Here is a 72,089-nt window from a genome sequence, read left to right on the forward strand (position 1 = left end):
TAGTGAGTTTGGTACACATCCGGTGGATAGAGAGCCGTTTATTATGTTCAACATAGGAGGGCCAAGCACAGAAAGCAGCTCTTTCAGTAGTTTAGTTGGAATAGGGTCCAGTATGCAGCTTGAAGGTTTAGAGGCCATGATTATTTTCATCATTGTGTCAAGAGATATAGTACTAAAACACTTTAGTGTCTCCCTTGATCCTAGGTCCTGGCAGGGTTGTGCAGACTCAGAACAACTGAGCTTTGGAGGAATACGCAGATTTAAAGAGGAGTCCGTAATTTGCTTTCTAATGATCATGATCTTTTCCTCAAAGAAGTTCATGAATTCATTACTGCTGAAGTGAGAGCCATCCTCTCTTGGGGAATGCTGCTTTTTAGTTAGCTTTGCGACAGTATCAAAAAGATATTTCGGATTGTTCTTATTTTCCTCAATTAAGTTGGAAAAATAGGATGATCGAGCAGCAGTGAGGGCTCTTCGATACTGCACGGTACTGTGTTTCCAAGCTAGTCGGAAGACTTCCAGTTTGGTGTGGGCCATTTCCGATCCAATTTTCTGGAAGCTTGCTTCAGAGCTCATGTATTTTCTGTATACCAGGGAGCTAGAATATACTGTACAGAATATATATTCCAAAGCATGCATCCTGTTTGCAACAAAGCACAAAAGTAATACCACAAAAAATGTGGCAAAGCAATTCACTTTTTGTCCTGAATACAATGTGTTTTGTTTGGGGAAAATCCAATACAACACATTACTGAGTACCACTGCCCATATTTTCAAGCATAGTCGTGGCTGCATCATGTTATGGGTATGATTGTAATCATTAAGGACAGGGTCGTTTTTCAGGATAAAAAATAAATGGAACGGAGCTAAGCAGGCAATACCTGGATCAGTCTGCTTTCCACAATAACCTGAAACACAAGGCCAAATCTACACTGGAGTTGCTTACCAAGAAGACAGTGACTGTTCCTGAGCGGCAAAGATAGTTTTGACTTAAATCTGCTCTAAAATAAATCTATGGCAATATTTGAAAATGGTTGTCTAGCAATAATCAACAACCAATTTGACTAAGCTTGAAGAATGGTGAAAAGAATAATGGGCAAATATTGTATAATCCAGGTGTGTAAAGCTCTTAGAGCCTTACCCAGAAAGACTTACAGCTGCCAAAGTTGATTCTAACATGTATTGACTCAGGGGTGTGAATATTTCTGTAAATGAGATATTTCTGTATTTCATTTTCAATAAATGTGCAAAAAAGTCTAAAAACATGTTTTCACTTTGTTATTATGGGGTATTGTGTGTAGATGGGTGAGAAAAAATATACATTTGATCCCTTTTGAATTCAGGCTGTAACACAACAAAACGTGGAGTAAGTCAAGCGGTATGAATACTTTCTGAAGGCACAAGTCGTACAAGTCAAAAGTTTGGACACATCTACTCATTCAAGGGTTTTTCTTTATTTTTACTATTTTCTACATTTTAGAATAATAGTGAAGTCATCAAAACTATGAAATAACACATATGTAATCATGTAGTAACCAAAAAAGTGTTAAACAAATGAAAATATATTTTATATTTGAGATTCTTCAAAATAGTCAGCCTTTGCCTTGATGACAGCTTTGCACACGCTTAGGATTCTCTCAACCAGCTTCACCTGGAATGCTTTTTCAACAGTCTTGAAGGAGTTCCAACATACAGTGGGGGGAAAAAGTATTTGATCCCCTGCTGATTTTGTACGTTTGCCCACTGTGGGTCAGTTGGTAGAACATGGTGTGTGCAAAGCCAGGGTTGTGGGTTCGATTCCCACGGGGGGCCAGTACAAAAAAAAATGCATGAAATGAAAATGAAATGTATGTATTCACTACTGTAAGTCGCTCTGGATAAGAGTGTCTGCTAAATGACTAAAATGTAAATGTAAAATAAAGAAAGGATCAGTCTATAATTTTAATGGTAGGTTTATTTGAACAGTGAGAGACAGAATAACAACAAAAATATCCAGAAAAACGCATGCCAAAAATGTTATAAATTGATTTGCATTTTAATGAGGGAAATAAGTATTTGACCCCCTCTCAATCAGAAAGATTTCTGGCTCCCAGGTGTATTTTATACAGGTAACGAGCTGAGATTAGGAGCACACTCTTAAAGGGAGTGCTCCTAACCGCAGCTTGTTACCTGTAAAAAAGACACCTGTCCACAGAAGCAATCAATCAATCAGATTCCAAACTCTCCACCATGGCCAAGACCAAATAGCTCTCCAAGGATGTCAGGGACAAGATTGTAGACCTACACAAGGCTGGAATGGGCTACAAGACCATCGCCAAGTAGCTTGGTGAGAAGGTGACAACATTTGGTGAGATTATTCGCAAATGGAAGAAACACAAAAGAACTGTCAATATCCCTCGGCCTGGGGCTCCATGCAAGATCTCACCTCTTGGGGTTGCAATGATCATGAGAACAGTGAGGAATCAGCCCAGAACTACACAGGAGAATCTTGTCAATGATCTCAAGGCAGCTGGGACCATAGTCACCAAGAAAACAATTGGTAACACACTACGCTGTGATGAACTGAAATCCTGCAGCGCCCGCAAGGTCCCTCTGCTCAAGAATACATATACATATACATGTCTGTCTGAAGTGTGCCAATGAACATCTGAATGATTCAGAGGACAACTGGTGAAAGTGTTGTGGTCAGATGAGACCAAAATGGAGCTCTTTGGCATCAACTCAACTCGCCGTGTTTGGAGGAGGAGGAATGCTGCCTATGACCCCAAGAACACCATCTCCACCATCAAACATGGAGGTGGAAACATTATGCTTTGGGGATGTTTTTCTGCTAAGGGGACAGGACAACTTCACCGCATCAAAGGGACAATGGACAGGGCCATGTACCGTCAAATCTTGGGTGAGAACATCCTTCCCTCACCCAGGGCATTGAAAATGGGTCGTGGATGGGTATTCCAGCATGACAATGACCCAAAACACACGGCCAAGGCAACAAAGGAGTGGCTCAAGAAGAAGCACATTAAGGTCCTGGAGTGGCCTAGCCAGTCTCCAGACCTTAATCCCATAGAAAATCTGTGGAGGGAGCTGAAGGTTTGAGTTGCCAAACGTCAGCCTCGAAACCTTAATGACTTGGAGAAGATCTGCAAAGAGGAGTGGGACAAAATCCCTCCTGAGATGTGTGCAAACCTGGTGGCCAACTACAAGAAATGTCTGACCTCTGTGATTGCCAACAAGAGTTTTTCATCCAAGTACTAAGTCATGTTTTGCAGAGGGGTCAAATACTTATTTCCCTCATTAAAATGCAAATCATTTTATAACATTTTTGACATGCGTTTTTCTGGATTTCTTTGTTGTTATTCTGTCTCTCACTGTTCAAATAAACCTACCATTAAAATTATAGACTGATCATTTCTTTGTAAGTGGGCAAACGTACAAAATCAGCAGGGGATCAAATACTTTTTTCCCCCACTGTATGCTGAGCACTTGTTGGCTGCTTTTCCTTCACTCTGCGGTCCAATTCATCCCAAACCATCTCAATTGGGTTAAGTTTGGGTGATTATGGAGGCCAGGTCATCTGATGCAGCACTCCATCAATCTATTTCTTGGTGAAATAGGTATGTTGGGCCATTGTCCTGTTGAAACACAAATGATAGTCCCACTAAGCATATCGCTGCAGAATGATGTGCCTTGAATTCTAAATAAATCACAGACAGTGTCACCAGCAAAGTACCCCCACACAGTCACACCTCCTCCATGCTTTACGGTGGGAACCACACATGCGGAGATCATCCGTCCAGTTACTCTGCGTCTCACAAAGACACAGCAGTTGGAACAGAAAATCTCAAATTACACTCATGAGACCAAAGGACAGATTTCCACCACTCTAATGTCCATTGCTCGTGTTTCTTGACCCAAACAAGTCTCTTCTTTTTATTGGTGTCCTTTAGTAGTCGTTTCTTTGCAGCAATTCAACCCTAAAGACCTGATTCATGCAGTCTCCTCTGAACAATTGTTGTTGAGATGTGTCTGTTACTTGAACTCTGTGAAGCATTTATTTGGGCTGAAATTTCTGAGGCTGGTAACTCTAATGAACTTGAAATGTTCAAGATTGACTGACCTTCATGTCTTAAAGTAATGATGGACTGTTGTTTCTCTTTGCTTATTTGAGCTGTTCTTGCCATAATATGGACTTGGTCTTTTACAAAATAGCCCCCCCCCCTCCCCCCACCACCACCACCCTGTCATAGCACAACTGATTGGCTCAAATGCACTAAGGAAAGAAATTCCACAAATTTACTTTTAACAAGGCAAACCTGTTAATTTAAATGCATTCCAGGTGATTACCTCATGAAGCTGGTTGAGAGAATGCCAAGAGTTTGCAAAGCTGTCATTAAGGCAAGTGGTGGCTGCTTTGAAGAATCTCAAATATAAAATATATACACTTCTATATATATATATACACTTTTTTGATTACTACATGATTTGTAGTATTTCATAGTTTTGATGTATTCACGGTTATATTCTACAATGTAGAAAATAGTAAAAAAAAAGAAAAATCCTTGAATGAGTAGGTGTGTCCAAATATATATACTATACCTTTCAGTAAATCCAAGTAATCTGAGAATATGATTACTATTAGTTAGATATCACTACAGTATACAGTACTCAGCTACCAATGTGTTGCCTCATTCAGAAACCTTGACAGAAGGCAGACATTAATCATGGTTCATTTATGGTTGTATTCTCATACCCTACCTGAATAATTAAATAGAGCATGGAGAGATATTTATCAGAGGAAGAGATACTGAATTTGTTATATTGGGCTGAGACAGATGAAAGAAGATAAACTATGGAAATGTTGGAATTCCAATATGGCTCCAAATACAATTTTATGTGTAGCAGTTGATTTTCCAGTTCTCTTAAATCATACTGTAAATTGTGTTTAGGATCTTCTATCTTGAGAAATGCCACATATAGACTATTTTGCTCTCTGTACCTAAGCTTTTTTCCACTTGGTCTCAACTCAAGAGTAGGTATCATATACTCAATGGCTCTGAAAAACAGTCAGAAAACAATGACTCATTTTACATCCAGAACAATTATTTAAATTGTCTCAAACTACAAAAGAATAGAAGATATGAGTCATTTCTATGGAATTTATTTCTGGTATCGTGTAGCATGACAGAGTACTCAAACACCCATACATAAAGCATTACATTCAGTGCAGCACGCTAGTGCTCTAATAGGAAAGTAGTTTGAGCAGGTGTAGATGATGCTCCTCCTGGATAAGTTGCTGTCATAAAATAAGTTGTACTCATCCTTGAAAATGTCGTACTGGAGAGAAGAGGACCAAGGCGCAGCGAAACTGTGAATACTCATACTTTAATAGACTCCAGTAAGGCATCCACAGGAAAACAATAACACGACAATAACAGTCTGACTAGGCACACGGCTAAGCACAGAACAATTCCCCACAACCCCAAAGACAAACACACACACCTATATAGGACTTCCAATCAAAGGCAACTATACACACCTGCCTTCAATTGGAAGTCCCAATCATCAACCCAACATTTAACAAACACAAACATCCCACGTCCTGACCAAAACTAAAACACTAGCTCCATCTGCTGGTCAGGACGTGACAGTTGCAGGTGTTTTATTGCCACTGGGACCACAGAGAGGGCACAAGACCAGCTGACCTTGGCTATATCCCTTTACAATGGGAGGAATAATACCAGGGATGCAGACTGTGTGGTGAAGGAAGAGCTGAAATGAACAAGCAATGGGAGAATGGCGAAGTGGACAGAGGTGGTAGAGGCCAGGGCGCTGGACAGAGGTGGTAGAGGCCAGGGTATTGGACAGAGGTGGTAGAGGCCAATACTACCACATCCCCACTTTATTGCCAGTTCTGCAACATTTTTGTTCCTTCTAACTTGGCAATATTGGAGAAAGCAATTGTTGTCAAAACATTATATTTGCTACGGTCCAAATTAGGAGTTCCACTGAAACAGGAATGCAGAAACACACTTTTAAGTCTTTCCCAACTAAGAGCGAAGAATGGGTGGTATCGGCAGTGTAGTGATGGGTTTGTTATCCCTCCCTGAAACTCTTGTAAGTTTCCCTGGTCCTTTACTATGAACAGAGCTTGTTTTAAGAGCATCCAACTGCTTTAATTAGAAGACTTGAGTGAATGGACTCAAGGCAATTGGATGAGAAAAAAAAACATAAATTCTAGTGATTCATGTGTGTTTAAATTTACATTTACATTTACGTCATTTAGCAGATGCTCTTATCCAGAGCGACTTACAAATTGGTGCATTCACCTTCTGATATTCAGTGGAACAACCACTTTACAATAGTACATCTATATCTTTTTTGGGGGGAGGGTAGGGGGGAGGGTTAGAAGGATTACTTAATCCTATCCCAGGTATTCTTTAAAGAGGTGGGGTTTCAGGTGTCTCCGGAAGGTGGTGATTGACTCCGCTGTCCTGGCATCGTGAGGGAGCTTGTTCCACCATTGGGGTGCCAGAGCAGCGAACAGTTTTGACTGGGCTGAGCGGGAACTGTGCTTCCGCAGAGGTAGGGAGGCGAGCAGGCCAGAGGTGGATGAACTCAGTGCCCTTCTTTGGGTGTAGGGACTGATCAGAGCCTGAAGGTACGGAGGTGACGTTCCCCTCACAGCTCCGTAGGCAAGCACCATGGTCTTGTAGCAGATGTGAGCTTCAACTGGAAGCCAGTGGAGTGTGCGGAGGAGCGGGGTGACGTGAGAGAACTTGGGAAGGTTGAACACCAGACGGGCTGCGGCATTCTGGATGAGTTGTAGGGGTTTAATGGCACAGGCAGGGAGCCCCGCCAACAGCGAGTTGCAGTAATCCAGACGGGAGATGACAAGTGCCTGGATTAGGACCTGCGCCACTTCCTGTGTGAGACAGGGTCGTACTCTGCGAATGTTGTAGAGCATGAACCTACAGGATCGGGTCACCGCCTTGATGTTAACGGAGAACGACAGGGTGTTGTCCAGGGTCACACCAAGGCTCTTGGCGGGGCTCCCTGCCTGGCTCTTGGCGGGGCTCCCTGCCTTAGCGGGGCTCCCTGCCTCTTGGCGAGGCTCCCTGCTTCCCAGAGTGCCTGTGACCCTTGACACTCTGGGAGGAGGACACAATGGAGTTGTCAACCGTGATGGCGAGATCATGGAACGGGCAGTCCTTCCCCGGGAGGAAGAGCAGCTCCATCTTGCCGAGGTTCAGCTTGAGGTTGTGATCCGTCATCCACACTGATATGTCTGCCAGACATGCAGAGATGCGATTCGCCAACTGGTTATCAGAAGGGGGAAAGGAGAGGATTAATTGTGTCGTTTGCATAGCAATGATAGGAGAGACCATGTGAGGATATGACAGAGCCAAGTGACTTGGTGTATAGCGAGAATAGGAGAGGGCCTAGAACTGAGCCCTGGGGGACACCAGTGGTGAGAGCACATGGTGCGGAGACGGATTCTCGCCACGCCACCTGGTAGGAGCGACCTGTCAGGTAGGACACAATCCAAGAGTGAGCCGCGCCGGAGATGCCCAACTCGGAGAGGGTGGAGAGGAGGATCTGATAGTTCACAGTATCAAAGGCAGCAGATAGGTCTAGAAGGATGAGAGCAGAGGAGACAGAGTTAGCTTTAGCAGTGCGGAGAGCCTCCGTGACACAGAGAAGAGCAGTCTCAGTTGAATGACCAGTCTTGAAACCTGACTGATTTGGATCAAGAAGGTCATTCTGAGAGAGATAGCAAGAGAGCTGGCCAAGGACGGCACGCTCAAGAGTTTTGGAGAGAAAAGAAAGAAGGTATACTGGTCTGTAGTTGTTGACATCGGAGGGATCGAGTGTAGGTTTTTTGAGAAGGGGTGCAACTCTCGCTCTCTTGAAGACGGAAGGGACGTAGCCAGCGGTCAAGGATGAGTTGATGAGCGAGGTGAGGTAAGGGAGAAGGTCTCCGGAAATGGCCTGGAGAAGAGAAGAGGGGATAGGGTCAAGTGGGCAGGTTGTTGGGCGGCCGGCCGTCACAAGTCGCAAGATTTCATCTGGAGAGAGAGGGGAGAAAGAGGTCAAAGCATAGGGTAGGGCAATGTGAGCAGGACCAGCGGTGTCGTTTGACTTAACAAACGAGGATCGGATGTCGTCAACCTTCTTTTCAAAATGGTTGACAAAGTCATCCGCAGAGAGGGAGGAGGGGGGGGAGGAGGATTCAGGCGAGAGGAGAAGGTAGCAAAGAGCTTCCTAGGGTTAGAGGCAGATGCTTGGAATTTAGAGTGGTAGAAAGTGGCTTTAGCAGCAGAAACAGAGGAAGAAAATGTGGAGAGGAGGGAGTGAAAAGATGCCAGGTCCGCAGGGAGGCTAGTTTTCCTCCATTTCCGCTCGGCTGCCCGGAGCCCTGTTCTGTGAGCTCGCAATGAGTCGTCAAGCCACGGAGCAGGAGGGGAGGACCGAGCCGGCCGGGAGGATAGGGGACATAGAGTGTCAAAGGATGCAGAAAGGGAGGAGAGGAGGGTTGAGGAGGCAGAATCAGGAGATTGGATGGAGAAGGCTTGAGCAGAGGGAAGAGATGATAGGATGGAAGAGGAGAGAGTAGCAGGAGAGAGAGAGCGAAGGTTGCGACGGCGCATACCATCTGAGTAGGGGCAGAGTGAGTAGTGTTGGAGGAGAGCGAGAGGGAAAAGGACACAAGGTAGTGGTCGGAGACTTGGAGGGGAGTTGCAGTGAGATTAGTAGAAGAACAGCATCTAGTAAAGATGAGGTCAAGCGTATTGCCTGCCTTGTGAGTGGGGGGGACGGTGAGAGGGTGAGGTCAAAAGAGGAGAGGAGTGGAAAGAGAGAAATTAGTCAAAGGTAGACGTAGGGAGGTTAAAGTCACCCAGAATTGTGAGGGGTGAGCCATCCTCAGGAAAGGAACTTATCAAGGCGTCAAGCTCATTGATGAACTCTCCAAGGGAACCTGGAGGGCGATAAATGATAAGGATGTTAAGCTTGAATGGGCTAGTGACTGTGACGGCATGGAATTCAAAGGAGGAGATAGATGGGTCAGGGGAGAAAGAGAGAATGTCCACTTAAATCAGTTTTGGGAAAGCTACTTTGAAAATGTAGTTTACCAAGCTACCAATTACTTCACACTGGAAGAAGTTGAGCTACAGTTAAGAAACCCTTAAGAGAAATATAGTTTGTTTAACTAAAGTTACTTAGAAAAGTAGTGTCTGATTGTCATAATACAAAGGTAAGAAACGTGACTGCAAGAACACATCACTCTCTGGAGTCAGATGATAACAGTGCAGTGAGATCTGTGTAACAGTCAGAGAGTGAGTGCATCAAGTTAGTCCAGTGGTCAGGGAGAGAGACAATATTTTTACCATGTCAAATTTGCCAAATATGTACTACACTACATGGCAAACAAGTTATGAACTACTGCAAAACACTACAAAGATTTAGATTTAGTTAAGCTACTGCAAAATATAGTTAAATTGCTAGTTGAATTACACTTAGGAAATTACTCCCCAACACTGGTTGGAATATAAAGCATCATTCAAGAGAAGACGTTCTCGCACAATGAGGTTAACAAAGCCTTTTTTGAATTAAATGAAATGATAACATTTGTCATTGATTTTATTATCTTTTGGGATGAGGAAATAAGACAGACTTGTCATTCAACAGGAGCCAACAGCCAAAATCAGATTTTGGAGTTTTTCAAGGATACCCTCCTCTCTGTCATCCTGTAATCTTATTTTGTGAGAAGCCTTCCATCATCTTCTGTCATGACCCTTAAAGTAAAATACCCTTACAAATATCTTCTTCAAAAAAGGAGAATGAGAGGGGGTGCATGCCTTTTCAAGAAGTTGATGCTGTCTGTCTCACCTGTCCGGTACTAAATAATTAACAGGTTGTGAGATTTCAAACATGTCATCAGTAGTTGTTGTGTGTTTTTTTTGTGACAAATTCTGAAGAAATCTGACAAATGTTTTCTTTGCTGAAGAGGTTATCGAGTCCAAAGCGTATACAGAATTTGACACAACACCATTCAATATAATCTTCACTGATGAACAATTTATCTTAAAATGTATAATTCACTCATTCTGGGTACTCTTTTATTTCACATTGCCATTTTAATACAGTAGCTTTGATCTCGACTGATCTAGTCTGTCACAGGGCAGGGAGTTCGCGGACAGTTCCTCCACAACCAAAACACCTGCTGCATGCACTCCTCAGAGAAACAACAGTATTCTAATCCCCATGCCAAAAATATTTAGCTAATTTCCAGCTAAATTACTACTATCAGCATGTTCTTCAATCCAATCTCGATCCAATTTAGAAATGTATCACTGTACTGCATCTAATATATTTGGTTAGAGCAGGGGTACACAACCTTTTTTGGGCCACGGACCGGTTTAATGTCAGACAATATTTTCACGGACCGGCCTTTAAGGTGTGGCAGATAAATACACAAAATAAAATGATACAACCAGCATAAAAACTGTGGTATTTTTTAAATATAATAATAAACGTGAATCCACTGTGTACTCGTATGCAACTTTATTAGCAGCGTCCTCGTAACATCGCACCAACAACATAACATGAGTAACATCCTCTCTGCCCCCTAACACAGCGGTCCCCAACCCCCGGGCCGCGGACCGGTACCGGTCCGTGGGTCATTTGGTACCGGGCCGCAGAGAAAGAATAAATAACTTACATTATTTCCGTTTTATTTATTATCTGAGTCTGAACTATGTTTTATTTTGAAAAATGACCGGATTCCCTCTGTTACATCCGTCTATGACTCACTCTTGACGCTTGTCTCGGTCACGTGATACGTTGCCGCTAAAATTAAACCCACAAGCTAGCAAAATGAGTAAAAAACAAACGTCTTTGGAAAGTTTCTTTGCGAAGTGGAAAAGGCCCAGTGAGGAGACAGAAGAAGAGCCTACGACTTCCAAGAAAAAGAAAGCTGCATTTAACAGACAATACCAGGAGTCCTACTTAAAATATGGATTTATCGCGACAGGTGATTCCCGCGCACCAAGCCCGCTCTGCATAATATGTGGCAATGAAGCCTTCAAAACTGCTTCGCCACTTGGAGACCAAGCACCCTGCATTAAAAGACAAGCCTTCGGAGTATTTTGAGCAGCTTTGTGAGGAGATGAACGCGGAGCACAGACACCTTTTCTTATACACAGAAATAAGATGGTTATCCCGAGGGCGATCGCTGGCCAGAGTGTTTGAATTACGAGAGCCGCTGACGAGATTTCTCAAAAAAAAAAGTCACCGCTGGCAGCACATTTCAGTGACGAGGAATGGGTCGCAAAACTCGCTTACTTGTGCGCCATATTCAACCTGCTCAATGAACTCAATCGGTCACTTCAGGGGAAAATGACAACTGTCTTCAAGTTGGCAGATAAAGTAGCTGCATTTAAAGCCAAACTGGATTTGTGGGGACGGCGCGTGAACAGAGGTATATTTGACATGTTTCAAACATTCGCGGGGATTTTGGAAGAGACTGAGCCCGAGCCTTCATTGTCCTAGCTGGTGCACGTTCACCTGTCTTTGCTTTTAAAAGAGTTTGAGCGCTACTTCCCAACCCTGTCTTTGCTTTTAAAAGAGTTTGAGCGCTACTTCCCAACCACAAAAGACCCACGAACTGCCAAGGAATGGATCCGCGACCCATTTGTCAACAAACAAGGTGAATCCAGCATGTCTATGCAAGAAGATCAACTGCTGGAGATCGCAAATGACGGCGGCCTTAAAAGTATGTTCGAGACAACAACTCTGCCGGTGTTCTGGATTAAAGTCACGGCAGAATACCCTGAGATCGCCACAACAGCACTGAAAACCCTGTTGGCATTTCCGACATCCTATTTGTGTGAAGCGGGATTTTCTGCAGTGACAGCAACCAAAACAAAATGACGGAGTAGACTGGACATAAGCAACACACTTCGGGTGTCATTGTCTCCCATTACCCCTAGATGGGACCGTCTCGTTGCAGAGAAACAAGCTCAGGGCTCCCACTGATTTAGCGTTATGGTGAGTTGTATTTTTCATGCACTTTCTATTGTTGTATCTTATTTTTAAGGCATGTTTAAACGTTACCATAGCGACCAGAGAGTGTTAGGGGCAGAGAGGATGTTACTCATGTTATGTTGTTGGTGCGATGTTACGAGGACGCTGCTAATAAAGTTGCATACGAGTACACAGTGGATTCACGTTTATTATTATATTTAAAAAATACCACCGTTTTTATGTCGGTCGTATCATTTTATTTTGTCTATTTATCCGCCACACCTTAAAGGCCGGTCCATGAAAATATTGTCTGACATTAAACCGGTCCGTGGCCCAAAAAAGGTTGGGGACCGCTGCCCTAACACTCTCTGGTCGGGTTGGGGACCGCTGGGTTGTGGACCGCTGGGTTAGATGATTATTTTTACCATGTCAAATATGTGGCAGTTTGGGGGCTTTAGGAAGTCTGCTCAGAATGTGGCCCTTTCATAACGCTAGTCAGGAAATTAAAGCGAATGAAAAGAAATGACACAACTGTCTGTCTGACTATCCATGTGACTGCTGCTTGTACTGCATGAAAGACCTGAATGTTATGCATCACTCTCTTTGTTTTTCAATGCTTCATCCCTAAAATTCCGTTCAGATGGCTGTGACATTTTTTACTTGATTTATTCCATTGTCCCACCATGCCCCCCCCCCCCCCCCCCCCCCCCCCCCTCCTTCAGTCAGCTTTCAACAATCCCAGCCTTTGTTTTAGGAATGAGAAGCAGCATTCTTCCAGAGGGATGACCTCTTCTGTCTCCACAGGGGCTGGCATTGAGGAAGAGTACCCTGCTGCCCGTGGATCGAATACTCCCGCACGAACGCACTACCCGGATCAGCCTGCTCAGACTCATAGCTCCTCAGTGGGGCAATTCACTTTGTCTAGTTCACTGGAGAGAGAGGAGGAAGCTGACTTAATGGGTCCCGTCTGACACACTATAGCACCATCACCAGACACTACAGGATTTGCCTCCCTGAGAAGAGCAGCAGATCCAATGTCCTTGTGAGTATGACAAGTCATTCATGTTTGAGTTGCTGTGGCATTTGATTTGCCTCTTATCTTGGAATCAGTCCTAATCTCAACCACAGGAAAATAATGACCACCATCACAGAGTGTTGACACAAATTGGGATGTCTGTTCTAGAGATTCTATTTCTATGATCTCAATAAGTCAAGAATGTTTAACCTGCTGTCCAGGTTCAGGGACTGATCCAATTGGATTGACCTGAGAACTACATGTCATGTGGTAACTGCTGTATAGGTCTGTGCCACAAATAGGTAGTATTTATAATGATGATTCTGTAACTGCTTGGATGCCCATGCAGACCACTCATGGGAACACAGAGATTGCTTCCTACTGACCAGTGCAGTCACAAATGTGATTTTCCTGTGTTTTATATATATTTCCATACTATGAGCTTGAAATGATACTGTGAAATTGTGATGCCCGTTTAGTGTAAGAGCTGTTTGAAAAGACTGCCTGAAATTGAACCTGTTTTGGTGGGAGGAAGTTTTGGCCTTCCATGGTGATATCACCATGCAGTAAATTAGTTAATGTACCAATAAGAAAGAGTTCCACATTTTTTCTCTAATAACAGAAGTTTTCCGTTTTCCCCTCCCCACTCAGACCATTCCCAAACAGTCCTATCAAAATTCTTGCTTGAGAAATTGCTCTTTGCTAAGCATCTATTTTTGTTTCTTTTTGACAATTTTAATTGAAAACAATCACAGTAATTATTGTATTTTATAATTGGCACTGATAACACTCCATGATATTGTGTCATGCTGTATGCATGCAAAAAAATGTCTGCATCTGTATGTGCGCTTCACATATTAAAACCAATACTGTAAATTCCGGACTATAAGCTGCAACTTTTTTCCCAGCTTTGAACGTCGCGGCTTAACCAATGACGTGGCTAATATATGGATTTTTCCCGCTTTCAATTTTTTTTTCTCCAAAAAAACACATTCTGTGACGTGCTCAGTTTTTTGGTGGCATGAAGCTTTCATTAGACCAATGAAATTGCCGAACGGGTTAAGGTCAAACAACTTTTTTGTTTACTGTTTAGATTAAATCGAGCTCTCTCAAACTTCCCATCATTCTGATTACGGTAGTCATTTTGTCACCCTCATCATGGCAAAGACACGGAGAAATGCATATGATGCAGCTTTCAAGTTGAAGGCGATTGATCTGGCTGGTTAATAGAGCTGCTGCACGGGAGCTTGGTCTTAATGAGTCGATGATAAGACGGAAACAGCAGCGTGAGGAATTGACTCAGTGCAAAAAGACAACTAAAGCTTACTGCTCATTTTTTATTTTTTGTTACAAGCCGTGTTTCGTTAAAGCCTATTTATTTTTGTTACAAGCCGTGTTTCGTTAAAGCCTATTTATTTTTGTTACAAGCCGTGTTTCGTTAAAGCCTGTGTAAAGTTCATTTGTTTCAATGTACCGGTGGGCACCTGCGGCTTATAGACATGTGCGGCTTATTTATGTTCAAAATAATATATATTTTTTTTTATTCAGTGGGTGCGGCTTACATTCAGGTGCGCTTAATAGTCCGGAAATTACGGTACATTAGTCTACTTTCTCTTTAACATTTAAAATGGACAACAATCCACTGTATTCCATGCTGACATATTTATAACCTTAACCTAAAGCATCTTTCCTGTCCTACTCCCACCATGTGACGGCCGTTAATGCCGACAACATTGTGGATTTCCCCACTGAGACTGGAATTTAACACAAAAAGACCCCTGTCTGAGTGTTTTGATATCAGAAGCTATCTATTACAGTTGAAGTCAAAAGTTTACATACACTAAGGTTGGAGTCATTAAAACTTGTTTTTCAACCTCTCCACAAATTTCTTGTTAACAAACTATAGTTTTGGCAAGTTGGTTAGGACATCTACTTTGTGCATGACACACGTAAATTTCCCAACAATTGTTTACAGACAGATTATTTCACGTATAATTCACTGTAACACAATTCCAGTGGGTCAGAAGTTTACATACACTAAGTTGACTGTGCCTTTACACAGCTTGGAAAATTCCAGAAAATGATGTCATGGCTTTAGAAGCTTCTGATAGGCTAATTGACATCATTTGATTCAATTGGAGGTGTACCTGTGGATGTATATCAAGGCCTACCTTCAAGGCCTACCTTTGCTTGACATCATGGAAAAATCTAAAGAAATCAGCCAAGACCTCAGAAAAAAATGTAGACCTCCACAAGTCTGGTTCATCCTTGGGAGCAATTGCCAAATGCCTGAAGGTACCACGTTCATCTGTACAAAGAATAGTACGCAGGTATAAACACCACCTACGCCGTCATACCGCTCAGGAAGGAGACGTGTTCTGTCTCCAAGAGCTGAACATACTTTGGTGAGAAAAGTGCAAATCAATCCTAGAACCACAGGAAAGGACCTTGTGAAGATGCTGGAGGAAACGGGTACAAAAGTATCTATATCCACAGTAAAACGAGTCCTATATCGACATAACCTGAGAAGCCGCTCAGCATGGAAGAAGGCACTGCTCCAAAACCACCATAAAAACGCCAGACTACAGTTTGCAACTGCACATGGGGACAAAGATCGTACTTTTTGGACAAATGTCCTCTGGTCTGATGAAACGAAAATAGAAATGTTTGGCCATAATGACCATCGTTATGTTTGGAGGAAAAAGGGGGAGGCTTGCAAGTTGAAGAACACCATCCCAACCGTGAAGTACGGGGGTGGCAGCATCATGTTGAGGGGGTGCTTTGCTGCAGGAGGGACTGGTGCACTTCACAAAATAGATTGCTTCATGAGGAAGGAAAATTATGTGGATATATTGAAGCAGCATCTCAAGACATCAGTCAGGAAGTTAAAGCTTGGTCGCAAATGGGTCTTCCAAATGGACAATGACCCGAAGCATACTTCCAAAGTTGTGGCAAAATGGCTAAAGGACAACAAAGTCAAGGTATTGGAGTGGCCATCACAAAGCCCTGACCTCAATCCTATAGAGAATGTGTGGGCAGAAGTGAAAAAGTGTGTGCGAGCAAGGAGGCATACAAACCTGACTCAGTTACACCAGCTCTGTCAGGAGGAATGGGACAAAATTCACCCAACTTGTTGTGGGAAGCTTGTGGAAGGCTACCCAAAATGTTTGACCCAAGTTAAACAATTTAAAGACAATGCTACCAAATACTAATTGAGTGTATGTATACTTCTGACCCACTGGGAATGTGATGAAAGAAATAAAAGCTGAAATAAATCATTCTCTCTAGTATTATTCTGACATTTACATTCTTAAAATAAAGTGGTGATCCTAACTGACCTAAGACGGAATTTTTACTAGGATTAAATGTCAGGAATTGTGAAAAACTGAGTTGAAATGTATTTGACTAAGGTGTATGTAAACTTCTGACTTCAACTGTATATATAGTTTAGGTGAACTGGTGCTGTTTATTAAATAGATGACAAGGAGCTTTCCATCTTTTTAAGTGCTAAATGAGCCCCCTTTCCTTTCCCTCCTGTTAAACGTTGAATAGACAAAAATATGCATTTCATGCTGCCCGTGATCAAATTAAGAGAGTAAATCTGTACTTTGTCTTGACTTGATGGATTGGCTCTATTTCAATTTGAAGCTTTAAAAAAAATGGGTGTAGTATTAAGGGCCTATCTTAGCTTCCAGATTTTTTTACATATAACAATATTGTTGTAGTCTAGACTTCAGTTTGATGAGATTGAGCTGCACAACATGATTGCAGTCATGATCAGGATACATTCATCAGCAAGATGTGCCTTTTGGTTCCTCAATCTACAATCCACCACAGGAGGTTGGTGGCATCTTAAATGGGGAGAATGGGCTCGTGGTATTGACTGGAGCGGAATAAGTGAATGGTATCAAATAAATAAAACACATTTTCCAGGTGTTTGATTCCATTTGCTCTGTTCCGCCCATTATTATGAGTTTCCCCTCAGCAGTCTCCTGTGCAATCCACCCATATTGTATACCGGTAATATACATGAACTCAAGGTTGTGGGGAATGTCTCCATTAACAATATGGTAATGGTTTATTCATATTTAATGTATTTTTTTTGCCCGGTGTCCTATTGTCTTACTGCCAGGTGTCCTACTGTACCACAACCATTGTCGATGGCAATTTGACTTTACAGCCATCCTATTGACTTTGTGGCTGAGAGCCTGTATACTATTGCCACAAGCCGCTCACAGCAGAGGGAATATGGCTGCCTTGATAAGTGTCCGCATTTGATTATTAAAAGCCGACTGAACCACCCGCATGGTCCAACCAGAGTTTATGGGTGGCCTGCTTCCAGTAACCGGGCCATTCCCACATGTAACAAGGCCAACCCCAATGGTTTCCTTTAGTAAGGATCCCTTCTTCCTCCAGTGTGGTTTATGGTTGGTCCTTGTCCAGCTCCTTCACGTGTGTGTGTGTGTGTGTGTGTGTGTGTGTGTGTGTGTGTGTGTGTGTGTGTGTGTGTGTGTGTGTGTGTGTGTGTGTGTGTGTGTGTGTGTGTGTGTGTGTGTGTGTGTGTGCGAGGCTCTTCGTGATGTCTCTGTCACCATGGAGCACGCAGTGAGACTTGCTGACAGTCCCCCAAATCTATGGCATTCAGAGGACAAACTCCAGAACTGCCAAGCATTTGAAAAAGTGGCCTGACTGTTATATCTACAGTACCTATCAGTTAGATTCAGTTTGTACATCTACTGTATCTAGGCATCACAAAGCTGAAAAGGGTGTAACTATTAATTGACATCACTAGTAAGCACATAAGAGGTAGTGAGCACTTACAAACATCAATACAGTACGTTTAACGAGGGAGTAACAATGAAAAAAGTAAGTTGGTTTGTTATCAGATAAATCAGATACTGTAAGTGTTGTGTGTTGGGGGGTTTTCTCATTCCATCACAATGTCCTCGGAGAGGGGTTTTGTATTGTGTGATGTGCTTTGATATTATTCTGTCACTCAGAAAAGCTTTGCATGTAAAACAAGCTGAGTTCACATCATGAATATAAACATTTAATATATCTACACTGGGTTGGCTCTGCTTGTCTGGCTTTTTAAGCTCAAGTTTGTTTGCAGATTTGAATAATAGCCCTGTTATGACCTGTGGCTATATTATTCCAGTATGATACACTTTATAGTCCATTCACGCCATAAAATACTGACACAAGAGAAAACACCGTTGTTGTTGTTCCTCTTTTCATCCCTGTTTAGTGAGGAAGAACAAGGTCATGGTTTTGTCTTGACTCAGTCCAATCACATAATGACATCCATGGTATGTGCTTTGCTTACCACGCAAAATGGAGTCTGTAAACAAAAATAAGTACTTGAGAATCCCCCTGCACCTCTTCTGAGGTCAGACAGGCAGGCAGGCAGCTTTTCTAGATGTAGCAGATGTGAAGTTACAGACCAGGGTCCTCATTAACAAGATGAGTGTACATGCTGTTACTAATTGTACAGTGGAAGCTGGACCAGGTAGGAAGTGAAAAATTGGCCTCCCTTGTAAATTTGTGGAAATTATAATGATTAAATCCTCCTTGTAAATAAAACTAGACTTAATATACTATCATCAAATAACTGCTTAAAACAGTAACATTTTATGTTCATAGTCTGTTTATAACTCTACGTATTTATATTTGCCAACCACAAAACATACACGGATCTTAGAAATGAGGCTAATGACAAATACCAACACATTTTACTAACCTTCACCTGCTCATAGTTGTTTATCACATGATGCACACCAGATGATGTCATCAGTGTCATCGGATTATGTCATCGGAAACAACTAACTTTCTATCTTTTTGACTACAAAACATAGCAACCTGCCATTTTCACAATTTGATATTGGTGTGGTGCTGAAGATATTGAATTTAATGTTGAAAAAGGGTGGAATTTCCCTTTAACAATGAATATAGATATTAGTCATGGTTGCTCTAATACCACATCAAACTGATTACATAATCATTATGCACAGTATGGCAGCTTTAGGCTTGCCATGTAGTGTCATGTTGGAGCAATGCTGGGCGTGTTTCCTTGCATCATAAATAACCACTCAATTTTATTTGTAGATCAGTCAGTCGGTCACAATATACCCACGATACATCACTGTTTTGATGCTCTCGAACACAGCCATTATCTTCGTGCTATAGATGGGTTGGCTGACAACGTTACGAAAATGATGTGCGTGCATTGATGGGGCCGGAAGTAGTGCTTTGTTATGATTCTGAATGGTCAGATGGCTAGCAACAATGACAAGAAGATACCCAGAAAACATGTCTACATTGGCACAATGTGGACCCAATGCGAGCTAAAATATTGGCCCCATGTAGGCTGCAAACATTGGGCCAATGCGCCACTGCTAGCTAGCCTACTTTACCAGCCAGCAGTACTGTATCACTTTAGTCATTTTAGTCAATAAGTTGTCTTTGTCATAGATTGTCATAGTTTGATAATTGTGTAGTTTAGAGTAATTATCGAGGTTAGCTGGCCAGCTATTTTCGTCCCCCGCGACGCCATTTCCAAACCTAGCCAACTATTACCGACGAGCAGCATTGTAGAAACAAAATACATTACAAAGGAACGTCTTGATTAGTGTTATGTTAGCTAGCTACATAGCTGCCTTTGTATCATAAGGTGTAGCACTGAAACTATCGAGGTTACCTAGCCAGCTACACTTTCAAACAAAGTCAACAACGCAGCCACTGCTAGCTAGTCTACTTCACCAGCCAGCAGTACTGTATCATTTTAATCATTTTAGTCAAAAGATTTTTGCAACGTAAGCTAACTTTCTGAACATTCGAGACGTGTAGTCCACTTGTCATTCCAATCTCCTTTGCATTAGCGTAGCCTCTTCTGTAGCCTGTCAACTATGTGTCTGTCTATCACTGTTCTCTCCCCTCTGCACAGGCCACACAAACGCTTCACACCGTGTGGCCGCTGCCACTCTAACCTGGTGGTCCCAGCGCGCACGACCCACGTGGAGTTCCAGGTCTCCGGCAGCCTCTGGAACTGCCGGTCTGCGGCCAACAAGGCAGAGTTCATCTCAGCTTATGCTACCCTCCAGTCCCTCGACTTCTTGGCGCTGACGGAAACATGGATCACCACAGATAACACTGCTACTCCTACTGCTCTCTCCTCGTCTGCCCACGTGTTCTCGCACACCCCGAGAGCTTCTGGTCAGCGGGGTGGTGGCACTGGAATCCTCATCTCTCCCAAGTGGACATTCTCTCTTTCTCCCCTGACCCATCTGTCTATCGCCTCCTTTGAATTCCATGCTGTCACAGTTACCAGCCCTTTCAAGCTTAACATCCTTATCATTTATCGCCCTCCAGGTTCCCTTGGAGAGTTCATCAATGAGCTTGATGCCTTGATAAGTTCCTTTCCTGAGGATGGCTCATCTCTCACAGTTCTGGGTGACTTTAACCTCCCCACGTCTACCTTTGACTCATTCCTCTCTGCCTCCTTCTTCCCACTCCTCTCCTCTTTTGACCTCACCCTCTCACCTTCCCCCCCTACTCACAAGGCAGGCAATACGCTTGACCTCATCTTCACTAGATGCTGTTCTTCCACTAATCTCATTGCAACTCCCCTCCAAGTCCCCGACCACTACCTTGTATCCTTTTCCCTCTCGCTCTCATCCAACACTTCTCACTCTGCCCCTACTCGGATGGTATTGCGCCGTCCCAACCTTCGCTCTCTCTCTCTCCCACTACTCTCTCCTCTTCCATCCTATCATCTCTTCCCTCTGCTCAAACCTTCTCCAACCTATCTCCTGATTCTGCCTCCTCAACCCTCCTCTCCTCCCTTTCTGCATCCTTTGACTCTCTATGTCCCCTATCCTCCAGGCCGGCTCGGTCCTCCCCTCCTGCTCCGTGGCTCGACGACTCATTGCGAGCTCACAGAACAGGGCTCCGGGCAGCCGAGCGGAAATGGAGGAAAACTCTCCTCCCTGCGGACCTGGCATCCTTTCACTCCCTCCTCTCTACATTTTCCTCTTCTGTCTCTGCTGCTAAAGCCACTTTCTACCACTCTGTCATATCCTCACATGGTCTCTCCTATCATTGCTATGCAGACGACACACAATTCATCTTCTCCTTTCCCCCTTCTGATAACCAGGTGGCGAATCGCATCTCTGCATGTCTGGCAGACATATCAGTGTGGATGACGGATCACCACCTCAAGCTGAACCTCAGCAAGACGGAGCTGCTCTTCCTCCCGGGGAAGGACTGCCCGTTCCATGATCTCGCCATCACAGTTGACAACTCCATTGTGTCCTCCTCCCAGAGTGCTAAGAACCTTGGCGTGACCCTGGACAACACCCTGTCGTTCTCCACTAACATCAAAGCGGTGACCCGATCCTGTAGGTTCATGCTCTACAACATTCGCAGAGTACGACCCTGCCTCACACAGGAAGCGGCGCAGGTCCTAATCCAGGCACTTGTCATCTCCCGTCTGGATTACTGCAACTCTCTGTTGGCTGGGCTCCCTGCCTGTGCCATTAATCCCCTACAACTCATCCAGAACGCCGCAGCCCGTCTGGTGTTCAACCTTCCCAAGTTCTCTCACGTCACCCCGCTCCTCCGCTCTCTCCACTGGCTTCCAGTTGAAGCTCGCATCCGCTACAAGACCATGGTGCTTGCCTACGGAGCTGTGAGGGGAACGGCACCTCCGTACCTTCAGGCTCTGATCAGGCCCTACACCCAAAGAAGGGCACTGCGTTCATCCACCTCTGGCCTGCTCGCCTCCCTACCTCTGAGGAAGCACAGTTCCCGCTCAGCCCAGTCAAAACTGTTCGCTGCTCTGGCACCCCAATGGTGGAACAAGCTCCCTCACGACGCCAGGACAGCGGAGTCAATCACCACCTTCCGGAGACACCTGAAACCCCACCTCTTCAAGGAATACTTAGGATAGCATAAAGTAATCCTTCTAACCCCCCCCTTAAAGGACTTAGATGCACTATTGTAAAGTGGTTGTTCCACTGGATATCATAAGGTGAATGTACCAATTTGTAAGTCGCTCTGGATAAGAGCGTCTGCTAAATGACTTAAATGTAAATGTAAATGCTATTCGGCTCCACGTTGGCCCCCAAGACATTTGTCCAGTGTGACGCAGTATGGGCAGCCCATATCAGGTAAAGGCATCTTTTACTTTGCTTGAAATAATCCCATATTTTCCCAGCAAACATGCCCACATTGTCATAATGTGGCCCAATGCGGGCAAAAATATTGGCCCCATAATTTATTTATTTATAATGTATTTATTACATTTCATTCAATGCATAAATTGCATAATATTTAGGGAACGTGATACATTGTTTCAGAAAGACAACCAAGTTGTTACTATCGTACATATATTTTTACAAGAGAAACTGTTAAGTTTCTCATAATTTATGTCATATGCACTTATTTAAGTCTTTAAGTCTCAGTAATGATTTCCCAAAAATACCTTTCTCCAAATATTCTAATGAGCCCAGCCTCTAGCTAGGCTTGGTGTGGGCTAGCCCATGCTGGGTTTGATGTGGGCTATCCTGTGCTGGGTTTGATGTGGGCTAGCCCGTGCTGGGTTTGATGTGGGCTAGCCCGTGCTGGGTTTGATGTGGGCTAGCCCGTGCTGGGTTTGATGTGGGCTAGCCCGTGCTGGGTTTGATGTGGGCTAGCCCGTGCTGGGTTTGATGTGGGCTAGCCCGTGCTGGGTTTGATGTGGGCTAGCCCGTGCTGGGCTTGGTGTGGGCTGGCCCGTGTTGGATTGGTGTGGGCTAGTCTGTGTTGGGCTGTTTTAGGCTAGCCCGTGTTGGGCTGGTGTGGGCTAGCACGTGTTGGTCTGGCGTGGACTAGGTGTAGGCTAGCACGTGTTGGTCTGGCGTGGACTAGGTGTAGGCTAGCACGTGTTGGTCTGGCGTGGACTTGGTGTAGGCTAGCACGTGTTGGTCTGACGTGGACTTGGTGTAGGCTAGCACGTGTTGGTCTGGCGTGGACTAGGTGTAGGCTAGCACGTGTTGGTCTGGCGTGGACTAGGTGTAGGCTAGCACGTGTTGGTCTGGCGTGGACTTGGTGTACGCTAGCACGTGTTGGTCTGGCGTGGACTAGGTGTACGCTAGCACGTGTTGGTCTGGTGTGGACTAGGTGTACGCTAGCACGTGTTGGTCTGGTGTGGACTTGGTGTAGGCTAGCACGTGTTGGTCAGGTGTGGGTTTGGTGTGGTCGTGTTAGGTTGGTGTGGTCGTGTTTGGCTGGTGTGGGCCTGGTGTGGTTGGGTTGGTGTGGGCCTGGTGTGGTTGGGTTGGTGTGGGCCTGGTGTGGTCGGGTTGGGCTGGTGTGTGCCTGGTGTGGTCATGTTTGGCTGGTGTGGGCTTGGTGTGGTCATGTTTGGCTGGTGTGTGCTTGGTGTGGTCATGTTGGGCTGGTGTGGGCTTGGTGTGGTCGTGTTGGGCTGGTGGGGGCTTGGTGTGGTCGGGTTGGGCTGGTGTGTGCCTGGTGTGGTCATGTTTGGCTGGTGTGGGCTTGGTGTGGTCATGTTTGGCTGGTGTGTGCTTGGTGTGGTCATGTTGGGCTGGTGTGGGCTTGGTGTGGTCGTGTTGGGCTGGTGGGGGCTTGGTGTGGTCGTGTTGGGCTGGTGGGGGCTTGGTGTGGTCGTGTTGGGCTGGTGGGGGCTTGGTGTGGTTGGGTTGGTGTGGGCTTGGTGTGGTTGGGTTGGTGTGGGCTTGGTGTGGTCGTGTTGGGTTGGTGTGTGCTTGATGTGGTCGTGTTGGGCTGGTGGGGGCTTGGTGTGGTTGGGTTGGTGTGGGCCTGGTGTGGTCATGTTGGGCTGGTGGGGGCTTGGTGTGGTCATGTTGGGCTTGGTTGGGTTGGTGTGGGCCTGGTGTGGTCATGTTGGAATGGTGGGGGCTTGGTGTGGTCATGTTGGGCTGGTGGGGGCTTGGTGTGGTTGGGTTGGTGTGGGCCTGGTGTGGTCATGTTGGGCTGGTGGGGGCTTGGTGTGGTCATGTTGGGCTGGTGGGGGCTTGGTGTGGTTGGGTTGGTGGGGGCTTGGTGTGGTCATGTTGTGCTGGTGTGGGCTTGGTGTGGTCATGTTGGGTTGGTGTGGGCCTGGTGTGGTCATGTTGGGTTGGTGTGGGCCTGGTGTGGTTGGGTTGGTGTGGGCCTGGTGTGGTCATGTTGGGTTGGTGTGGGCTTGGTGTGGTCATGTTGTGCTGGTGTGGTTGGGTTGGTGTGGGCCTGGTGTGGTCATGTTGGGTTGGTGTGGTCATGTTGGGTTGGTGTGGGCCTGGTGTGGTCATGTTGGGCTGGTGTGTGCTTGGTGTGGTCATGTTGGGTTGGTGTGGGCCTGGTGTGGTCATGTTGGGTTGGTGTGGGCCTGGTGTGGTCATGTTGGGTTGGTGTGGTCATGTTGGGCTGGTGTGTGCTTGGTGTGGTCATGTTGGGCTGGTGGGGGCTTGGTGTGGTCATGTTGGGCTTGGTGTGGTCATGTTGGGCTTGGTGTGGTCATGTTGGGCTGGTGGGGGCTTGGTGTGGTCATGTTGGGCTTGGTGTGGTCATGTTGGGCTTGGTGTGGTCATGTTGTGCTGGTGTGGGCTTGGTGTGGTCATGTTGGGTTGGTGTGGGCCTGGTGTGGTCATGTTGGGCTGGTGTGGGCCTGGTGTGGTCATGTTGGGTTGGTGCGGTCATGTTGGGTTGGTGTGGGGTTGGTGTGGTTGGGTTGGTGTGGTCATGTTGGGTTGGTGTGGGCCTGGTGTGGTCATGTTGGGCTGGTGTGGTCATGTTGGGTTGGTGTGGGCCTGGTGTGGTCATGTTGGGCTGGTGTGGGCCTGGTGTGGTTGGGTTGGTGTGGTCATGTTGGGCTGGTGTGTGCTTGGTGTGGTCGTGTTGGGCTGGTGGGGGCTTGGTGTGGTCATGTTGGGCTTGGTGTGGTCATGTTGTGCTGGTGGGGGCTTGGTGTGGTCATGTTGGGTTGGTGTGGGGTTGGTGTGGTCATGTTGGGTTGGTGTGGGCCTGGTGTGGTCATGTTGGGCTGGTGTGGTCATGTTGGGTTGGTGTGGGCCTGGTGTGGTCATGTTGGGCTGGTGTGGGCCTGGTGTGGTCATGTTGGGCTGGTGTGGGCCTGGTGTGGTTGGGTTGGTGTGGTCATGTTGGGCTTGGTGTGGTCATGTTGGGCTTGGTGTGGTCATGTTGTGCTGGTGGGGGCTTGGTGTGATCATGTTGGGCTTGGTGTGGTCATGTTGTGCTGGTGTGGGCTTGGTGTGGTCATGTTGGGTTGGTGTGGGCCTGGTGTGGTCATGTTGGGCTGGTGTGGGCCTGGTGTGGTCATGTTGGGCTGGTGTGGGCCTGGTGTGGTCATGTTGGGTTGGTGTGGGCTTGGTGTGGTCATGTTGGGTTGGTGTGGTCATGTTGGGTTGGTGTGGTCATGTTGGGTTGGTGTGGGGTTGGTGTGGTCATGTTGGGTTGGTGTTGGGTTGGTGTGGGGTTGGTGTGGTCGTGTTGGGTTGGTGTGGGCCTGGTGTGGTCATGTTGGGCTGGTGTGGTCATGTTGGGTTGGTGTGGGCCTGGTGTGGTCATGTTGGGCTGGTGTGGGCCTGGTGTGGTTGGGTTGGTGTGGTCATGTTGGGCTGGTGTGTGCTTGGTGTGGTCGTGTTGGGCTGGTGGGGGCTTGGTGTGGTCATGTTGGGCTTGGTGTGGTCATGTTGTGCTGGTGGGGGCTTGGTGTGGTCATGTTGGGTTGGTGTGGGGTTGGTGTGGTCATGTTGGGTTGGTGTGGGCCTGGTGTGGTCATGTTGGGCTGGTGTGGTCATGTTGGGTTGGTGTGGGCCTGGTGTGGTCATGTTGGGCTGGTGTGGGCCTGGTGTGGTCATGTTGGGCTGGTGTGGGCCTGGTGTGGTTGGGTTGGTGTGGTCGTGTTGGGCTGGTGGGGGCTTGGTGTGGTCATGTTGGGCTTGGTGTGGTCATGTTGTGCTGGTGGGGGCTTGGTGTGGTCATGTTGGGCTGGTGTGTGCTTGGTGTGGTCGTGTTGGGCTGGTGGGGGCTTGGTGTGGTCATGTTGGGCTTGGTGTGGTCATGTTGGGCTTGGTGTGGTCATGTTGGGCTTGGTGTGGTCATGTTGTGCTGGTGGGGGCTTGGTGTGGTCATGTTGGGCTTGGTGTGGTCATGTTGGGCTTGGTGTGGTCATGTTGTGCTGGTGGGGGCTTGGTGTGGTCATGTTGGGCTTGGTGTGGTCATGTTGGGCTTGGTGTGGTCATGTTGTGCTGGTGGGGGCTTGGTGTGGTCATGTTGGGCTTGGTGTGGTCATGTTGGGCTTGGTGTGGTCATGTTGTGCTGGTGGGGGCTTGGTGTGGTCATGTTGGGCTGGTGTGGGCTTGGTATGGTCTAGCCTGTGTTGGGTTTTTGTTCGCAAGCACATGATGGGCTGATGTGGGATTGGTGTGGGCTAACTTTGCCCACTGAATACCCACATGGGGTCAATGGGGTCATGTTGGCTGGGTTTACATTAACATAACTGTTATCATACCATTAACCAGTTGAACACAGTGGTTTGGTGTTAGGATTGCAGGCCAATTCTCTTTCCACAGGTTGGCTATAATATGACATTGTGCTGATACTGTCCTGATGGGTAATGTAGGCAATAATGATGTTGCATTAGGGCTCAGAGCTTTCATAAGGTTTGATTTAAAGTAATGTTTGTGTCTCAGAGGTTTCTATTTTTCCAAGTTATGTAGACAGTGTCTTAAACTGTTGATTTCCAGGATGCTCTGTAATGTCAATTGCCCTCACGATATTAATTATACCTAATTAACAAAGAGACCCCCAACACGACACGCCTAGCTCGAAAATTAGATACCATGTCCCTTTGATCTCCCAGACTAAGGTTTAACCTCTTTAATCAAGGATTAATTACATCTAAAGAGCTGTGATTAACAATCCTATCTGTCTTGATCACACAGCGAAGGTGAGGAGAATGAAAAGAGTGTGGGTGGCTATTTTTTGTGCCTTATTTATCCCTCCTGTTTTGGTCGGAGATAGGTGGTAACTAAAAGAGGAGTGTTTTATTTATGGAATACATATACAGTAGGGCAAAACAAGTATTTAGTCAGCCACCAATTGTGCAAGTTCTCCCACTTAAAAAGATGAGAGAGGCCTGTAATTTTCATCATAGGTACACGTCAACTATGACAGACAAAATGAGAAGAAAAAAAATCCAGAAAATCACATTGTAGGATTTTTTATGAATTTATTTGCAAATTATGGTGGAAAATAAGTATTTGGTCACCTACAAACAAGCAAGATTTCTGGCTCTCACAGACCTGTAACTTCTTCTTTAAGAGGCTCCTCTGTCCTCCACTCGTTACCTGTATTAATGGCACCTGTTTGAACTTGTTATCAGTATAAAAGACACCTGTCCACAACCTCAAACAGTCACACTCCAAACTCCACTATGGCCAAGACCAAAGAGCTGTCAAAGGACATCAGAAACAAAATTGTAGACCTGCACCAGGCTGGGAAGACTGAATCTGCAATAGGTAAGCAGCTTGGTTTGAAGAAATCAACTGTGGGAGCAATTTTTAGGAAATGGAAGACATACAAGACCACTGATAATCTCCCTCGATCTAGGGCTCCACGCAAGATCTCACCCCGTGGGGTCAAAATGATCACAAGAACGGTGAGCAAAAATCCCAGAAGCACACGGGGGGACCTAGTGAATGACCTGCAGAGAGCTGGGACCAAAGTAACAAAGCCTACCATCAGCAAGGGCATTGAAGATGAAACGTGGCTGGGTCTTTCAGCATGACAATGATCCCAAACACATCGCCCGGGCAACGAAGGAGTGGTTTCGTAAGAAGCATTTCAAGGTCCTGGAGTGGCCTAGCCAGTCTCCAGATCTCAACCCCATAGAAAATCTTTGGAGGGAGTTGAAAGTCTGTGTTGCCCAGCGACAGCCCCAAAACATCACTGCTCTAGAGGAGATCTGCATGGAGGAATGGGCCAAAATACCAGCGACAGTGTGTGAAAACCTTGTGAAGACTTACAGAAAACGTTTGACCTGTGTCATTGCCAACAAAGGGTATATAACAAAGTATTGAGAAACTTTTGTTATTGACCAAATACTTATTTTCCAAGATAATTTGCAAATAAATTCATTAAAAATCCTACAATGTGATTTTCAGGATTTTTTTTCTTCTCATTTGGTCTGTCATAGTTGAAGTGTACCTATGATGAAAATTACAGGCAACTCTCATCTTTTTAAGTGGGAGAACTTGAACAATTGGTAGCTGACTAAATACTTTTTTGCCCCACTGTATCCTACCTAGCCGAATAGACAGTCTCTGAGCCCAATACACTATCTCTCTGTTTCCTTTTATATTGATGTGTTTAATTTGAAATGTGTTAATCGTGCTTTTGGGGAGCCAAGAGATCAGCATTTGTGTTTCAGTCATCCTTTCAACCAAAACAGTCAGTTGGTTGGTTGGTTGGTTTGCACGTGAGTAGCGCTGGACAGAATGAGGCAGAATAATTTCCTTAAACCCACAGAAATTATTTTAAGTCAAACATACTTGTGGATTTAAAGGGATCGTTCACCCAAATTACAAATTACTATTGTTTCCTTACATAATATAACCCTTTAATTTGAAACAAACCAGATTATACTACTAGATTGAAGTCAAAGTGTAATACCTTAAGCCGACAGTACTGTAAAGTTTGCTAAAATGAGATCTCCCCGCAGATTTCACATCATGAATCATGATCTAAGAAACACCTGGCATTTCTATGCTTACAGCTCTGTATAATTCCTCATTTTCAGATTTAGGGTTTACTGTCATCCCCATTTATCCTTCCAGCAGCTGCCAATAGTATAAGTAGTCAACTGAAACTAGATCATCTGCACAGAGAGGGAAGTACTAATGCCTTGAACCTGCACAATAACGATTTAAACATCAGATGTCATTCAAAAACCTAGGAATACAACCAAGTTATGCTTTCTCAGATCATTAGCAGTAGGAGCTATTCTTTATATGTAGTGTTCCAGATTGCTTTTTTTATAAGGCAGAAAGAAATGAAAGCTTGCAGCCGTCAACCCATCAACCCGTCAAACCATCCATCTATGAACTGGATAAATCTAGCCCTTTTGAAAAGTGGAGAATCACTGTCACTGATTCTTTAGGTTCAACACTTTATAATTAAGCCATGGTTCAGAAAGACGTGTACTAGCCCACACCAAGCCTACACCAGCCCAACACAAACTAGCCCACAGCAATCCCACATCAGCCCAGCACAGGCTAGCCCAGCAAAGGCACATTGGCCCAATGTTGGCAGCCTACACGGGGACAACATTTGTGCCAATGTGGGCATGTTTTCTGGGAAGCAAAATGATGGGGCTGCCATTGGTCTAAAACAGAAATTCAGGATTGTGGCTTTAATTTTAAAAAATCCATATTCAGAGCTTAGATCATTTGTATTTTAATTCAGTCTGCAATGTAAATGGTTAAAATTACCAAAGGGAAATAAATATATACAGTGCCTTCAAAAAGCATTCAGACCCCTTTACTTTTACCTCATTGTTACGTTAGAGCCTTATTCTCAAATTAATTAAATAGTGTTCTTCTACACACAATATCCCATAATGACGAAGCAAAAACTGCTTTTTAGACATTTTGAAATATCACATTTACATAAGTATTCAGACCCTTTACTCTACTCAGTACTTTATCGAACACCTTTGGACGCGATTACAGCATAGAGTCTTCTTGGGTATGGCGCTACAAGCTTGGCACACCTGTATTTGGGGAGTTTCTCCCATTCTTCTATGCAGATCCTCTCAAGATCTGTCAGGTTGGATGGAAAGCGTTGCTGCACAGCTATTTTCAGGTCTCTCCAGAGATGTTCGATTGGGTTCAAGTCCGGGCTCTGGCTGGGCCATTCAAGGACATTCAGAGATTTGTCCCGAAGCCACTCCTGCATTGTCTTGGCTGTGTGCTTAGGGTAATTGTCCTGTTGAAAGGTGAACCTTCACCCCAGTCTGAGGTCCTGAGCACTCTGGAGTAGGTTGTCATCAAGGATCTCTCTGTACTTTGCTCCGTTCATCTTTGCCTCGATCCGGACTAGTCTCCCAGTCCCTGAAAAACATCCCCACAGCATGATGCTGCCACCACCATGCTTCACCATAGGGAAAGTGCCAGGTTTCCTCCAGACGTGACGCTTGGAATTCAGGCCAAATAGTTTAGTCTTGGTTTCATCAGACCAGAGAATCTTGTTTCTCATAGTCTTAGAATCTTTAGGTGCCTTTTGGCAAACTCCTAGCAGGCTGTCATGTGCCTTTTATTGAGGAGTGGCTTCCATCTGACCACCCTACCATAAAGGCTTGATTAGTGGTGCTGCAGAGACGGTTGTCCTTCTGGAAGGTTCTCCCATGTCCAAAGAGGAACTCTAGAGCTCTGTCAGAGTGACCATCGGGTTCTTGGTCACCTCCCTGACCAAGGCCCTTCTCCCCCAATTGCTCAGTTTAGAAAGAGTTTTGGTGGTTACAAACTTCTTCCATTTAAGAATGATTGAGGCCACTGTGTTCTTGGGGACCTTCAATGCTGTAGACATTTTTTGGTACCCTTCCCCAGATCTGTGCCTCGACACAATCCTGTCTCGGAGCTCTACGGACAGTTCCTTCGACCTCATGGCTTGGTTTTTGCTCTGACATGCACTGTCAACTGTGGGACCTTAAATAGATAAGTGTGTGTGCCTTTCCAAATCATGTCCAATCAATAGATTTTACCACAGGTGGACTTCATTAAAGTTGTAGAAATATCTCAAGGATGTTCAATGGAAACAAGATGCACCTGAGCTCAATTTCAGGTGTCATAGCAAAGGATCTGAATACTTACGTAAATAAAGTATATCTGTTTTTAATTTTTAATACATTTGCAAACATTTCTTAAAAGCTGTTTTTGCTTTGTCATTATGGGGTATTGTGTGTAGATTGCTGAGGATTTCTAAATAACTTAACAGATCTTCATTTTGAAGGGTTTAAACACTGTTTCCCATGCTTGTTTAATGAACCATAAACAATGAATGAACATGCACCTGTGGAACGGTCATTAAGACACTAACATCTTACAGACGGTAGGCAATTGAGGTCACAGTTATGAAAACTTAGGACACTAAAGAGGCCTTTCTACTGACTCTGAAAAACATGCGTGAATGTGCTTTAGGCATGCTGCAAGGAGGCATGAGGACTGCAGATGTGGCCAGGGCAATAAATTGCAATGTGCGTACTGTGAGACGCCTAAGACAGCGCTACAGGGAGACAGGACGGACAGCTGATCGCCCTCGCTGTGGCAGACCATGTGTAACAACACCTGCACAGGATCGGCACATCCGAACATCACACCTGCGGGACAGGTACAGGATGGCAACAACAACTGCCCGAGTTACACCAGGAACGCACAATCCCTCCATCAGTGCTCAGATTGTCTGCAATAGGTTGAGAGAGGCTGGACTGAGGGCTTGTAGGCCTGTTGTAAGGCACGTCCTCACCAGACGTCACTGGCAACAACGTCACCTATGGGCACAAACCCACCGTCGCTGGACCAGACAGTACTGGAAAAAAGTGCTCTTCATTGACAAGTCGCGATTTTATCTCACCAGGGGTGATGGTCAATTCGCATTTATCGTCAAAGGAATGAGCATTACACCGATGCCTGTACTCTGGAGCGGGATCAATTTGGAGGTGGAGGGTCCATCATGGTGTGGGGCGGTATGTCACAGCATCATCGGACTGAGGTTGTTGTCATTGCAGGCAATCTCAACGCTGTGCCTTACAGGGAAGACATCTTCCTCCCTCATGTGGTACCCTTCCTACAGGCTCATCCTGACATGACCCGCCAGCATATAGCCCTTGGTTCACTCCAAACCTGACTGCCCTCGACCAGCACAAAAACATCCTGTGGCGTACTGCACTAGCATCGAGTAGTCCCCACGATATGCAACTTTTCAGGGAAGTCAGGAACCAATACACACACAGTCAGTTAGGAAAGCAAAGGCTAGCTTTTTCATACAGAAATTTGCATCCTGTAGCTCTAACTCCAAAAAGTTTTGGGACACTGTAAAGTCCATGGAGAATAAGAGCACCTCCTCCCAGTTCCCCACTGCACTGAGGCTCGGAAACACTGTCACTACCGATAAATCCACGGTAATCGAGAATATCAATAAGCATTTCTCTACGGCTGGCCATGCTTTCCTCCTGGCTTCCCCAACCCCGGCCAACAGCTCTGCACCCCTGTAGCTACTTGCCTAAACCTCCCCAGCTTCTTCTTCACCCAAATCCTGATAGCAGATGTTCTGAAAGCTCTGCAAAACCTGGACCCGTACAAATCAGCTGGGCTAGACAATCTGGACCCTCTCTTTTTAAGATTATCTGCCGCCATTGTTGCAACCCCTATTACTAGTCTGTTCTACCTCTCTTTCGTATCGTCCGAGATTCCTAAAGATTGGAAAGCTGCCGCGGACATCCCCCTCTTCAAAGGGGGTGGCACTCTAGACCCAAACTGTTACAGACCTATATCCATCCTGCCCTGCCTTTCAAAAGTCTTCGAAAGCCAAGTTAACAAACAGATCACTGACCGTTTCGAATCCCACCGTACCTTCTCTGCTGTGCATTCCAGTTTCCCAGCTGGTCACGGGTGCACCTCAGCCACGTTCAAGGTACTAAACGATATCATAACCGCCATCGATAAAAGACAGTGTTGGCAAGCCGACTTCATCGACCTGGCCAAGGCTTTTGACTCTGTCAATCACCGTATTCTTATCGGCAGACTTAACAGCCTTGGTTTCTCAAATGACTGCCTCGCCTGGTTCACCAACTACTTCTCAGAGAGTTCAGTGTGTCAAATCGGAGGGCCTGTTGTCCGGACCTCTGGCAGTCTCTACGGGGGTGCCACAGGGTTAAATTCTCGTGCTGACTCTTTTCTCTGTAAATAGCAATGATGTTGCTCTTGCTGCTGGTGATTCCTTGATCCACTTCTACACAGATGACACCATTCTGTGTACATCTGGCCCTTCTTTGGACACTGTGTTAACAAACCTCCAAACAAACTTCAGTGCCATACAACACTCCTTCCATGGCCTCCAACTGCTCTTAAAACTAAATGCATGCTTTTCAACCAATTGCTGCCCGCACCCGCCCGCCCGACTAGCATCACTACTCTAGACGGTTCTGACTTAGAATATGTGGACAACTACAAATACCTAGGTGTCTGGCTAGACTGTAAACTCTCCTTCCAGACTCATATTAAGCATCTCTAATCCAAAATTCAATTTAGAATCGGCTTCCTATTTCGCAACAAAGCCTCCTTCACTCACGCTGCCAAACATACCCTCATAAAACTGACTATCCTACCGATCCTCGACTTCAGCGATGTCATTTACAAAATAGCCTCCAACACGCTTTTCATAAAACTGGATGCAGTCTATCACAGTGCCATCTGTTTTGTCACCAAAGCCCCATATACCACCCACCACTGCAACCTGTATGCTCTCATCGACTGGCCCTCGCTACATATTCGTCGCCAGACCCACTGGCTCCAGGTCATCTATAAGTCTTTGCTAGGTAATGCTCCACCTTATCTCAGCGCACCTGTCACCATAACAACACCCACCCATAGCACGCGCTCCAGCAGGTATATCTCACTGGTCATACCCAAAGCCAACACCTACTTTGGCCGCTTTTCCTTCCAGTTCTCTGCTGCCAATGACTGGAACGAATGGCAAAAATCGCTGAAGTTGGAGATTTATATCTCCCTCACTAACTTTAAGCATCAGCTATCTGAGCAGCTCATCGATCGCTGCAGCTGTACACAGCCCATCTGTAAATAGCCCATCCAACTACCTACCTCATCCCCATATTGTTTTTTTATTTACTTTTTTTTGCTCTTTTGCACACCAGTATTTCTACTTGCACATCATCATCTGCACATCTATCACGCCAGTCTTAATTTGCTAAATTGTAATTACTTCACTACTATAGCCCATTTACTGCCTTACCTCATTACGCCATTTGCACACACTGCATATAGATTTTTCTATTGTGTTATTGACTGTACTTTTGTTTATCCCACGTGTAACTCTGTGTTGTTTTTTTGTCACACTGCTTTGCTTTATCTTGGCCAGGTCGCAGTTGTAAATGAGAACTTCTTCTCAACTGGCCTACCTGAGTAAATAAAGGTGAAATAAAAATGTACAAAAATTATTATAAAAAATGACAATGCCACCAGCCATACTGCTCGTTTTGTGCGTGATTTCCTGCAAGACAGGAATGTCAGTGTTCTGCCATGGCCAGTTAAGAGCCCGGATCTCAATCCCATTGAGCACGTCTGGGACCTGTTGGATCGGAGGGTGAGGGCTCACAGAACTTGCAAATCTGGTGCAGTCCATGAGGAGGAGATGCACTGCAGTTCTTAGTATCTGGTGTGGCCACCAGCTGCATTGACTGTTACTTTTGATTTTGACCCCCCCTTTGTTCAGGGACACATTATTCCATTTCTGTTAGTCACATGTCTGTGGAACTTCTTCAGTTTATGTCTCAGTTGTTGAATCTTGTTATGTTCATACAAATATTTACACATTTTAAGTTTACTGAAAATAAACGCAGTTGACAGTGAGAGGACGTTTATTTTTTGCTGAGTTGATATATTCTGATGACAAGTTAAGAGGCTTGCATGGAGTATGAGCACATGAATCATGCAGTTACTGGCAGTTTAACCACGGCTTACAGCCCTACCTCTTAGCCTTAGCAGGTCAATTGGCTAACAATAATCATTGCATGTCAAAACAGAGGAGAACGACATGTTAACATGTCTGTAAGTAGACTGTTAATGTGTTGCCAATATCAAAACGATACTTCCAGAGGGAACTGTAAAAGTGTAAAGGAGACTAGGCACATAACACTCCCCATCTGTTGTGTGTTGCAGGTAATGACGTGGCTTAGGTTTGACCTCGGAGATGCCGAAGAGACGAGACATTCTGGCCATCGTGTTGATCGTGTTGCCTTGGACGCTACTCATCACTGTTTGGCATCAGAGTGCCATCAACCCCTTGCTAGATGCTCGAAAGGGTAAAAGTCGTTCCTGCATTTACCTAGGGGGGTTTCATGGTTAGTCTCTCTAGTAAAGGAAAAAATTGTGCTTATTTTGGGATGCTCCTCTTTGTATAGTACACTTTAGAGACATGATTAAAAATAACAAAGTCTACACATGTCCCTGATTTTACAGCTGAATTTTTGGGCATTTTCCCCCACTTAACATTTTATCAGAATATGCTTAATTCTCTATTGCAAGACTTTTAAGACAATGGGGATATGTTTTTGTTCATAATGATCTCACCATTGTGTGAAGGAAAATTGTAATTTTGTAAGACTGTGGCATGAGGTTGCTATCAATTTGAGCTCTATCAGTACAACATGTATGGTCTGCAGAATTGAATTGCATTATATATACAAAAGCATGTGGACACCCTTTCAAATGAGTGGATTCAGCTATTTCAGCTACACCCGTTGCTGGTAGGTGTATAAAATCGAGCACACAGCCATGCAATCTCCATAGACAAACATTGGCAATAGAATGGCCTTACTGAACAGCCCCACCATGGCACCATCATAGGATGCCACCTTTCCAACAAGTCAGTTCGTCAAATTTCTGCCCTGCTAGAGCTGTCCCGGTCAACTGTAAGTACTGTTATTGTGAAGTGGAAGCATCTAGGAGCGACAACAGCTCAGCCGCGAAGTGGTAGGCCACACAAGCTCACAGAATGGGAGTGCATAAAAATCTGTCCTATTTTACAATACTTGCTACTGAGTTCCAAACTGCCTCTGGAAGCAACGTCAGCACAAGAAATGGGTTTCCATGGCCCGAGCAGCCTCACATAAGACTAGGATCACCATGCGCTATTCCAAGCGTTGGCTAGAGTGGTGTAAACATCGCCGCCATTGGACTCTGGAGCAGTGGAAACACGTTCTCTGGAGTGATGAATCACGCTTCACCATCTGGCAGTCCGACGAACGAATCTGGGTTTGGTGTATGGCAGGAGAACGCTACCTGCCCCAAAGCATAGTGCCAGCTGTAAAGTTTGGTGGAGGGGGAATAATGGCCTGGGGCTGTGTTTGATTGTTCGGGCTAGGCCCCTTAGTTCCAGTGAAGCAAAATATTATCGCTACAGCATACAATGACATTCTAGACAATTTGGTCCTTTCAACTTTGTGGCAACAGTTTGGGGAAGACCCTTTCCTGTTTCAGCATGACAATGCTCCCATGCACAAAACGAGGTCAATACAGAAATGTTTTGTCGAGATCAGTGTGGAAGAACTTGTCTGGCCTGTACAGAGCCCTGACCTCAACTCCATCGACCACCTTTGGGATGAATTGGAATGCCGACTGCGAGGCAGGCCTAATCGCCCACCATCAGTGCCAAACTCACTAATGCGCTTGTGGCTGAATTTGAAGCAAATCCCGCAGCAAATGTTCCAACATCTATTGGAAAGCCTATTGGAAAGAGTGGAGGCTGTTATAGCAGCAAAGGGGGGCGGTAACTCCATATTAATGCCCAGGATTTTGGAATGAAATGTCCGACAAGCAGGTGTCTACATACTTTTGGTCATGTAGTGTATTTCTCTATTTGGATTCACACCTTAAACTGACTCATATTAGTCTGACAACTATTTTATTCCTTTATAAGTTAGTGATGAGTATATTATATTTATCACAAGGAGATTACATGTCTCGCAAAAGAGCATGGCATTAGATTTCAGAATGATACGTTTGTTCAAACCTTTTGAATAAAATTTACTCCATAACATATGGCTAAGTCCAACTGTACAACTATTTGCACAACTAGATGTTGCCTTACTCTCTACGAAGGCCATCTTTCTGGAAACATACAGTTCCTAAACAGTCTATAATTGTTTATTATACCAACAACACCAGCTTTCATTCCCTTCTCCTAGATGACAGACATGAGAGTCTGTCATCCTTCACCCTCAAGAAGCCCTGCTCCTCTGAGAACAACAAGGACATTGTGGAGGTGGTACACACCGAATATGTCTACAGCCGCCCGCCGCCCTGGTCTGATGTCCTCCCCACCCTCCACGTTGTCACCCCAACCTACAGCCGGCCGGTCCAGAAGGCAGAGCTGACACGTTTGGCCAACACCTTCCTCCACGTGCCTAACCTGCACTGGATCCTGGTGGAGGACTCCCAGCGACGAACCCCGCTGGTCACCAGGCTTCTCCGGGAAACAAGCCTGAACTACACTCACCTCAACGTGGAGACACCCAGGAACTATAAGCTGCGTGGGGACACGAGGGACCCCAGGATACCCCGGGGAACCATGCAGAGGAACCTGGCCCTGCGCTGGCTCCGAGAGACCTTCAGCTCCAACATTAGACACAGCCAGCCAGGTATCGTCTACTTTGCAGATGATGACAACACCTACAGTCTGGAGCTGTTTGAGGAGGTGAGTGGAACAGGGAGAGATGTTGTGCAGTACAGAGTTGTTTCCTCTTGAGTTACCAAAATAGGCTACATTTTTGGCTTCAGTGCACACTAACTGTGTAATGACATAAAGAACATGAATCCTTACAGTATTCCATTAGGTAAATGCACAGCCTAAAAACATAGGCATCACTTGACACCTGCCTATTTGTGCATGATAAAATAAATTAATATAATATACTGGAAATCAATACTTATTGATCACATAGTAATCCTTCTCCAACCAATGGCTCAACCATATAATTACATATAGAATACAAATCTCTATGGGAACAAACCTCTCTCCTTCTTCTTGTGTAGATGCGTTCAACGAGGAAGGTGTCGGTGTGGCCTGTAGCCTTTGTGGGCGGCCTGCGCTACGAGTCCCCTAAGGTCAACACCCTGGGCAAGGTGTATGGATGGAAGACTGTGTTTGACCCCCACCGACCCTTTGCCATAGACATGGCTGGGTTTGCGGTGAACCTCCGCCTCATTCTCTTTAAACCTCAGGCCTACTTCAAGCTGCGGGGAGTCAAGGGAGGATACCAGGAGAGCAGCTTACTGCGGGAGCTGGTCACCCTCAATGACCTGGAGCCCAAGGCTGCTAATTGCACTAAGGTGAGGATCTGATAGTTGTTCTGTGTGGCTCAGTTGATAGAGCAGGGTGCTTGCAACACTATGGTTGTGGGTTTGATTCCACCCATAAGAAAATATATCCACTCACTACTGTAAGTTTCTCTGGATAAAAGTGTCTGCTAAATGGCATATACTATTATTATATTAAAGAGGTGTGTTGTGACTGTTGACCATTACAAGACAAGTAGACAATTATATCGGTTACAGCTGATATTACACTGACATTATTATCTTGTTGTGGTGACTTCATTTCAACTAGTTTGGTGCGCTGAGAATGTTGTCATAACAAATAATGACATGTGTAGTGGTATGCACAGGAAGTCACTGAAGCAAACTTGTCTTTTAGTTGTTCTTTTCCACTAAATGGAGGAGAATACTGCTCTTACTGTATGGATTTCAATAGGCTTTCAGTTGCTAAGGCCTTTAATCCTCACATTTTTTTTACATTTTGCCTCATGAAATGTACTTCCGATCAAATGCTTTAGAAAATGCATGTTGTTTCATAAACCCATGTGTTTTAGACCCCTAGACCCCACCTGTGTTCACACACTCACATACGCACGCACACAGTTCCGCACTCCATATACCTTCAGCAAATGTTGACCATGTTTGAATATCAGGGCGAATCTAGCAAGTGAATCATACTTCCGCTCTCTACAACAATACAAACATCTTCAAAAACAAGATAAAAAAAGGTGCTCAAAGATTTGTGGAATCTTTGAACAGGTACAAACATGCTTTCAGCTGTACCTTTTACACCCTTTTAACTTTAACCCCCCCCCACCACCAGGTACTTGTATGGCACACTAGGACAGAGAAGCCTGTTCTGGTGAATGAGGGAAAGAAAGGATTTACCGACTCCAACGTGGAGATATGAAACTTCTTCCAACACAGGTAATAAGAAAGCTTTAAAGTGACTGGGATTATGTAGAATTAAACATTTCTGTACCTTTCCCAAAGTTCCCAGGTTTTTCAAACGGAATTTTGCAACCTTATGTCTGAGGGCCAACCTGTCTATCTGAGCCTCTGTGAGCTTATTATTATTATTATATTAAAGCATTTAATATTATTTTATTATTCATAGAGTAAAGCTTTGCCGAATCTGTCTGAATTTGTATAACAGGGATATTATGATTTCATAAAATAAAAACTTGACAGGTGATCCATACTAAAAAGCTATTTTTATGGTTTAATGTCTATGAACCCCCTTTCAAAACCATTTGCCTAAACAATTCTCTCCATGTTTGGTATTAATGAGAATGTAACAATGAAATAATTTCTTAATTATGTATTTTCTTTATCTCCTAAGCCCATACACTTTATACCATTGAGTTGTTACAGGGAATAAATATGACTGACTGTCATTCCAAACGGACTGACAAAAGACAAGATCCAGGCAGGCAGGATTGGAGTTTAATATGTATTTACAGTAATAGTACTGTAAAGGGAGTCAGACAGCCACCTTGTCTACTACAAGCAGCACATAGCCACGTATCAATACAGGCGTAGAATATCAAAGCATAGCTTCAAAGATGATGATACTGTATCTAGCTAAGCGTTTTACTGATGCATCGATGGAAGCTGTACACGAGGAGCTAGCCAGTCGCCAGAGTGCAGCTTAAGACAAAAGACTGTCGGTGGTTCAGACTACTGTCGGTGGTTCATTACAGTGGCCAATAAGAAGCATTCTCAACCCAGCCGACACAAACCAACTGTCCGATCAACATCCTCAAAACTAGGTACTGGACCAAACCGGACCAATCAGGGGACCTGAATGGCCCTTGTTTGCTGGTGATTGGGCTCCCTTTGTTGTGGAGCGGACTGTTCTTGTGGTGTGGAGCAGAGCTGGATAAAGGGGTCCTTGTCTGACTCGAGTCAGCATTGACTGACACAGACTGATCTGGAGAGGACATGAACCCTTCCCACGTTCCACTGTAAAACACTGAGCTATTCAGACAGCTCCACTCCCTCAAATCACTAATTAGGACACGTCTCACACACACAAACACGTCTCATACACATACACAGATAGGCGTGCACAGTGTACACACATACAAATGCATGTGCACAGACACACACATACACACACACACACAGACATGCACACACATATACGAGCGGGTGCGCATGCGTGACGCACATGCACACAGACTTTTGGTTGTTTGTTTTTTGTCCATTTGCACATGTTTTACTGATCACATAACACTACTGATTGCATCAGCACTTTAAGATCAGGCTCTGCTGCCTATGTTAATTTTGGTGTGAAATGCTGTTTCACCTCCAACAGAAAATAGGTGAGGACGTTGCCAATGAAATCGTTTTATAAAAAATAAAAAAATGTTACAACGCTAGTCAATGCGATATTATTATTTCACAACACATACTACAGTTAGAGGATACGTGCCAGTAATAGTCTTCCCTTGATACAGTATGTCATTTTCTGCCCAGTCTGGACCGGTCTGGACCCCAAACGCCACTTATGGACTTATTTATCACTTATTTGATTTGATATTCAAAGGTAAACAGAAGGAATACTTCTGCATTGTAAACTGCCACTGTAATATTCATATGTAAATACGATCATAAAAATGCACTTAGTATGTCAGCATCTCTTTGCTTTCCTTGTTTGACGTGGTTTATTATTCTTGTTGATATTGTAATTTCTGTTCAAAATCATAGCATTGGTTTAATTTTGTATTAATTAATCCTATACAGTCCTGGTCTCAGGGAAGAGACATTATTGAAGTGCAAAGCACATACAGCACACAAACTCATATTTGCCAATTTGATGCATGATGAATACTAAAATAAAACTGCTGAAGCTCTTGTAGCCTATCAATCAGTGGTCAAATGATACAGGTATAACATTTTGTTTGGAAGCAAGAGTCACCAGAATGCTATCATTAACATGACATGCCATTTGTTATAACCAAAATACTTGTCATCATGACACATTCAGACGTTGATGACTTGTTTAGCCAACACAATGATTCCAGTTGAAAATAGCTTTGTTTTTAGGCTGTGGTATTTTGCTCTCGTTACTAGATTCAATAAAAATCCAGTTTGGATAACATTTACGTCAATAAAATGATGAACAATATTCTGCTCAAGATCGATAAGTTGAGTTATCCCCATACAATGTACAGCATTTTGGGTCCCAGAGAAAAAAAAAAATGAAAAGAAATAAGATCCATCCATTATTATTGTTTATTAAAAGTACAGTAGCTTGGGAATGCAGTTACTGAATGTCCACAGCCATGCCCAGATCAGGAGTCTCTTCAAACGTGATTTTATAATCAGCTTCCTGCTCTTCAAACACAATGACCTGCATGATGATGATGAAAATTAAGATGATGAAGAAACACATGAGGGTAACTGAACGAGACTGTAAGTAAACACAACTTTGTGAACCTAAGACTAAGAACCTAAGAGCATGTATGATCTCTTTTAATGTCTTATTATCTTATCATAATGTTGCTGACTAAGCGCTTGTAGTGAGTCCTACCTGGTTTACTCCACTGTTGAGAAAAGGTCCTGGGAGGTAGAGTGTTTGCTGGGGGCCGATATACCAGTGGCGCCCCAGGTTCAAACCATTGATGAAGACTACCCCTTTGCCCCAGCCCTGCAAAGATTATCATAGGCATTACAAAATTATCAACATCATAACTTTACTGTCATCCCCTTTAGTTTACGCCTCATAAATAATTAATGTGCTTGCCGAAAGCCACCTCAAACATACTACTTCAATACCATAAATACTACCAAGACAAGCAAGCACACACATTTTTTTCAGGGGATTTTCTAGTTCATTCTTAGAAAATGTATCTATTTACAATTCACTTAGGAGGAATTCAGACTTGAGTTACAGGCACATCAATGGGACTTTATTCCCTTTTTATGCACTTTTATCTTTATGCGTATTTTGACCTTGAACTTGAGTGTGAGGAAACGCATGTAACAGCCAGCTATTGGTTTGTGGTGGAGATCATAGAAATGTATGGCGGAGGTGAGTCTACAGATACGCCGTATTCTGACCATGATTTAATACCCTCATAATTTCACCACCTTTACGCATGCGGAAACCATGAAGAAGGCCGAGCACCGGTTGGTTCCAAGTGGAAAAACATCTGCTATAGAAATAACACCATTCTCCATGCGCTATAATGCAGAAATTGATAAGAGCTAGGTAATTGAGTTTGGAGAAGGGGATTGTAATTACAAATAGCAATTTTTTTAGATGATATTTACTTATTATCGCTGGAGACAAATGTGAAACCATCCGCCAAAGTCGGTCCCTCTCCTTGTTTGGGCGGTGTTCGGCGGTCGACGTCACCGAACTTCTAGCCATCACTGATCCATTTTTCATTTTCCATGGGTATTGTCTTGTCTTGCATCACACCTGGTTTCAATCCCATCAATTACATGTTGTGTATTTAACCCTCTGTTTCCCCCTCATGTCCTTGTCGGTGATTGTATGTTATATGCAAGTTATGTTCTGGTGTGCGACGGGTTTTGTACCCATTTTTTTATTTTGTATATTTTGGTTTTCGGAGTTTTGTGAGCACTTATTAAACGACTCCGTTTATACCAAGTTCGTTCTCCTGCGCCTGACTTCCCTGCCACCAGCACACACTCATTACACATATCAACATATGTACAGTGCATTCAGAAAGTATTCAGACCCCTTGAATTTTTCAACATTTTGTTGCGTTACAGCCTTATTCTAAAATTGATTAAATTGTTTTTCCCCCCTCATTAGTCTACAAAGATAAAACTGTTTAAAAATATATATATATATATGGAAAATGACATTTATATACAATACCAATCAAAAGTTTGGACACACCTACTCATTCCAGGGGTTTTCTTTATTTTTTACTATTTTATAAGTTGTAGAATAATAGTGAAGACATCAAAACTATGAAATAACACATATGGAATCATGTAGAAACCAAAAAAGTGTTAAACAAATTAAAATATATTTTATATTCTTCAAAGTAGCCACCTTTTACCTTGACAGCTTTGCACACTCTTGGCATTCTCTCAACCAGCTTTACCTGGAATGCTTTCCAAAAAGTCTTTAAGGAGTTTCCACATATGCTGATCACTTGTTGGCTGCTTTTCCTTCACTCTGCAGTCCAACTCATCCCAAACCATGTTAATTGGGTTGAGGTCAGGTGATTGTGGAGACCAATTCTTTTGATGCAGCACTCCATCACTCTCCATGGTCAAATATCCCTTACACAGCCTGGAGGTGTGTTTTGGGCATTGTCCTGAAGAAAAACAAATAATAGTCCCACTAAGAGCAAACCAGATGGGATAGCATATCGCTGCAGAATGCTGTGGTAGCCATACTGGTGAAGTGTGCCTTGAATTCTAAATAAATCACTGACAGTGTCACCAGCAAAGCCCCCACACCATCACACCTCCTCCTCCATGGTTCACGATGGGAACCACACATGTGGAGATCATCCGTTCACCTACTCTGCGTCTCACAAAGACATGGCGGTTGGGACCAAAAATCTCAAATTTGGACGAATCATACCAAAGGACAGATTTCCACCAGTCTAATGTCCATTGCTCTTGTTTCTTGGCCCAAGCAAGTCTCTTATTATTATTGGCGTCCTTTAGTAGTTGTATCTTTGCAGCAATTCGACCATGAAGGCCTGATTCACGCAGTCTCTGAACAGTTGATGTTGAGATGTGTCTGTTACTTGAACTCTGTGAAGCATTTATTTGGGCTGGGGTTACTCTAATGAACTTATCCTCTGCAGCAGAGGTAACTCCGGGTCTTTCTTTCCTGTAGCGGTCCTCATGAGAGACAGTTTCATCATAGGGCTTGATGGTTTTTGCGACTGCACTTGAAGAAACTGTCAAAGTTCTTGAAATGTTCCTGATCTTCATGTCTTAAAGTAATGATGGACTGTTGTTTCTCTGTGCTTATTTGAGCTGTTCTTGCCATAATATGGACTTGGTCTTTTACCAAATAGGGCTATCTTCTGTATTCCACCACTACCTTGTCACAACACAACTGATTGGCTCAAATGCATTAAGAAAGAAAAAGATATTCCACAAATTCATTTTGAACAAGGCACACCTGTTAATTGAATTGCATTCCAGATGACTACCTCATGAAGCTGGTTGAGTGAATGCCAAGAATGTGCGAAGCTGTCATCAAGGCAAAGGGTGGCTACTTTGAAGAATCTCAAATATAAAATAGATTTTTTTTTGGTTACTACATGATTCCATATGTGTTATTTCATAGTTTTGATGTCTTCACTATTTTTCTACAATGTCTAAAATAGTAAAATAAAGAAAACCCCTGGAATGAGTAGGTGTGTCCAAACTTTTGACTGGTACTGTAAGTATTTAGACCCATTACTCAGTACTTTGTTGAAGCACCTATGGCAGCGATTACAGCCTCGAGTCTTCTTGGGTATGACGCTACAAGCTTGGCACACCCGTATTTGGGGAGTTTCTACCATTCTTCTCTGCAGATCCTTTCAAGCTCTGAATATGCATATGTTTAGATGGCTTTCTTTCATTGATCCCTAATATTCTGAAAACCGTTATCTCAATATATTATATTGAGTCTAGAAAAAAAAGTATAATTAATGGTACACCGTATTTAAAGGGATGCTTTAGATAAATGTACTGAAAACTCCATTGAATGAAAACTCCATGAGGAAATCTACTTGCCAGCAAGTGGGAGGTTTTCCAGCGGTTTAATTAAATCTATTCAGTCTGCATAAGGGAGACACTCCCAAAGAGCTCATTGCGCATTTCCTAAGTCTGAATCAGGCCCTTAATCACTAGACTTCCCTGCTCCACTTCCACGATAACAAACATACAATAGCATCAGAGAGAAGCACGCACACCATAGCAAGTGTCACAGCCAAAGTATCACAGTATAATATGACTGTATTTACTCACTGGTAGCTTGACGAAGGTGTCACTTGGATAGCCGTAGGTAAACATTCTTCCCAGGAAGAATCCAGGGAAACTGGGAACGTGTGGAAGGGACATCCAAGGTGCCTGGTTGAGGCTGAAATAGATATTACTCAAGGTATAGTCACAAATATATTAACGCCACACTGTTTAATATGTACATGCATACCATCAAAGAGTGGGCCACCAACAGAAATGTGTTCCATGAAATGTTCACATGCAAACATTGGTGTGCTTGATTGGTATCTGTAGTGCTCAAGCTCATAAAAAATACTTTTTATGAGCTTGATTGTTTACAAGTACTACAAGTTGAAAATTAAAATATACCAACCTATCAATAAAACTGGTTTTCATATCCAGACTGTATATCGTGAAGTCCCTCAAAGGGGTGTTGTTCAATAGAATGTCACCTACGAGACCTAAAATACAACACAGAAAATAAAAAGGCATCAAAGCTGAAAATAAGGACATTGTTACCAGTTTCTGCTACAGTAGAATAATATAGGCAAAATAGGTGTGCACCTTTGCGCTGTTTATCTAGAGCTTTCCCATAGTGAACTCGTCCACAGTTCTCAACCAGTAAGCTCAATGTCCGTTTCTCCTGTAGTTAGAATATTAAATTGTTATTTGGCTCCATACTTTTTGTTGTTGACAATTATGAAAGCTTGAAAAGCTTGTAGGTACTATTTGGAAGTAGCTTCCAGTAGGCCTCGTGTTCATCTTGCAGTACCTTTCCATCAGGCACCGCTAGCTCCAGATTCTGATGCTTGAAAATGCCAATGTAGTGTCTGTCCACAAACACCTAAAAACAAACTTCACATCTGTCAAACAAATGCCTTCAAATGTGACTGTATTGTCCCAGCTTCTTTATCATAAGAGAATCATAAGAGATTTCCACATTAACAGGGCCATTTTAATAACAAAAAATGTGATAGAACTGTGTCATAAACTCTATATTTTAACAAGACATCGTGTCTATAGGATAGACCCACCAGGGCTCTGTCCCGTACATTGTCTCCAGACTTGAGGGAGCCTCCGCTGGTTATAATGGTCTCATAGAGGGTATAGCCATAGGACTGGCCATTCCCACTGTTCACTGGGAGATTCTCCATGTTGACTGGGGTTGGTGATTTAAATGGCTAGAGAGACATAAAGAGCCACACACACTGTCGTGAAGCGTAAGTTTGGTGTAGATCTGACCCATGCATACACATACACACACATACAGTACATACACACATACGCACATATGCACACAGAGCCACAAACAGACGCACACACACACACACACACACAGACCGACCTACACATGGACCAGCGCCCACACCCACGCACACACACAAACACACACACACACACATATGCACACGCATACCTCCTCAGCGAAGCTCAAGGCATCCCACAGAGAGAGGTGCTGGTACATGATGGCTGGCTCATACGTCTCCTTCCAACGCAGGGCTGGCATATCAGGGAGCTTCTCACCTCCGACACACAAGGACAAGGGAGTCATCAGACAAGGTCAAACACACTCTCCCTTACACTCTTCCAGACTCAGATTACAGTAAAACTAACCCTGGATTTAAACACATTTTCAATGGGGATTCTCTACTGGTCCGGGAAACCAGCCCTTAAAGTTGACAAAAGTCGGGCTATTTAATTATTATTTTTACGTTTAGTGATCTACTTACTGTGGTACTGACTGAATAGATCCCTGAGAAGGTGATACTTTGGCGTGTATTCTCCCGATTCGGACAGAGGTGCATCATAATCTGGATCACAGAAATCATCAGTCGGGACAGGGAAGATCTCTTATGACATGTTGGTCCACACTGCCACTCACTGGTGGCAATGTGTAATACAAGATAATACAATACTAAATTGTGAGAGGAAACTTCAAAACACATTGCCACTAGTGTAAATTGGAATGCTGCTAAAACCTGGAATAAATATCTAGATAAGATACCATAGCTTGTGATTAGTGCCTTGTAGATTGGGTTGGTCAGTGCTCCACTCATGAAGCCAAAGTTAGTCCCTCCGTGGAACATGTACAGGTTGATGGACATGCCGCGTCTCAGAATCTCCCGTACAGCAGAAACCATATCTGACGAACAAAGAGATCATTCATGTTCATCGCAGATATCAAACAATTTAATAACTGACATTTTGGAGAAGCATGTTAATGTGGAAATGACAGGCACAAGAATATGTTCATGAACAGCAACTTCAGAAAAACTCCACAGTCTGAAAAACTACAGAATAAGCTAAAGGAATATTAGTCATTTCACTGATTGCTACTTTTAAATCATTGCGGAATCCTGCATATACTGGAAAGATGAAGGGAAACACATGGAAAGAGGTTCAGGACAGGGAGAAATGGAGGGACCACGACAAAGCCTAAGTAAGTAAGTAAGCTTAAAAATACAACCCTACCCTCTTGTGCGAGGACATGGTGGAGGTCTCCCCATGCATCAAACCAGCCGGTCCAGTACTCCATCACCATCATGGGGCTATTGGGCTGCCATGCATAAATACACAGTCTTGTGTCATTTTAAAGCATGGCCAATGTATAAATACTTTGCTGATCTTCCTAGTAACCTTTGTTAAGCATTTGTTGAAAATGTTCTAATATGAAGATGAGGAGCAAGTGGAGTGGATGGGACGTACCTGAATAGCATTCAAATACTTGATGTCCCCCTGATTTAGTTTCTGTAAATTCACTGTTCTGATTACTATAAGATAGGTTGGAATGAAAGGAATATACTGTAAAATGACAGCAGAAATTTGATCAGTGAATGTGGACACAAGGACAGTGTAAAACAAGGACTCTGTGAGTCTACTGTAATGATAAACTGTACCTCCCGTCACACCCCCTTCCTTTAATCCCTCATGGTTATCTGACGTCAGTAAGAGCTCATTGATTCCTCTGGACTGTAGAGCCTATGAAGAAACACAGTAGTGAGTACCAATACTGGACATGACCCCAAAATTATAAAACCTCATTGGATAATGCCATACATACCGTAATTACATTGTTTGTCCATTTGTGTGTGTGTGTGTGTGTGTGTGTGTGTGTGTGTGTGTGTGTGTGTGTGTGTGTGTGTGTGTGTGTGTATATTTGTGTGTGTGTGTGTGTTTACCTCCTTGATGAAAGGCATGTAAGTATTATCCATTGCAAATGATCCATATTCATTTTCCAACTGTACAGCAATGATTGGCCCTCCTTTCTTGAACTGAAAAAACAAAAAATACATTTTCAAATGATATAGGACAATTATACCGCTAATATATTCTATCAGCTATAGCTTTAGTTTGGCTACAGCCAGGTTCTATTCGAATAGGAACCAAGTAATGACCTGTAGAGGAACCACTTTTGGAATGAGCTTGTCAAAGAACGTATTGACTGCCTCAGCAAATCCTGGGTGAGTAGTCCTCAACCTCATACTCCCGTCACGAAGAAGCCAACTTAACCGAGGGAAGAAGAGAGTGTGGAAAAGTATTATTAGAACTGCCAGGGAGAAAGAGAATTGGGGGTGTTGTAGTCAGTGAAACTCACTGTTCATGAACTGTTGAGTCATATTCCCAGGAGGACAGAAAGCTAGAAGACAACCAATCCACTCCTCCCTGGGGTATAGCATAAGTTGTTTACCCTGGTCCCCATGGTCGCATATTACAATCAAAATGGTACCTTGTACCATTTTGTGCAAAACACATTTACACGCTCCGACTTCCTTATTACATTTACTGAGGAATGTTGCCTCAGAAATGTCGTGACTCTTAAGAGTAGACAATTCAACAGTAAAGTAGTGTATGGCAGAGTCTCCTATTCAAAATGGATGGCTCCGTTGGCCTCAATTCCACCAAACTCCAAATGCGGTGGTTTAAAAATGGAAGGTCAGACAGACAGATAGACAGGCAAACATACAAATAGATAGACAGACAGCTGACTGACCTCGGCAACCCTCCTAGGTCGAGCTCAGAGCAAATGTACGGCCCTGGACGCAGGATCACCCAGAGTCCTACCTCAGCAGCCAAGTTAATGTAGGCTCTGGGAAAACAAGACACGATGAAGAGTTATAATCAGTCAGGTACGCCAGTTACTTCACCTCAACACCAGTGGCAAAAACAGGGACATCACTCCGAACCAAAGATTGTCAGTTCTTTTCAGATATAAAAATAAGTCCACTTCTGAACTGAGGTCTGATTTTGGAGTGTAAGTTTCACTTGAGCGTCAGATTTGCAAATATTCTGTGAATCATAGACGTATCTAATTGGTGTGAACCCAAGTCCCCTAGAAACATGGGAATCATGTGACCTGACCGCAGTGCCATTAATTGCACAGCAAGCGCTGTTGTTGTGGAGATGCATTGGATGTTGTCAGGATAGTGCATCTGCTACTCACTCCCATGAGCATGGCAGCTCGAGTAATAACGACACCTGATGCCAAAAGATGTAGAATGAAATTGCCAATACATTTCAGTCGTTTGAGTATTAATGCCAGGAGGATAAATAAGATGAAAGGCAATTGTTTGTGTTTGTATAGAGCAATGGAAAGCTGCAAACGTTCAACTGTAAATGGTGAAGAGGAGGAATAGGGAGTCCTTACTCTAAATCCAACTCTGTTTGAAAGTGGAAAACCCCTCTCTCTGGCTGATGTAAGCTCCAAGGTACATATCTGCAAGATAAACAGAATGCTCCTCATTATCGCCCAACAAATGACCAGGGTCATGAACTATTACAACACACACGCACGCACGCGCACACACACACACACACACACACACACACACACACACACACACACATACACATACTCACACACACACGCATACTGATGCTACACACACACACACTCACACAAACACTTTCACACTCAGCACATATACTGCAGTTACTGTCTATTATCTATCCTGTTGCCTAGTCACTTTACCCCTACCTACTGTATATATTCATAGCTACATAAACAACCTTGTACCCCTGCACGTCGACTCGGTACTGGTACTCCCTGTATACAGCCAAATGTTTTTTTACTCATTATTGTTATTCGTTATTCAATTCCTTGGTTTACTATTTCAAATGTATTTATTTTTATCTTTAATTCTGCATTGTTTGAAAAGGACCCGTAAATAAGCATTCCACTCTTAGTCTACACATGTTGTTTACAAAGCGTGTGACAAATACAATTTTATTTTATTTTATTAGTAAGTATTGTACTGTAGGCTTAAGTTACGACCAAATTGGAACCCTATTTAGTATAGTGCACTACTAGGACCCATAGGACCCATAGGACTCTGGTCAAAAGTAGTGTCTATGAATAGCATGCCATTTCAGATGGTCAAAGGTAGTGATTGCCTTAGTGATTGTATGCTACCTACGTAGTGAGGGTGTTGATGCCACAAGCCTTCATTTTCATCAGGCGGTCCCTCCAGTAGGCTCTAGGGACCCGGAAGTAGTGGACGGATCCCCCCAGAATACGGAATGTTTCTCCCTCCAAGGTGAACTGGGACGAGTTGGCACTCAAACCTACTCTCCTGCTCATTCTCCTGCCACCGGGCGCAGTACTAGGCAAGAATTGTCCGTGACACATTGATTTGAGTCAATAAACATTGAACAATACAGGTCACACAAGTAGCACTCCTTTCTAGGCTACTCCAATTCATAGCCTTGTGCTTGGAGATTTTTTTATTTAAATAAGACCCCAAGTTTGCTGAAATTCCAGATGGGACATAGTCCTCCAATCTTACAAATAGATAATATGGATAAAATAAGGTATTTTTGTGTTATCCACTATCAAGAAATGATATGCATGAAACCACACACAGTTGTATTCATCCTTTTTACATACTGGATAGAAAAGGGGAACTGTGCGAGAGTCCAATACTTCAGAGTAGGGCTAATCATTGAAGTGAAGACAAAACATTTCTTTCAGTCTATCAATTCATGCTCATAAAACATGCCGTAGAATGAATAATAAGTAAAATATTATTATCTTACTTACCCCAGGTACCGGTACATGATGAACCCAACAATGCTCAAACAGAGAAGTGCATAACGTCTTTTGTGGGCTTTCCTTATTCTTAGAACAACCATCTGTTAATAGTAAATATATATGTTAATCTGTTATCTGTTGATAGACAGTACTTACTTTATAGAAATGAAACTCTTTCCAATGACAAACACATCTAATCTGCTCGGATCTGCTGGGGAAAATGTAGCTAGGAGGTTCACTGCAACTCCCTCAGGATAGATAGAGTATAGCCTATTAAGCATTGCACCGCCCAGAAAGGGTGTGTTTGTGCGATGGTGTGAGAGAGAGACTCTTTGAGACAAAAGAAATACATTGAGACATTTCCACGTCATAAATTGATAGCCTATCAAAGCAAAATGCTGAAGAATTTAAAATATTAAAGTATTTATGGGACATTATTATTTCCATATTAGAAGCGTGGTTGGGGTAATGTAGTCAGTCGTCGGTGTGGTAAATGTTTGCAAGGTGAAGGAAGCATGGAGAGGTCAGCGATAGCCAGACTTGTAAAGTGGGCTAATTAACAGAAGTTGGGTTTTGGAGGAACGCCATCAGTGCGTGCTCTGCAAGCAATGTAGCGGATGAAGGTGCAGCAAAAGCGTGGAGAACGGATAGATGTGTTTATAGACAGCGAGGAAGATGAAGAGCCGAGTGTAATGGGAAGATGAATGTTGAGGAAGAATGGCATCAGACATGATAAAAAAGAATCTGGACCAGTAGGAGTTACATTTTTGGAGAAAGTGGACCCTTACCTTTTGGCTGATCTATTTGTGGTTTCAGGATGGGTGAGAAAGGAGTTGGGGGCAGTTGAATCAGTGAAGGTAACCTTTAGTGGAATTGTGATATTTGTTTGTGTTTCTTCTGACCAGAGGGAACAGGCTTTGGTTACGTAACTTCAATATCTGTTTCTTGCTTTGCTCTTAGGAACAGGGCATCATGGAAAGGAGTAGCGTTAAGTTTGGAGGTGGAGAAATTTAAGTAGAAAATTCCTGTTTTTTGTGATGCCCGCCGTTTGGTGCGTCATAGAACCGGTGGGGAGCGTAGTAAAACAGAGGAGTCATTGTCAGCTTTTTTGAGTTTTGAGTCAGAGCCTCTACCAGACAAAGTAATGTTAGGATATATCAGTTATCCTATTAGAGTTTCATGGTCATGTTGCAGCAGTGTGTAGGAAGGAGATTCCTGTGGGAATTGTGCAGGAAGGCACGGGACAGAGGATTGTATAGTTTTGGTGGATAAAGTTGTGTTTGTCAACGGTAGGGGTGCTCATCTTGCCGGTGGATCGGCGGTGTAAGGTGCGAGAGAGGCAGGTTGAAATGGCCAGAGTCAGAATAGTGCAGAGGGTGTATGCTGAGGTAATGAAGAAAGTGGAGGAGAATGGGTCAAGGGTGAGGGATAGTAGTAGATTTGTGCCAGCACAGAGGGTTAGGGCAACAAGTGAGTTATGCTTCAGTGAGGTTGGCTTCTTAGCATTCATAGCAATGGTTATTAACTGTACCGCAGAAATGGAACGTAAATCACAGAGAATAGATGTTGTGGTGGCAGCTGCAGAGAAGTATTTGGGTATACGAGATTTGACTTCAGAATAGTTACAGGGTGTGTTGAGGGGTGGTGTCAGGTCCTCCCAGGCCGTTGGCATAGAGCAGGAGCAGATAGGGTCAAAGTAGTGGAATGGGTTAGTGGGGTTTTCATGAGTTTAGGTGGCAGCTGCAGAGATGTACCTGGGTGTATGACATTTTAGGGTTAGGGTTAGGGTAAATGGGGTGGTGATTTAAATGTTGATGAAATAGTGTTATATAGGTGTAGGGTTAGTTGGTGGTGCATGTTTTTCCTTTTAGAAACAGGAATAATGAAGAGAATTTAATGTAGGTCAGCCGTGACTTTAGTACAGTAGGTGGCGGTGTATGAACCTTTAAGTTAGATGCGATCCACCAACCCAATCCGAAAGAATAATATGAAGAAGAAGAAGAAGAAGAAGCAGGGTTCGATACTGGTTGGGGAAAGATGGATGAAGAGTTTGAATCAAGCAGAGCGTTGAGCAAAGTTGGTAAAGATGAATGTTCTGAATGGACAACAGTAGTTTCGAAAACTGGAACAAAAAGGAAATTGTCAAAAATTGGAGTGGATGATACGTGTATGAATTATAATGAATCACTTCTTGTTGGGATGTGTTTATTGAGTAAGGATGCATATGTGGGAGACCCGTTTAGGTGTCGAAAATGGTGAAGTATGCACTGGGAAAAGTGGAGTCTGTCAGAGTGATCAGGAGTGGTCATATTTTGATTCATTGTATTTCTGAAGAACAGAGGAAGATTGCAGTGAGCCTCAAAAGAATCCGGACAACAGAAGTTTTGTGTTTTTAACTTCGCAGTAGAGCACCGGTCAAAGGAGTCATCTCAGGGGTGAATACGGATGTTCAGGTTAAATCCCTGAAGACAATTCCTGGTGTGACCCACTGGGTAAATGGAGAAAAAGAAGAAATTCTGTCTGTCCTGTTTTTTTTTTATAAAGAGCAAGTACCCACGCATGTGAGCTTTCGTCCCCAAACCATTGCAGTGTAAGAATTGTAAAGGATTTGGCCATGTTTCAAGTGTGTGCAGACAGACAGAGTATATTGAAGAATGATGTGTAGAAGGACGACGGTGTTGCAATTGTGGTGGGGATCATGATCCCAATTTCCTGAAGTGCCCTGTAAGGGTGAAGGAGATTGAGGTGGCAAAAGTTAGAGCGGTCAATCGAATCTCCTATGTGGAGGCGATTAAAAGAATTGAGAAAACAATTGATGCTAGTGAAGACATGGTGGTGGACACACCACAGCCTGCAGTAAATGTTTGCTGCCAGTCAAAGGATACCCTGGGTGTTAAAAAGGTGGCCCACCCTCCCAGGTCCCAGGTTCCACTTGAGCCTGTGTAAGGATCAGATGTGTGTTTTATTTAATTTTTTTAAATGAAAAGTTGTTTGATTTAGTTTAGTATATTTATATATATTTTGGTAGTTTGGTATTTTTTTGTTTTATTTTCTTCCATATTTTTGAATCATGTTTCCATCCTGCACATATTAAATTGTGTGATCGCCAATATACCATAGAAGAAGAAGAAGAAGAAGAAGAAGAAGAAGAAGAAGAAGAAGAACCACCTGTTGGAAACTGGAGAGGCCACAATGTGGAAAGGTGGCGGAAGCGGACGCTGAAGTGGATTGTGAATCTAATGGTGTTAGAATGAAGGAGAATTGGAGTATTGTCCAAAAGAATGGAAAACAGAGCAAAGTAGTGTACAGTGCTGAGAATGTCTCTTCGTATCTTGTAGGAGTGCGGTTTGTTAATGAGGAGCAGCTGATCAAATTACCAATCTTGAAGAATCCATTTGAGCTATCCAAACTGGTGGAGAGTGTGATGGGTAAAGTGAAGGCTGTGAGGATCACAAGAGGCGGGCTTGTTTAGATTTTTTGTACTTCTGCGTATCAGAAGAAACGTATGTTGCGTCTCAACCGATTTGATAAGTTTGACGGGTGTGTGTCTCTGGAACAGGGCACCCCTCAAGTGGGTAATATCTGACATCACGTGGAAAGTTGATGTTGAAGAGATGAAAAATATTCCTGGAGTGATGGATGCACATCGGATGAATCGTGTGGTGAATGATGAAAAAGTGAAGAGTTTATCTGTTCTTTTGTTTTTTGACATGAAGTTTCTCCCTACTCATATGCAGTTGGGGTATAAACACTACAAAGTCAGAGCATTTATCCCAAGACCAATGCATTGGGATCACTGTAAAGCTTTTAGTCATTATTTCAAGTGTTTGCAGACGGAAGAAACCGAGATATCCAAGTTGTGGAAAAGATCACATCATGTGTTATAAAAGTGATGAAAATGTGACATGTTGCAATTGTGGTGGGAACCATGAAGCCACGTCATTTCAATGCCCGACAAGGGTGAAAGAAAATGAGGTGGCCAAAGTTAGGGTTGTCCAGAGAATTTCATATGCAGCAGTTGTTTAAAGGGTTGAGGGTTTGAATGGTGCTCCTGAAAAGTCCATGCTGGTGGTTAGGCTTCACTACATGCTGCAGGGGTTGCCTTTCACTAGCAGGACCTTGATATTTTAAAGGTTAAGAAGGTGGCCTTTATAGCTATGGTGATCAATGGCATTGCCAAGGTGGAGAGAAGGTGCAGGAAAATATATATTATTGTGGATGCGGCGGAGTGGTTCCTGGGACTGAAAGATTTCTCGGCAGAAGAACATGGAATATTGTCACAACCCGTACCACCCTCTCAGGCCCTAGAGCCTGAGAAGAGAGATATGGAGATTTTAAAGAAGGAAGAAGTAGGAGTTTTGTTTTGGTCAATTTACTATTTTTATTTGGGTGAATTAAGTTAGTTTCCCTATCACGTATGGATTAGATTTTGTAAAAAAAATTCAACCCGTCCAGTTGGTGGCGGCAATACACCTTTTGGGGTTGTACTCCGCTATAAAACCCACAGAAGAACAAGAACAAGAACAAGAACTTTGGCTACGGGGATGGTGGTTGGAAGAGAGCGCTTCTTTGAAATGGAAAAGCGTTGCGGTATCTTTTGATAAAGAATAACATCAAGACGAAGCAGCTGCTTTACAAGTGGGATGCACTGTTGAGCACTACATCCCGAGGGGTTCATGCTGATTGTACGGAGATTGTGACAATCGGTTAAATGGCGTCCCTTGAGAAAGCAAGAACAACATGTACACTACCGGTCAAAAGTTTTAGAAGACCTACTCATTCAAGGGTTTTTCTTTTATTTTTACTATGTTCTACATTATAGAATAAAAGTGAAGACATCAAACCTATGAAATAACACATATGGACTCATGTGGTAAATAAAAAGTGTTAAACAAATGAAAATATATTTTATATTTGAGATTCTTCAAATAGCCACCCTTTGACTTGATGACAGCTTTGCACACTCTTGGCATTCTCTCAACCAGCTTCATGAGGTAGTCACCTGGAATGCATTTCAATTAACTGGTGTGCCTTGTTCAAAGTTAATTTGTGGAATTTCTTTCCTTCTTAATGCGTTTGAGCCAATCAGTTGTGTTGTGACAAGCTACGGGTGGTATACAGAAGATAGCCCTATTTGGTAAAAGACCAAGTCCATATTATGTCAAGAACAGCTCAAATAAGCAAAGTGAAACGATAGTCCATCCTTACTTTAAGACATGAAGGTCAGTCAATACAGAAAATGTCAAGAACTTTGAAAGTTTCTTCAAGTGCAGTCACAAAAACCATCAAGCGCTATGATGAAACTGGCTCTCATGAGGACCGCCACAGGAATGGAAGACACATAGTTACTAGAGGTCGACCGATTATGATGTTTCAACGCCGATACCGATATCGATTATTGGAGGGCCAAAAAAGCCGATATCGATTAATCGGACGATTTGTATATATATATTTGTAATAATGACAATTACAACAATACTGAATGAACAATGAACACTTTTATTTTAACTGAATATAATACATCAATAAAATCAGTTTAGTCTCAAATAAATAATGAAACATGCTCAATTTGGTTTAAATAATGCAAAAACAAACTGTTGGAGAAGAAAGTAAAGGTGCAATATGTGCCATGTAAAAAGCTAACGTTTAAGTTCCTTGCTCAGAACATGAGAACATATGAAAGCTGGTGGTTCCTTTTAACATGAGTCTTCAATATTCCCAGGTAAGAAGTTTTAGGTTGTAGTTATTATAGGACTATTTCTCTCTCTACCATTTGTACTTCATATACCTTTGACTATTGGATGTTCTAATAGGTACTTTAGTATTGCCAGCCTAATCTCGGGAGTTGATAGGCTTGAAGTCATAAACAGCGCAATGCTTGAAACATTGCGAAGAGCTGCTGGCAAACGCAGTAAAGTGCTGTTTGAATGAATGCTTACGAGCCTGCTGCTGCCTACCACTGCTCAGTCAGACTGCTCTATCAAATCATAGACTTAATTATAATATAATAACACACAGAAATACGAGCATTAGGTCATTAATATGGTCAAATCCAGAAACTATCATTTCGAAAACAAAACGTTTATTCTTTCAGTGAAAATAGGAACCATTCCGTATTTTATCTAATGGGTGGCATCCATAAGTCTAAATATTCCTGTTACATTGCACAACCTTCAATGTTATGTCGTAATTACGTAAAATTCTGGCAAATTAGATCGCAACGAGCCAGGCGGCCCAAACTGTTGCATATACCTTGACTCTGCGTGCAATGAACGCAAGAGAAGTGACACAATTTCCCTAGTTTAATATTGCCTGCTAATATGAATTTCTTTTAACTAAATATATGCAGGTTTAAAAATATATACTTGTGTATTGATTTTAAGAAAGGCATTGATGTTTATGGTTAGGTACATTCATGCAACGATTGTGCTTTTTTTCGCAAATGTGCTTTTGTTAAATCATCCCCCGTTTGGCGAAGTTGGCTGTCTTTGTCAGGAAGAAATGGGCTTCACACAGTTCGCAACGAGCCAGGCGGCCCAAACTGCTGCATATATCCTGACTCTGTTGCACAGAACTGACACAAGTGACACAATTTCCCTAGATAAAATAAATGAATGTAGCAGGCAATATTAACTAAATATGCAGGTTTAAAAATATATACTTGTGTATTGATTTTAAGAAAGGCGTTGATGTTTATGGGTAGGTACACATTGGTGCAACGACAGTGCTTTTTTCGCGAATGCGCTTGTTAAATCACCCGTTTGGCGAAGTAGTCTGTGATTCAATGACAAATGAACAGGCACCGCATCGATTATATGCAACGCAGGACAAGCTATATAAACTAGTAATATCATCAACCATGTGTAGTTAACTAGTGATTATGTTAAAATTGATAGTTTTTTATAAGATACGTTTAATGCTAGCTAGCACCTTACCTTGGCTCCTTGCTGCACTCGCATAACACGCAGTCTCCTCATGGAGTGCAATGCAATCGGCCATGATCGGTGTCCAAAAATGCCGATTTCCGATTGTTATGAAAACATGAAATCGGCCCTAATTAATCGGCCATTCCGATTAATCGGTCTACCTCTAATAGTTACCTCTGCTGCAGAGGATAAGTTCATTAGAGTTACCAGCCTCAGAAATTGCAGCCCAAATAAATGCTTCACAGAGTTCAAGTTACAGACATATCTCAACATCAACTGTTTGAATCAGGACTTCATGGTCAAATTACTGCAAAGAAACCACTACTAAAGGACACCAAAATAAGAAGAAACTTGCTTGGGCCAAGAAACACAAGCAATGGACATTAGACTGGTGGAAATTTGTCCTTTGGACTGGAGTCCAAATTGGAGATTTTTGGTTCCAACTGCCGTGTCTTTGTGAGACGCGGTGTGGGTGAATGGATGATCTCCGCATGTGTATTTCCCACCGTAAAGCATGGAGGAGCAGGTGTTATGGTGTGGGGGGGCTTTGCTGGTGACACTGTCTGAGATTTATTTAGAATTCAAGGCACACTTAACCAGCATGGTTACCACAGCATTCTGCAGCTATACGCCATCCTATCTGGCTTGGGCTTAGTGGGACTATCATTTGCTTTTCAGCAGGACAATGACCCAACACACCTCCAGGCTGTGTAAGGGTTATTTGACCAAGAAGGAGAGTGATGGAGTGCTGCATCAGATGATCTGGCTTCCACAATCGCCCGACCTCAACCAAATTGAGATGGTTTGGGATGAGTCGGACCGCGGAGTGAAGGAAAAGCAGTCACCAAGTGCTCAGCAGACTGTTGGAAAAGAATTCCAGGTAAAGCTGGTTGAGAGAATGCCAAGAGTGTGCAAAGCTGTCATCAAGGCAAAGGGTGGCTATTTATCTAACACTTTTTTGGTTACTACATGATTCCATATGTGTTATTTCATAGGTTTGATGTCTTCACTATTATTCTACAATGTAGATAATAGTAAAAATAAAGAAAAACCCTTGAATGAGTAGGTTTGTCCAAACTTTTGACTGGTAGTGTATGCCAAGAGAAGTGCAGTATTATCATAAGGAGACGTATACTTGGAATACGGAGGAGGAATGGAGGGAAAAAGAGAGGCAGAGGAGGTCTAAGAGAGAGAGGGAGGAAGACGGTGAGCTTTAGTCCGTTAAAAATTGAGGGGAAAAAGGAGATGGTTTGTTAAAAAAGAATGGTAGAAAGTATAAGTAGAGTGAGCTGAAGACAGGAAGAGAAATTAAAGTGAATGAGGGCGAAGTATCGGAGGTGGTAGGTGTGGTGAAGTACTCGGAGCCTGAGGCTTGCACCGAGGGTCAGGCCAAAAATTAGTCTGTGACTGTATGAGTGACGTTTTTGGAAAAAGTGGACCCTTGCCTTTTGGCTGATCCATTTTTGGTTTCAGGGTGGGTGAAAACAGAGTTGGGTACTGTGGAATCGGGGAGGGTAACCAGACGTGGTCTTGTGATAATTGTTTGTGTTTCTGCTGGTCAGAGTGAGACAGTGCTCTGCTTTAAACGAATGGAGGCAAGAAATGTGAATTGTTTCGCTCTCAAGAAAAGGGCACAATTGAAAGGAGTGATTACTGGGGTAGCGGTAAATGTAAAAGTTGACCAACTGAAGGGGAAGATTCCCGGTGTTTGTGATGCTCGTCGTTTGGTGTAACGCAGACAGGGTGACGAGAGTGGTGAAACAGAAGAGTCATTGTCTGTTCTTTTTAGTTTTGATGTTGAGTCTTTGCCCGACAAAGTGATGTTAGGATATATAAGTTATTCTGTACGAGCTTTTGTGCAGAATACATTACGTTGTTATAGGTGTCAAGCTTATGGGCATGTGGCAGCAGTGTGTAGGAGGGAGGTTCCTATGTGTGAGAAGTGTGCAGAAGGCCATGAGACAAAGGAATGTGTAGCATTGGGGAAAGTAGTGTTATGTGTTAATTGTAGGGGTGCCGATGGGGCTGAGGATCAGAAATGTGCGAGAGAGGCAGGTTGAGGTTTCCAGGGTTAGAGTAGTGCAGAAGTTGTCATATGTTGATGCAGTGAAGAAAGTAAAGGAAGATGGGTCAAGCGGGAGGGATCCTGAGAGGAGTGGTGTGAGTAGTAGATCTCTACCAGTACATATATGTTTCAGTAAGATTGGATTTTTAGCATTTATAGCAAAGGTTATCAACTGTACTGCAGGGATGGAACGTAAGTTGCAGAAAATTGAGGTTGTGGTGGTAGCTGCAGAGAGGTATTTGGGTGTGAGAGACTTGACATCAGAAGAGTTACAGGGTGTGTTAAGTGGTGATGTCCCATCCTTTCGGGTTGTTGGCCTGAGGTAATTCTAAATAGATTTAAATAGTCGAGTAGGGTGGTATGATTTTTATTGTATAAAAAGTGTGGCGTTAGAATGGTTGGGTCTTTTTTGATTTTTTTCAAGCGAGGTATAAGGGAGTTGTACTTCAGTCTAGTAGGTGGCGGTAATGCAACATATTGGATGTCAGACGCCGTTAAACCTCATCGAAGAAGAAGAAAATTATTAAGAATGTTGGAACCTGACCAGTGGGTGTGACAGTTTATGGAAAATGGCTAGCTGGGGAAGGGCTGCTGGAGTTTTGAGAAACTTTTTGAGGAGACCTTGGTCGTACAGGGCGCTCCATCGTGCCTTGGGACCTGGCATTTTGGGGTCTCTCGTTGGAAGCGGACTGATATTTTATCACTATGAACAGAGCAAGAGGTTTTTTCCCTTCACCGTTCATGCCGAGGAGGAAAAGGTAACGTATATTTGGCGCAGCAGTAACTAACGTTAACTGGATGGATATCTATGTTAGCTAGCTAAAGTTAGCTAGTCAGCCACTATGTTTGACATTTTCTTGATGGTTCGCTACCTGTCAGTGCCTGGTGAATCACTATTTGTTCGCCACACTCGTCTACCATTATCACAACTGAATATTACAGTACACAAGTAAACAGCTCTACATAGGACGATTCGCGGAGTCCTATATAGGGCTAAAGTAAACAAGTAACGTTAGTCAGGGTTGAGGAGTAACGGATTACATGTAATCTGAATATTAGAGTTCACAAGTAACGGATTACATGTAATGGATTACAAAACCGTTCAAACTATGTCTTCCAATGGTTCGACTAATGTCGGCATCCAAAGATGATCCAACTCGAATAAATGGAGAGAAGGATGGCAGCAGTGGTGTAGCCTACGGCGATACGGATATCACTTATTATTGATCTACATAGCGCATTGACGTGAATCATACTGCTGCGCTGTCATTAGCTAGTTGCGCCTTACGGATTGAGGTTGTTGTGCATGGCTGTTGAACCCAATAATGGTTTAATTCAAGAAGCTTAAACTGTCTATCAGTTGAAGCCAGTTAAAAATGTCCTCTTACAACAGCTGCATAGTGCGGAACCTAGCCTATGGAAAACAAGTGGGTGTTTTATTGCTCAGTCTAATTAATTCTGATAAATAAATACAACAAATCCATAGGCCTAATGGACACGTGCTCAAACTGGCACACTTTTGATAGACTTAAAAGGACAATTTGTAGTTGCTACATCCATCTCCATTGAAACAGAGGCGGGCAACCGTTTTGTTATTGTTTCATCTGAGGATTTGCCCTTTAAACAGCTGCATATTATCAAGATATCAGAACTTTTGTGAAATAGCACAGTTGCAAATAGAAATCAAACTGGATGGACATCAGAAATAGTGGAAGGCCAGGACTAAAAACAAGCAAAATATAACTATTGTAAAATACAATGTGTACGTAAAATGTATATAGTATGTATAATCTGGAAGTAGAAGCCTAAGTGTTATTGTTTATTCGTTTACTCCAATTAAGGGAGGGATGGTAGGGTTTGCGGGGAATAATAAAGGAAAATATATTTTTAAAAGGTTTGTGTGTGTGTGCAAAAAAATGTGTATATATTTACCCCACAAAATATATGGGGGATTGGAAATGATGTAGACAATTACATTGATGGAAGCTGCAATCTATCTGCAATATTAAAGCTGATCCACCCCCTTAAAAAAAAGTGTCACCAACAAAAAGGTAAACAATAGGCCTATAGCAAATGCAGCATATGGCATTCATTTTCACATGTAAATAGCACTTGTCAGTAGAGCTATTTAGTGTAAACATTAATATTGATTTATCCTGCAATAGATGTAATTCAATTGGTAACATACATTTTTGTCGTCTTCTAATGCCTCTTAAGGGGAAAGTAATGTAAAAGTAATGGAATGTAATCAAATTATGTTACTGAGTTTGGGTAATCCAAAAGTTACATTACTGATTACAATTTTGGACAGGTAACTGTAACACATTACATTTAGAGAGTAACCTACCCAACCCTGCAAGTAGCCTATTTAAGGCTGCGTACAAATATGGTAGGTAGCTAGAAACTACGACTACTTATTCGGTGGAGTTTACCGGCGGTTGGCATCCAATATGTTGCATTACCACCACCAACTGAAATATAGTATAAATCCATTACACTTTGTGATACAAAAGGGGAAATGGGAAAAATAAAAATGTATTTTTAATTACCCTACCAACTAACCTTATACTCATTAAAACCCACCACCTTATTCCACTACTTTAACCCTATCTGATCCTACCCCAAGCCAATGACCTGAGAGGAGAGGACAGGACACTACCATTCAACACACCCTGTAACTCTTCTGAAGTCAAATCTACTACCTCCAAGTACTTCTCTGCAACTGCCAATGCATCTATTTTCTGTGACTTATGTTCCATCTCTGCTGTACAGTTGATAAACATTGCTATGAACACTTAGAGGACAACCTTACTAAAATTTCACTCATTTACTATTCACAGGGATCCTCTCAGAATCCCTCACCATTGAGCCACCCTCCTCCTTTCATCACTGCCTCACCATACGACATCTTCTGCACTTCTCTGACCCTGGCCACCTCAACCTGTCTCTCTCGCACTGGACACCTCCAATCCCCAGCAATGTGGGCACCCCTACAGTTGACACACACAGCTTTTCTTCACCGGAAATACACATTCCTCTGTCCCATGTCCTCCTACACACTTCCCACATCTTGGAATCTCCCTCCTACACACTGCTGTGACATGCACATGACGCCTATAACACTAGTGTATTCGTCACAGAATCTCTAACAGCATCACTCCTACAGTTGAAGTAGGAAGTTTACATACACCTTAGCCAAATACATTTAAACTGTTTTTCACAATTCCTGACATTTAATCCTAGTAAAAATTCCCTGTCTTATGTCAGTTAGGATCACCACTTTATTTTAAGAATGTGAAATGTCAGAATAATAGTAGAGATGATGATTTATTTTAGCTTTTATTTCTTTAATCACATTCCCAGTGGGTCAGAAGTATACATACACTCAATTAGTATTTGGTAGCATTGCCTTGAAATTGTTTAACTTGGGTCAAATGTTTCGGGTAGCCTTCCACAAGCTTCCCACAATAAGTTGGGTGAATTTTGTCCCATTCCTCCTGACAGAGCTGGTGTAACTGAGTCAGGTTTGTTGGCCTCCAAGCTCGCACACGCTTTTTCAGTTATGCCCCCACATTTTCTATAGGATTTCAGGGCTTTGTGATGGCCACTCCAATACCTTGACTTTGTTGTCCTTAAGCCATTTTGCTACAACTGTGGAAGTATGCTCGGGGTCATTGTCCGTTTAGAAGACCCATTTGCGACCAAGCTTTAACTTAACTTCCTGACTGATGTCTTGAGATGTTGCTTCAATATATCCACATCATTTTCCATCCTCATGATGCCATCTATTTTGTGAAGTGCACCAGTCCCTCCTGCAGCAAAGCATCCCCACAACATGATGCTGCCACCCCCGTGCTTCACGGTTGGGATGGTGTTCTTCGGCTTGCAAGCCTCCCCCATTTTCCTCCTAACATAACGATGGTCATTATGGCAAAGCAGTTCTATTTTTGTTTCATCAGACCAGAGGACATTTCTCCAAAAAGTACAATCTTTGTCCCCATGTGCAGTTGCAAACTGTAGTCTGGCTTTTTTTTATGGCGGTTTTGGAGCAATGGCTTCTTCCTTGCTGAGCGACTTTTCAGGTTATGTCGATATAGGATTTTCCCATGATGTCAAGCAGAGAGGCACTGAGTTTGAAGGTAGGCCTCAAAATACATCCACAGGCACTCCTCCAATTGACTCAAATGTCAATTAGCCTATCAGAAGCTTCTAAAACCATGACATTTTCTGGAATTTTCCAAGCTGTTTAAAGGCACAGTTAATTTAGTGTATGTAAACTTCTGACCCACTGGAATTGTGATACAGTGAAATAATCTGTCTGTAAACAATTGTTCGAAAAATTACTTGTCATACACAAAGTAGATGTCCTAACCGACTTGCCAAAACTATAGTTTTGTGGAGTGGTTGAAAACGAGTTTTATTGACTTCAACTGAAGTGTATGTAAACTTCCGACTTCAACTGTATATCCTAACATTACTTTGTCAGGTAAAGACTCTGAATCAAAGCTCAAAAGAACAGACTGTCACCTCTGTTTCACCACACTCCCCACCGGATCTACTTTACACCATATGGCAGGCGTGACAAACACCAGGAAACTTAAATTGCTCCACCTCCATACTTAACGCTACCCCAGAAATCACTCCCTTCAATGGTGCCCTGTACCTAAGTGCAAAGCAAGATACAGGTCATTCCTCAAGTTGCGTCGCATGGAGTGCCTGCTCCCTCTGATCGGAAGAAACACAAACATCACAAGTCTGCTTCGGGTTACCTTCACCGACTCAACAGCACCCACCATCTTTTCCACCCAACCTGAAACCATCCATGGATCAGCCAAAAGGCCCTCTTCAAAAATCACACTCCCTCTGGACCAAACGTATCTTTATCACAACCATGTCCATCAATGCAATGCAAGGCTCCGAGCTCCTCACAACACCTTCTACCCCTTCCATTTCGCCTCCAGAACTCAAAATGGCATCTGGCTTACTCTGTTTGAACTTGACACCAATCGTCCTCTACATACCCTCTCCCTTGTTATTGCTAGCTTCAACAGATTCTAACCCATACTCTGCCCCCCTCAGTCTTTTCAACCTCCTCTCTCTTTCCCTCAATCCTCCCTTAACCAATTACCTGACTCCTTTTGAAAATATTCAACTTTTCCAAGACAATCTCGTTTTAGCCTCCTCGAGAGATATGCTAAGCCCTGTACTCCCTTCACTTCAAACTCAAGCAATCTGCCCAAAATGCTACTGAACGACAAGCTAGCTAGTGAACTAGCCCCAATCGGCTGACAGCCGTGGTATATCAGACCGTATACCACAAGTATTTTTACTGCTCTAGTTACGTTGGTAACCAGTTTATAATAGCAATAAGGCTACTATGATATATGGCCAATATACCACAGCTAAGGGCTGTAGTAGATTGGTCCTATACCACACCCCCTCAGGACTTATTGCTTATATATACCACTATCCCCAACACACCCCACCATTCCTTCCCACTACTTTTGGGGTAAAAAAAAGAAATTGCACCACCTCTTAAGACATTGGGGGCTTAGCCGAAAGTTACATAGCCTATAAAGGGATAACAAACACGAGCCAAGTAGAGAATAGGTTATAAGACCTCTATGATTCATTTAATTTATTCAGTTCTACCACTAAATTTCTCATTTTTAACAAGGTTAAATATGTTGTAGTAAAGTTCAGCTTCAGTCCACAGGAGGGCACTGTGTCACTGTCAGAAGATGTGTGCTTCAGTCAGAAAAAGGTTCTCTTATCTCTTTGGTTTCAGCTAGCTAGCCAGCCAGCCAAGCTAGCTACAGAAACGAAACCAATCAAATGCACTCACTGGAAATAAACACTTTTCCTGTTATCGTGACTTATATCAACATCAGTTGAGGCTGCTGAGGGGAGGATGGGTTATAATAATGGCTGGAATGGAGCGAATAGAATGGCATCAAACACGCTCTAGCCATTACCACGAGCCCATCCTCCCCAATTAAGGTGCCACCAACTTCCTGTGATCAACATCCTTACATGGTGACCACACCGCTTGCGTTACAAAATGAATGTACACATACATGTTATTCAATCATTGCATCCAAACAACTTGCGCGTGTCAACGAGCGTCTGCATAGCCAGGCGCTAAGATATAACTTGGTTCTATTTGTGACGCTTGACTAGCTGAAAGTCCTGCCTCTCCCATCTCCTCATTGGTTTTTAGGAACATATTCCCATGTGGGTGATTGAGGTCCACACTCCAGCCCAGTTGGTGGTGGTAATGCACCTTAAAGTTGGTTGCCAACCGCCATATAAAGTCCATAGAAGAAGAAGCCTGAAGGAGGAGATATAACTAGAAACAAACTCGATTTACCCTTTTATCTGTGGATGAATTGTCGCAGTAGAGGACCTTGTGCATTTCAGGTAAAATAACAACCCAATGTTTATCGCAGGACAAATAGTGCTAACAGCAAGCAAGCTAGCTAAATTCCCATGAATGTTTAATGCTTTTCGACTTGTCCCCAAATGATTAACATAATTGTAATATAGTTTCTTCAGAGTTTGTTTTGATATTTCAACCTACGTGTCCTGATCGTGTCTGGGGTGGATGGACAAAATCAACATGCGCGAATGCACGATCTAGTCAGCATGTTAGCTTTCCCATTCACTAAATAACTCCGACTGACACACAATAGCTTAAATTAGCCAGATATGCTGAGGGAGACTAGCTAGTTAGTATGAAAGTCCAGAGAGGACATATAAATAAAACATTTATCTCATGTTGATCACAATTTATTTATTTCATGATCAAGACATAACAAAAGTTGTTTTGTTGACATCACGATAAACTCTATATATAGGAGTGGACATATTGATGATAGATTAAAAGTATGGCTGAGGCGGCAGAGCCCATGTTGGATCAGCGTATAGCGTAGCGATCAATAAAAAGAAACTAAGGGATGGTACCTTAGATGCTAACATCATGCTTCCATTTGCGTTTTGGAGCTCAGTATCAGTTTATAAGTTAGAATGTTAGGAAGCCAAATTGCCTGTTACCTTGAGCTAAGAGCTTGTGGGGAATTTAAGCACTTTACGACACCTGTAAGCCAGCTCTTTTTCTCCTAGGCTCTGTGGCACCCCCAAGACCACAGCCAATCGCATGCGAGCAACAATGCCACTAACTTGACGAATCTTGTGAGCGAGCGCATTGCAATCAAAGCAGTCACAGGGTTCCTTGATGAGGTGGTTCTCGTGCATCTGGACAAATGAATGGATAATACGTGGTACTTTGGATTCATCTCATCTCGACAAAATGTTCTCGTGATCACGATTAAACAACTTTTGTTATGTAGTGATCATGAGATAAATAAGTTGTGATCTCGACATAACGAGGGATTTATTTTATTCATATGTCCTCTCTTGACTTCTGTAAGTTAGCTATCACCAACTCTGCACAAACCAAGGGGCCAGGGTTCCGGTCTAGAAGCACTGGTTTGACTTCTCCTACATATTTGCTTCGGTATTGCAGTTTAACTGACCCCCGGCCCAGAAACAATTTCCATAGACGGTCACATACAGAAATCAGATTTGAACATTCCTAATAAGACACTTTAGTCATCAACTTTGTGCACAAAACATCCATTGAATTATTCAAATAATTGTTGCTGAGGTGGATTATTATTATTAATTATTTTTTTCATCACATTTTTTATAGTCATCCAATGTCTTCCTTGTTTTTGGATGACCAGATGACGTCGCTGCTCGTTGACGCTGACCCCTACCTTTTTGATGGGGGAAAAAAATTACCTTTTCTCTGAGCAATTTTATTAGTATAAAATAATATAATTTCCCTATTTTTTTGGAGCATACAATATAGCTCAGGACGTGGATTATTTATTTTATAGTCATTTTTGCTCATCTTTGTCAAGGGTGTCAATCATTTGGGACCCCACTGTATATCCATAGTAGGTAGACAGTTCTTACTAAATCGGCATCCCTTACATCACCACACCGAGCAGTGCACAAGAACGTATTCAATCCAGTTGTTAGACCTATGTTTTCTATTTTAGGGGAAATTGTGCAATCAGTAGCCTTGATAAATTGATAGCTGAAGCAAGTAAAATGTATTAACTAATTGCTGTTAGACAAATGACAGACAGTCATGCAATGTGCCACAATAGTTGGTCAGGAGTACTGACAATTCTTCTATAGCCATTACCTTATCCAATTTTCAGCTTTGCACTGCCCTTGTATTTTAGACCTTGTCCTTCTTTTAGTGCTAATGCTTCCTTCCATATTATAGTTGCTTCCAGTGTTCCAGCTGTCTGCCAGACGGATGTGCTTTAACCAGTTTGCTTCCATGACGTACAATAAGGAACTCTACATGACACCAAGGGATTTCCTCTTTTCAATCATGTTGGAGAATGTCGACCGTAAGTACAGTAGTATCAGATGATAGTGTCCATGTTGTAAAATGGCCTAGCTGTTAGAAAAGGGAATACTTCATGATGTAATGAATTGAATTGATTGGCATATGGCTACACAAGCTCCCTCTGTAAGTGTATTAAATTTTGTTCCAGGCAAGAACAGCACTTTACATTATTTTCCTTTCATCTGCTATTAGGTAAATTACCAAAGAAAGCTCTAACCAAAAAGGTGAGTGTTGGGATCGGGTTAACTCATTGTCATAATGTGTTTTGGATTTTAGTCCATTCGTGCAATGCCATCAACAGGAGCATTACAGCAAGAGAAGACTATTGGTTGTTTCTCCTTGTATAATTTATGATACTTGCAGGAGGTGGATAAGATGCTGGATGCTGCCTCACGGGTTCAGGCAGGTAACAGTCTGTTCAGAAACTTCGGAGACGATGGTACGTTTTCATGCTATGGTCAAACAGCCTCACTGGTGCTGTGTGCTTCATCAATGTAAAAAGATGCTGGATAGTTATACTTCAGGCAGAAAATATGTATTTGATCACTGTGGGAGTGTCAATCTAAACAGGATAAATGAACACTCACTGAAATGTTTGTGTGATGGAGAAGCATGTTTTGTCTTGCAGGTCTGATATCCTACACAGAGTACCTGTTCCTGTTGACTATTCTGACCAGTAAGTTATAGACCCAGAATGACATACAGCGGAAACAGCCCTCCCTTTCAATGACATGCATTTGGAACCGGCATCCTCTAATTCTTACACAACACATTTTACTTCATCTGGGTCGTGTGGATTAGGAGTGTTGTTTTTGAATGAAAAGCCAATTTTTTTTTTGTCAAGTTAAAATAACATCAAATTGATCAGAAATACAGTGTAGACATTGTTAATGTTGTAAATTACTATTGTAGCTGGAAACGGCAGATGTATATATTTTTTTATGGAATATCTACATAGGCCCATTATCAGCAACCATCACTCCTGTGTTCCAATGGCACGTTGTGTTAGCTAATCCAAGTCTATCATTTTAAAAGGCTAATTGATCATTAGAAAACCCTTTTGCAATTGTTAGCACAGCTGAAAACTGTTGTTCTGATTTAAAGAAGCAATAAAACTGGCCTTTAGACTAGTTGACAATGTCTGCACTGTATTTCTGATCAATTTGATGTTATTTTAATGGAATTTTTTGGCTTTTCTTTCAAAAACAAGGATATTTCTAAGGAGGGAGAGAGGGAGGGAGGGAGGGAGGGAGGGAGAGAGAGAGGGGGAGAGAGGGAGATCTACTCATTCAAGGGTTTTTATTTATTTTTACTATTTTCTTGTAGAATAATAGTGAAGACATCAAAACTATGAAACAACACATGGAATCATGTAGTAACCAAAAAAGTGTTATAAAATATTTTTTATTTGAGATTCTTCAAAGTAGCCACCCTTTGATGACAGCTTTGCACACTCTTGGCATTCTCTCAACCAGCTTCACCTGGAATGCATTTCAATTAACAGCTGTGCCATGTTAAAAGTTAATTTGTGGAATTTATTTCCTTAATGCGTTTGAGCCAATCAGTTGTGTTGTGACAAGGTAGGGGTGGAATACAGAAGTTATCCCTATTTGGTAAAAGACCAAGTCCATATTATGGCAATAAACTCAAATAAGCAAAGAGAAACGACAGCCCATTACTTTAAGACATGAAGGTCAGTCAATCTGTAAAATTTCAAGAACTTTAAAAGTTTCTTCAAGTGCAGTCGCAAAAACTATCAAGCGCTATGATGAAACTGGCTCTCATGAGGACCGCCACAGGAAAGGAAGACCCAGAGTTACCTCTGCTGCAAAGGATAAGTTAACAAATTAACTGCACCTCGGATTGCAGCCCAAATAAATGCTTCATAGCGTTTAAGTAACATACACATCTCAACATCAACTGTTCAGAGGTGTAAGGAAAACACTACTGAAGGACACCAATAAGAAGAAGAGACTTGCTTGGGTAAAGAAACAGGAGCAATGGACATTCGACCAGTAGAAGTCTGTCCTTTTTGTCTCACAAAGACACGGAGGTTGGAACCAATAATCTCACATTTGGACTCAGACAAGAGTAGGTGAATGGATGATTTCCGCATTTGTGCTTCACACCATGAAGCATGAAGGTGGAGGTGTGGCGGGGCTTTGCTGGTGACACTGTGATTTATTTAAAATTCAAGGCACACTTAACCAGCATGGCTACCACAGCATTCTGCAGCGATACGCCATCCCATCTGGTTTGCGCTTAGTGCGATGATAATTTGTTTTTCAATAGGGCAATGACCCAACACACCTCCAGGCTGTGTAAGGGCTATTTGTGCTGCATCAGATGACCTGGCTTCCACAATAACCCGACCTCAACCCAATTTGAGATGGTTTGGGATGAGTTGGGACCACAGAGTGAAGGAAAAGCAGTGCTCAGCATATGTGGGAACTCCTTCAAAATATAGAAAAACCCTTGACTGAGTAGGTGTGTCCAAAGTTTTGACTGGTACTTGTATCTTTCTTCTTTATTACTTTCAAACTCTACCTCCCCTAATTGGAGAGAGCTAGTGAGCAACAACGCTTAGGCCTCTACTTCCAGCTTATACATATTATGGACACAGTATTTTACAATAGTTGTCTTTTGTTTCTTTTTACTCCATTCCTTCTTTATAATTTACATGCATTAACGTGTGTGTGTGTGTGTGTGTGTACGTGTGCGCGCTCTTGCGCACGCATCTATCAGGTACATGTCAGTACATATAGTGGAGACACAACAAATGGGTGACAGTTGTCGATGTGTTTAGAGGGTCCCTGGTTCGAGCCCAGGTTGGGGCAAGGAGAGGGACTGAAGCAACACTGTTACACAAGTACATATAGTACCACCTTGTTTCACTCAGTTTTGGAACACTTTCTTCTGTTGAGTTTTGCCTAATGAACAGGACCCTGGTTTAGTGCAGCTGTAGCCTAAAGACGTGACCAGGCAGTGCCACATTAGTGAGCTCTCATATACTTTTCTGCACGCACGGCACAACCATGCCTTGTCGGACCAGCGCAACCATAATTGTCGCAATATTTTTGTACAGGAGCTGGCTCCTTATGGATTGCCGACTGTCCGTTGCCTGTGATATTCTCAGGACCTGCAGTTGTCTGCACATTAACTTCAGTTATTGACATTGTACATTAGATTATGGTATCTGTCCTGTTTAGGATAGTACATTGTGTAGCCTGTTACTTTAACACATTGACTGAACCTGGGTGGTATCAGTTGGCACAAAACGAAAAAGGACATCTTCAAACGGTCCAATAGAACACTCATTTTCCATTGATGATAGTTTTTTGTTGCTGTTTTCGTACTTACTGAACACACTGCCCATGTGATAGTGTTTTGGCGACTTAACTTCCTCATTCAAAATGTTGCCCAGTCACCAACAATGTTGTGCTTGAATCATTATTTCAGGAGACCCTGCTGTTAACCTTGTGGCGTGGACAGCAATTGAAAACTAACCGCTCATCTTGTCGCTGCTTTGTT

At 43.1% G+C, this 72,089-nt stretch overlaps 3 protein-coding genes across 4 annotated transcripts in view; 2 read left to right on the forward strand and 1 right to left on the reverse strand.

Annotated features, from left to right (window-relative positions):
• Window positions 1–10,868: 10,868 nt before the first annotated feature.
• LOC106603654 (galactosylgalactosylxylosylprotein 3-beta-glucuronosyltransferase 1) lies at window positions 10,869–41,059 on the forward strand. Its single transcript, XM_014197574.3, has 6 exons — window positions 10,869–12,048; window positions 12,829–13,066; window positions 35,017–35,159; window positions 37,044–37,552; window positions 37,891–38,187; window positions 38,996–41,059. Exons 3-6 carry the CDS (start codon window positions 35,048–35,050, stop codon window positions 39,080–39,082), a joined length of 1,005 nt encoding a protein of 334 aa, XP_014053049.1. The 5' UTR covers window positions 10,869–12,048; window positions 12,829–13,066; window positions 35,017–35,047; the 3' UTR covers window positions 39,083–41,059.
• A 330-nt stretch (window positions 41,060–41,389) lies between these two features.
• Window positions 41,390–51,345, reverse strand: LOC106603653 (beta-galactosidase-1-like protein 2). Its single transcript, XM_014197572.3, has 19 exons — window positions 51,149–51,345; window positions 50,526–50,711; window positions 49,757–49,825; window positions 49,103–49,198; window positions 48,507–48,615; window positions 48,291–48,383; window positions 48,009–48,090; window positions 47,818–47,882; window positions 47,584–47,668; window positions 47,117–47,254; window positions 46,842–46,922; window positions 46,529–46,635; window positions 46,146–46,292; window positions 45,884–45,955; window positions 45,676–45,754; window positions 45,485–45,572; window positions 45,139–45,250; window positions 41,711–41,827; window positions 41,390–41,530 (listed from the first exon to the last, which is right to left on the reverse strand). Exons 1-19 carry the CDS (start codon window positions 51,238–51,240, stop codon window positions 41,444–41,446), a joined length of 1,905 nt encoding a protein of 634 aa, XP_014053047.1. The 5' UTR covers window positions 51,241–51,345; the 3' UTR covers window positions 41,390–41,443.
• A 9,304-nt stretch (window positions 51,346–60,649) lies between these two features.
• The window catches only part of LOC106603652 (calcium uptake protein 2, mitochondrial), a 16,515-nt gene continuing 5,075 nt past the window's right edge, over window positions 60,650–72,089 (forward strand). The window contains exons 1-6 of one of the 2 annotated variants that reach the window (XM_082974697.1): window positions 60,710–60,888; window positions 62,971–66,550; window positions 68,430–68,559; window positions 68,751–68,782; window positions 68,922–68,997; window positions 69,187–69,234. In XM_082974697.1, the coding sequence (XP_082830823.1) occupies window positions 66,515–66,550; window positions 68,430–68,559; window positions 68,751–68,782; window positions 68,922–68,997; window positions 69,187–69,234 (322 nt within the window). In that variant the 5' untranslated portion in view covers window positions 60,710–60,888; window positions 62,971–66,514. Of the gene's footprint in view, window positions 60,889–62,970; window positions 66,551–68,429; window positions 68,560–68,750; window positions 68,783–68,921; window positions 68,998–69,186; window positions 69,235–72,089 lie in introns of both variants that reach the window. The other variant, XM_045717253.2, reaches the window with a different exon arrangement.

Source organism: Salmo salar, chromosome 04 (assembly GCF_965601325.2).
Source record: "Salmo salar chromosome 04, fSalSal1, whole genome shotgun sequence".
Taxonomy (NCBI): domain Eukaryota; kingdom Metazoa; phylum Chordata; class Actinopteri; order Salmoniformes; family Salmonidae; genus Salmo; species Salmo salar.

Bases quoted from the DNA above. Each gene is read 5' to 3' on its own strand.
- LOC106603654 (XM_014197574.3), top strand. From the start codon at position 35,048: ATGCCGAAGAGACGAGACATTCTGGCCATCGTGTTGATCGTGTTGCCT. The intron at 35,160-37,043 runs GTAAAAGTCGTT...CCCTTCTCCTAG, and splicing joins CTTGCTAGATGCTCGAAAGG to ATGACAGACATGAGAGTCTG. The intron at 38,188-38,995 runs GTGAGGATCTGA...CCCCACCACCAG, and splicing joins AGGCTGCTAATTGCACTAAG to GTACTTGTATGGCACACTAG.
- LOC106603653 (XM_014197572.3), bottom strand. From the start codon at position 51,240: ATGGTTGTTCTAAGAATAAGGAAAGCCCACAAAAGACGTTATGCACTT. The intron at 48,384-48,506 runs GTCATTACTTGG...TTGTTTTTTCAG, and splicing joins CAAAAGTGGTTCCTCTACAG to TTCAAGAAAGGAGGGCCAAT. The intron at 41,828-45,138 runs GTGAGTAAATAC...TAATCTTTGCAG, and splicing joins ACACCTTCGTCAAGCTACCA to GGCTGGGGCAAAGGGGTAGT.